This window comes from Lactuca saligna, chromosome 3 (assembly GCF_052625555.1).
Source record: "Lactuca saligna cultivar CGN05327 chromosome 3, ASM5262555v1, whole genome shotgun sequence".
NCBI lineage: Eukaryota > Viridiplantae > Streptophyta > Magnoliopsida > Asterales > Asteraceae > Lactuca > Lactuca saligna.
The window spans coordinates 68937408-69009496 of record NC_136419.1 but is presented as its reverse complement, the minus strand read 5'-3'; the positions used below and the strand labels follow the sequence as shown (position 1 = coordinate 69009496).

Genomic DNA, 72089 nt, shown 5'->3' with positions numbered 1-72089 from the left:
TCCTGCTTATGCTGCTCATAAAGGCTTTAAGGTTTACCAAATGGTCGTTAAAAGTGATTTTCTCAATGGTAAACTGGCTACCAAAGTGTATCTCCAAAAACCCCGCTTTTGTCAATCCTTCATATCCGAACTACTGCTATAAACTCCGAAAAGTTATTTATGGCCTCAAGCAAGCTCATCGTGCCTGGTATAGGAGTCTCACTGATTTTCTCAAGCGTTCCGTTTTCAAAGAGGAATTCTCGATCCTACCTTATTTTGAGATCAAATGGAAACAATCTCATGCTAGTCTAAATCTATGTTTACGATATCACTTTTGGATACATAGATTCAACAATGGTTGTTGATTTTGCAAAACTAATGATTAGTCGATTCCAAATAAGCATGAATTGTGAGTTAAGTTTCTTTCTTGGACTCCAAGTCAAGCGAACCAACAAAGGAATCTTTAATCATCAAGAAAAGTACAGCTTAAAGCTTCTGAAAAAATATTCGATGGACACTTGTGCCTCTGCAAAGGTTCATATGGGTTTCGGACACAAGATCTTCTCGGACCCATGAGGTGTTGTTGTTGTGACAACCCTCCACTTTTTCAGTCAATAAAAGTCAAACCCGATAAATAAAAATAAAAATTTAAGTTTTTTTTTTTATTTCTTTAAGTTCGTCAGGGTTAGAAAATAATCTAAAATATATAAATAAAGTTATATAAATTTTGGAACCAAAAACACTCGAAAAACCAAGATTTTTCCCTCGAAAACAGAAAAAACTTGGTCAGCAACCCGTTTTCGGCCGAAAACCTCGGACTGAAAATAGGTCTCGGCCGAGAACCCATTTCCAGCCGATAACCCAACTGGTATAAAGATTTTTCCCCAAAAAATTCATCATTTCTCACTCATTTCATCCAAAAACACTCTCATTTTGCTCTTAAAGATCACCCAATAACATTCATATCTTCAAGTGGAAAGCTTTGAATCTTCATATTTCCACCAAGAACACCAAGAACAGCCTTCAAATCTTCAAGTGGCCAAAAACTGTAGCAGAACCGAAAAACCTGATTTTGGCGAGAACCTGTGTTCGGCCGAAAACCAGTTCTGACCGAAAACTCCTCTGGACTGAGACCCTGTTTCTCGGATTTAGCCTTGACCGTAAACCCTCCCATTCACTTCAAACAACTCTCGATAACTATTCCTAACACAAAAACAAGTGTTTTATAACACTTTAACTAATGGTTTCGCTAATTTAAATATAATTATGTGTTTAATTATCATTAGGATACAGTTAATTCCGCGTATAACAACTCCAGGGTCATCTTTCCAGTCTGGCTGCCCAGCACGCACACTAAAACAACTGTGAGTTCATACCCCTACATTTTCACTATTTTTAATGTTTTCAGGGGGATACAAGCAAAACACAAGGATTTTTGTGTTTTTATGCAAACGATTTCAAACATATTAAAAACTTTTGCAATTTATACAAACCGAGAAATCACTACATTTTATAAAAATATTCAGATATTTTTATCCTTTTGTAATATGCTGAGCATAAGGGTAGTTTTCAACATACAACCATAATTACAAAGCTTTTAGTACAATACATAACATAAAAACAAACTATAATAGGCATAGTTTGGGATACAATACGTTGTTTTACTATTTCATGAACATTATACAGAAGCGAACACATATAAGCAATGGTAGATAAAGTTTATGGTATACAATAGTATTTTCCAAATACTAGAGTACAATACTAAATAATTATTGAAGTATAATTATTTTTACTCTACAAGTTATACATACAGTTTCAAGTACAAGAGAACACTACAACACTACACGTAAACTAGTTAATACAAGGTTGTGAGGCACTACAACACTTCTGGAGGGGGAGCGTGAGATTTGTGTATAGATCTATACGGGACTGAAAATCTCACATCTGAACTGTTAGCTACAGTTAGGCTGACAGGCTTGGGGTGACAAATATCATACCATTCTGATGTCTGAAGAACGTCGCAGAGATCACTAGGTCACATCAAACATGGTTATACCAAACTCACAACAGTATAAACTAATCATTTGTTTACAGGATTTCAATTCTTCAGATAGTTTTATTTTAATTAATAGAACTATTATACAATACAACTGGAGGAATCCAGTGAATACGAACATGTGGTTTTATTTTAAGTAATAAAACTACTATACATTATTTGTGGTAACCAGGGTTTTCATATAGATCAATAATATACATTACTGGTGGTAACAATGGTTTTCATATAGAACGATACTATACATTATTGGTGGTAACCAGGGTTTACATACAGAACAATACTATACATTACTGGTGGTAACTATGCTTTTCATACAGAACAATACTATACATTACTGGTGGTAACCAGGGTTTTCATATAGAATAATACTATACATTAATGGTGGTAAACAGGGTTTTCATACATAACAATACTATACGCTACTAGAAGTAATCAGGGATTTCGTATAAGGGTTTTCGTACAAAACAACACGATATAATACAACTGGTGGTAACCAGACATACATACTAATACTTTCATATATAACTACAAAATACAGTAACGAGCGTACATTTGGTCTTAAGGTTTAAGACTAATTTACACTACTAAAGAAAATATTGGATTTTCTTGAGAAACATACGTACATTTTCACAGATTCAAAGACAAGATTTCATTACAAAAACATTCTTATGAACTCACCAACTTAAATGTTGATACACTTTCAAAACCACTTGTATTCTTAGGGAACCGGTAGACAGGTACACCAGCAGGTTTTGAGAAGACGAAGCTTTTAGAGTCGCGTCTTTTATACTTTTGACATACATTTTTAATGCCATACAAACTATGTATCGAACAGATGTAAATACCTTATTTATTCAATGTAATGATTGTGTTTACTTTGATTACTATGATGCAATTGTTGTGATATTGTACATTACGTCCTCCGCCCCCAAACGTTTCCACCGTCTCGGTTTGGGGGTGTAACAGTTGTCTATCAAAATAAGTATAGATGAATGATTGGATCGCTACTCTATCTAACAACAAGTCATCCAGACATCATGTTCTCAGCATACCTATGTGCTAGATTTCAGTTCAATCCAAATATGTCTCATTTTTGGCTGTTAAGCAAATATTCTGATACCTCAAAGGTACAAAGAGTCTTGGAATCTAGTATCCAAAAAATGAGAGTTTCCTTCTTCAACCATACTCTAATTCAAACTGTGGTGGTCTTTAATTGGATAGAAAAAGCACATTAGTAGCCTGTCATTTTTTGGGTGGAAGATTGGTTAGCTGGTACTCTAAGAAACATAACTTCAATGCTCTTTCAATAGCCGAAGCAGAATACATTGTTGCTGCAAGTTGCACTTCTCACGTTCTTTGGATGAAATCTTATATTTTGGACTATGGTTATCGATTTCAACAAATTCCAATCTATTGTGAGTGTCATTACAATTTCTCACAATCCAATTCAGCACTCTATGACTAAGCACATCGATATTCGATACCATTTCATTAAAGATCATGTTTTAAAAGGAAACATCAAACTTATTTTTGTTCCATCTGACGATGAAATTGTTGATGACTTTACTAAGGCATTAGACGAAACCAAATTTAACGGGTTACTAAACAAAATGGGTATGATGATGCCTAGTCCTCAATTCTTCCAAGAGATTTATACTCTCTGATGGAAACACCAGAAAATGAAATAATTCCGAAGTCAAAATTTTTTTCATCTCAGAATCATTTTCTCTCAGTAAAAATAGGATTATTTTACATATCTTTTTGTCTAACCTCTTCTTCTAGTTATAAGTTGTACAACTATCCTCATCTCTTGAAGTTTATGAACAATATATTTACATTGGTATTTTTCTTTGATCTTGTTTCAGAATCTACCTCAAATGAAGTACTTTGAGGTTCATATTGGAATTTAAATCCGAAACGGTAATAAAGTGTTTGTCTCTTATTCTTGTTCGAGATTTGATCCTTCATGTATCGGAATCTAAAATCTGTTTAAAATTGTCCTCTAAGATCTTCATTCATTTTATCTCTGATACTCAATTATAGATTGTGCCATCTTGAACTCTATATCATGTACAAGTGTTGTGTTCATGTTCTCCTCAAAGTATCTTATGGCATCTCATCTCGGGATATCCTTATTCGAAGATCCACTGTTGTGCAAATAAGTTTAATGATTTTCATTCAAGTTGTTTTCCAAAATGTTTTTCTCAATTGAATAATGGATATTTTTTTAATTATTATCGTTAACTCCTCAATAAACGCGCTTTTTGCACACGTCATAATAAAGTGCACATCAACTCAACTGAAACAACGATTTTCTTATTTTGCACGAATGGACACCCCATCTTTCATCCTTGTAGTTTATACATATGCCAGTTTTGGCAACACATTCAATGCAATCCAATTTCCAATCGAGTACTATCATTTCATTTTTTTCTAACCCAATGCAAAATTCCAACTTATAAAAGGATCTCAAAATCCAACTGCTCAATTTCTATGCTTAAACCATCATCTTGTCCAATATTCTATTTGCTACTGTTCTTCAAGCTTTAATACCTGCACCAATGGCCTCCTCTCAAAACGTCCTAGAAATCCCCAAACATGTCTCCAAAAGGAAATCCTCGAAAGGATCCATCTCATCCTCATCTCAAGAATCGATACTTCGTGAAACGGCCCAACTTTTCTCACTCGATCCTATAGATTATGTAGAATTCATTTGATTGATGATTAAGTTTGTCTCAGATCACCCCATTTCCACTCCACTCACCAATACCCCATACCCTTAAATCTCTTTACAAATCCTTCACACTGCCTTCGATAGAATCAAGATTCAAGACAGTGTTCTAGAGACGAAAATACTGGAGACAAAATTGTTCCTATTTCAAAGGAAACATTCCTCAAATCCATTGGAATTTCAAAAAAAAATCCCACGGGTTTTCAAGTGCAAGAACCCACGTCTTAAGAGTTCCAAAAGTTCCTCAATGAAATTGGGTATACTGAAGAGTTTAAGGCTAAGAAGTTCAAGAAATCTGATGTTCCTGCACTTTGGACCATTTTAATGCACCTCATTCTTTGAGGTATTTCAGGCAAACGTGGCGGCACAAACTGAAGGGTTTTGAGCATTCTAACACTCCTAATGTGTACATGCAACCCTAGAAACCTTGGATCTATGTTTTACTAAGATACATGCAAATTTGATTTTCCAATGTTCTTAACCTAACTAGCATGACATGGGGAACTTTATAACATCATAGCTAGTAGAAGAGCATACCTTTCTTGTTGCTATGATTCCTTGAGAACCTTGTGAGCCTAGCACTTCAAGTGTGATGCCTCAAATGTCTCACACAACACCACAATCGTTGGAATAACTTTGAGAGAAGTTCACTAACACTCAAAATCGGCTAGCCCTCATGTTCTTTTCTTAGTGGTCCAATTTTGCTAGTCATGGGGTCCTTTTATAGTTGTCTCACAAGTAGGGTTACAACATGTAAACCCTAATTGTCATGGCTTTCCATATTCCATGATCCATGGGTTTATAACCCACGTGGACTATCCATGGAGCATCTTATGGGTTTTAGCCCAATTCATATAAACCATGGATCATTAGCCCACTATAAAAAGAATGGATGATTTACACAATCAACCTCGTATATTTAATTAGTCTCTTTTTGATCACTTAATTAACTCCAAATTAATTCTTGATCAATACTAATTAAATAATATCATTAATATATTAGAACTTATAATATATTAACAAACCTTATGTGTCTTTTCTCTCATTTAGTCTATCCAAATGTTGCAATGTCATGCAACCCAAATGGACCATGCCAACCGGGTCAAGTGCATTCCAGAAATAGTTATGAACTTAAACACCTAATCCAACACAGACGTGATGAACAAAGATTGGTTGAATATCGTCTATAACATCTATTCAGGACGGAACAACGCTGCCGACTTGACCGAGGTCCTTTAGCAAGACTTTCGGAAGTTTGTTATCAAGAGAAAGCCACACGAGATTTCAAGTCCGAGATTCCGGGCTCCTACACTTCAACAAATCTACAGGGAGAGACAAGAGCCAATCCCTATCAACACAGAACTGAAAGAGGTATTTCTCTCATTTAAAGCTATTAAGGCATATAGACTTTCGAATCAGTCCACTTTTGGACCCATTCGTAGGTTGCCTCAACACGTGCTTTCTATCCTTCTATCCAATTCTCTTTTTTTGAAACATCACTTAGAGACATTGACTGTGTTTTTCCCAAAATAGTCTGCCCCGGTCTTTGTTGATCAGCCCTCGGACGTGACTAAACCAACCACAACTGGTGGAAAAAAGAAAAAGGCAGCCATATGAAAAGCCTCTCCTTCCAAAGATACTACCAAAAGGAGATCCAAAGTCAGTGGTTCCTCTCGAAAGGAATCACATATTGACATTCCGATTGACTCTGGTCATCCGATTACCCCTTCTGGATACTCTTCCGAAGTACCCTTTAGAGTTTCAATACCACTTGCACACACTCACAGGGAGTCTCCTCTTGATCTACCCTCATCTTCCTAAAAATATGATGATGGTTTTGAACAAAGTTCCTTGCCCCTGGAACACACCTACGTGCCATTTTAGAAATCCCATTCTCTTCTATACAAGCACGCTTAAAGGACTCTGCCTTGGTTACTAAGCTCTCGGAAGCTGGGGTTGTCCCTCTAACTTCTAGAGCCACAAATGGTCTGATACTTGGTTCAGGTAAAGGACGATCAGGTTCTACTGATGAAGATTGGACTGATTTTGTTAACAGTGCTCACACTAGACATCCTGAGCTAACTCATGCTCAAGTTGAATAAACTCTCATTTCCATGAGAAATTGAGCCGTTCGGAGCAACCTACCTTTCACTTCTCCTACAGATGAAGAAATAGATCAACAACTTGCCTCCTCGGATCCAACTCTGACTACTACCATAGGAGGAGCTCATGCCTTTTAACAGCCCTCATATGAGGAACATTCCATAAAGTTTATGTTCGATGGTGATAGTGCTTCCGTTGGTGCTCTTCCAATTTTCACCTAATTTAGGTCTCTGTAAAAACCTTCTTCTTCAAAGCATGTTTGTGATTTCAGAATGTCATCGTCCTCCTCAAAAAAAATTTGATGAAGAAATTCAAATCGATGATCAAGTCCAAGCAACTCTCGGTGATGAAACTGGAAAAATACTCCTCAAGAAAATCAAATAGGAAATAATCCTTCTCCTTCCGAACCTCAAGTCAACAAAGATGGTGATGATGATAAGTCTGAGAATTCCACCTTGGACACTGGATCATTAGATGAAAATATTGCTCTAAGGTTGAATCACTCCAAGACAACGTAGCTACAACTGTTTCCAATGTTGAATCATTAGATGAAAATATTGTCCCTTCTAGAACTCCAAGACAACCTAGATACAACTATATCTAAGGTTGAATCACTTGAAAAATAAGTGGCACGGTTAGACTCCAAGCTTATTGAAAAGGTTTCTAGCCTAAACTCAAAGCCCGATGTCATCCTCCAATCTCTTTCCAAGATTCAACAATCTGGGCCCTCGGAAGGTGAACGCATATCAACTTGATCAGCTTATCTCCTTATGATTCAAGCATACCTTGGAAGAAGTAGAACCTAAATATAACTCTAGCCTTGATCATCACATCTCCATCCCTTTCAAAATGCTAAAGATTCATGAGGATATGATTTCGGCCACAAACGAATTCATCAAGTAGACTCATGTTCGTCATGAAAAGAAGATCTAAAGGTTAGAGAAAGAAATCAAGAAGAAAGACAAACTCAATCTCATCATGCAACAGGTCCTCATCAAGTTACTCCAAGCTTGCTGGAACATCGTTGACGTTCCCAGCAACAAGTTCGATGAAATGTTTTCCATCTTGGGTACCTTATTTAATCATCTGAAAGCCCAAGCTCCCACTGTTGAAGCCTAACGATGCTCTCTCCAAGAAAATCAACATGAGATTCTATAAAGTATTCGGAAGGTTGTCTGAAGTCTAAGCTACAACAGAAATTGCCTCGGATGCAGGTCCTTCCAAAGCAAGAGGGGGAGAAGGACCTATCCGAAAGGGTTAAACCATTCAACAGAAACCTGCCTCGGAGTTCAGTCTCCGAGATGAATCTAATGATGATGATATACATGTTATATCCATGGAACCTCCAACAAAAGAAGATGAAGATAAAAACTTAATCACAAACTCCGTTGTAGGACTTCAAGCTCCTCAGAAATTTCCAGCTAAAGTTTTATCGGATTAAGAATGAAGGATATGGTCCATTGTCACTTGGCCATCATCCTTGGTAGACATACTTAAACGAAGCCGTGAAATGGATAAAATAAAGACAAAGCTCATTGTTGATGTGTTCCGAGCCACTCAGACTACGATGCCCCCTATTCGTTCTCTAAGAATTATCCCAATCGATGAAGGTTCTCCTGTTCGGAAACCAGGCGATATTCTAGAAGACCCTCTGATTCCTCCTCCTCCAGAGTTTATCATCTCTAAAACCATCCAACAAGTCATTTCTAACTTGAACACACCATATCAAGACAAAGTACAAAACATTGCCTCAGAACCTCACAGCCGTCAAAGGACCTTCAGAAAGTCTGAAGGCTGGTTACAAGCTGAAATTGATCAAGCACTTGAAGAGAGCATTCAAATCCAGTTAAAAGATAATCCCAATCCTCTGCTAGGCATATCCTCACTCTTCCGAGAAGGCATAAATCGTGATCTGGATTTCGTGTCCTTTATGTACTTTGATCTTCCCAATCAAGACTCTGACCAAATTGATCTTCCCATCTCTCCTCATGGCAAGTACTACATCAAGTTTGCTCCACTTCACTCTGACCATCATCCGAAAAAACGAGAGAGGTTGAAGACATTCTAATCCGTCAAAGCACATCCTCAAAAAGAAGTGTGGTCTCGGAAGAGTATAACAAAGATCATTGGGTATGGAGCCAAGGTTTAAAGCAAGTTCGACATGAATTTATTGTTGTACTGATATCACATTTTTCAGAATAAAAAAGCCTCCATCACCATCATGGACACAAACTTACCACCCATCAATCCAAACGACATTCTCTTAATTGCTGCTCATTTATGAAGTCGTCAAACTTATCAACTAGGCATCAGAGTATACAGTGCTACAATGAAATTTCTGAAGGATTATGTAGCTGAATTCTGCAAATCTGACATTGAGTCCGTGCACTTGTTCGGAAATAAACATGTATTAGCAAAAATAACTAACCGCCTGAAGCACAAATCTTAGCAAAAGGACCTATTGAGGAACCAGAGCATGGATATGTTTACTTGAAGAAGAATACCAACCAAAAAGAATTCTTTCGAGTTCTTGATAAACACCTCGTTCCTTCATCCAATCTAAAAAAGTTCATAGCCAATGCTACTAAGAGTGATGCTCTTGAGCATGTGAAGAACAAGTTTATCAATCATCTTGCCTGGTATTTGGAAGTCTGATATTGGCTCTATTGAACTTACCTTTTCATATTAGAAGAAGCCAACTAAGCTGACGAGATTGCTAAGTTCACTTAGGGGGGGGGGGATTGTTAATACATGAAAAGTGAACCTCTAGCAATCCGAACCAAGCAAGATCCAAAGTTAGCTAGTGTCCGAGATGTGAAGGTGTTTCGAAGCTTATGATAAATCCGAGATAATGGTGATCCAAAGTTAGTATCTGTACATGCATTTAATGTATTTTGTCTTTTTTCATGATGTAACAATTCATAGGATTTAAATGTGTGTATCTTTTGTATGCCAGTTTGTCAAAATCTGATCATTATCTAGTCCTTAGAATGATTTAGCGGTTTATTCTAGGTTCATCTTTCACTATTTAAGGAGTAAATGTTTCATGAGTTGTAAGAGACACATAAAAAAGTATTAATCCAAAAATAGAAATTATTCTCTTCATATCATTTTCAACTTTCTTTCAAGTCTAAGTTCTTTCTTTACATTCTTCTTGTCCTTAATTTATCCTTACATTGTTTATACTAAAGTTTACTTCATTTATTACTTGAATACTTTGTTGGTTAGTTATCTATCTTCGTGTCTCGACTTGTTTACTAGACTTGAATGGACCAATACATTAGAAGCAGACATTGATGTTAAAAGTGTTAATTCCATATTTGAGTTTTTCAAACCTTGACCATGCTAGATCTTGTTCTTTCACACTGAAACTTTGAAAAATCATAACTTCTTCATACGAAGTCAAATTTGGGTGCTCTCTATAGGCATGCTCTTGGTTTTACAATTACTGTGACTTTCATTTAGATTGCTTAGGCTAATAAGCAACCTGTTTACAATTCGCTTTTTACGATGCATGTAGTCGTTTCAGTTGAATCATAGAATTTCGAAGAAGCATAACTTCTTCATACTAAGTCGGATTTTAGAGCTATTTATATGTACTGAATCCTTGCCACGTATACTAACCTTCTATCAAAATGTTGTTTTTTTCGTCTATTATATTTTAATTGTCTAGCCCGAAATTGCATGCGTTACAAAATGGAAGATAAAGATATGAGTTATGTGTTTTTTCTTGGACCCTTAAATCTGTTAGTTAACTTCTTTATGTGGGCTACCAAATGCAATTAATAACTGTCATAACCAATACTAACTATTAATTAACCATCATGGTACGATGTCTGGCTTAACTGGGTAGATGTGTTGGGTTTATACCTATTGTGGGACAAGGTGGGGAGTTCAACTCCTATGGTCGCCACGCATAGAGATTTTTCCTTGAAACTCTAATAAAAAGGGTGAGGGTTTGCTCTTAATTGGAGCTCGAACCCGAGCCTCTGCTGTAAAAGGCCGAGGTGCTTCTGTTGATTCCAAAAAAAATTAATCATCATGGTAGTAAAAACAATTTAACATAACTTTTATATAATTAATAAAATTATTTTTGAAATTAATATATATTAAGAATAAATTCAATTTGTCAAGAACTCAAATGCACAAAGGCTCTATATTTAACCATTGAATATATTGACCCGTTACTTTATCTATTTGATAGGTTAAGTAGGTAAAGCCTTATAAGACAAGTCATTGTTTCAGCTCACTCCTATGCGGGACAAGTCCCGTATACCACTTTTTATTATTAACAAAATTCCAACCAACTATTAACTTATTTTGTTTCATTTTAAACAATTATGATTATGGCTTCTTTACCAAAATTATGACCTTAAATACCATTATCATTCTATCATATGTCAATGACATTACTATCACCTATATGACATTACTATCACCTATAGTGACAATAAATGCATTATTAACCTAAACCATTTTTGGAGCCAACATGTTGAGATGTACCCCCATTCTTTTTCTTGGTCTTGAAGTCATAACTCACAACAAATACATATGTTTATGAAAAACACATATATGCCTATGCCTCTAACATTCTTGCAAGAGCACAGGAACAAGATTGATTAGACTCTTCTAGAGCTTAATTTCAAGTTATACCACGATGATTGATCATATCTACCCGACCACACATGTTTCTTGAACTCGTGGGCTTATTTGTATTTTTAATAGTTACTTGTAATAATATCGCTTTGTCAATTCATATAGTTTGTCAATTTATGGCCTCTCGTGACTCCTATGACTACTCACCATGTTGATGTTCTTGCATTACATAAAAGGAAGATGTTTTCATGGACTTTACTTCTATACCTCATTGCCGCTTGTAGATTAGCAGTGATATCTCAAACTGCCATTCTACTTTCAAATATTGTTTCATTCTTGAAGATTATCTTATCTCGTTCATGTCTCCTTCAAAGACTCGACAACAAACAAATTACTGAACCCATCTTCCCATGATATTTATTTACTTTTATTTTCAAACTCAACCATAGTTTCCCATATACCATCTTGAGTTTTATTGGGAGGAAAGAAATACTAATAGGATTAAAATTTGGATTTTTTTCTCCCTTTACAAATCACCTATTAGGGCGCACAATGTCATGCCTCGATTGAGAAGCCACACCACAAATATCGAACATCTGATATGGTGTTCCCACATCCTTCTTCCACCATTTCCCCCTTTTTCCTTCGTCCATCGCAAACCGGGAGAACTACCCCAGTGATATTTCTCTTTCCTCCATCCATCCACCAATGAGTTTATATCCTTATGATTTTCTACCCTCCCGTACTCCATGGTCTTTCAACCACACCGTATGCCTTTATTTAACACCATTAATAGGGATTTAATTGCATTATTTTATAATTCAATCACTTTGATCAATTCATAAAATATATTTTTCTCTTTCACGATTGGATTCCTAATTAAGTTATTAGAGTTTTTTTTATTATTTGTTTTTAAAATAACCATGTTTGACCTCAATTTATAGATCCCACAAAAACCCATTTGGATTTGCTGGCTTTCAGCCATTTATTTTGTTGTTTTTCTTCTTCTAGACGAGGAGAGTGGTTCTTGTCTGCTGATAATAGAAAGCAAATGTTCGTTTTGTTTAATCACACATCACCCCAAAGACACCGATTGTTTAAATTAAAAGAAAAATAAATAAATAAATATAATCAAATAAAAACCTTCTCTTCACTCTCTTCAATTATCTTTATCTTCCCATTTCTCCTCCCCTCTTTCTCTCTCCATCTTCATCTTCTCAAAACATATACATATACTTATATTTATGTACAAAGTTTTGATTTTTGATGGATCTACAGATCTAACCCATCTAAACTCACATGGGTTTGCTCTAAACTCGTTCAGATCTCCATCTTTTTCATTTGTTATGATCCATTAGCTTACCAAAAACCACACTTGCAAAAAAAAAAGCCTAACTTTCAACTGTAAGTCTTCAATCTTCTTCTTTAACTTTTCTCTAAAATGGGTGGCCTATCTTCATTATTTTATCGTTTTTCATCTTCCTATTTCAATTTTCTTACTGGGTTTTTCTGCAATCTTTAATTTTTCCCCTTGCAGCAGTTGTCTTTTTAAAGATTCAGCTTAATTAGGTCATGAATCATGATCCTATTTGTGCATATAGTTTTTGATTCTTTAGTTTACACTATGCAGGAAACTCGAAACTCGATAAAAGAAGATTCTGCGTCGATACACTCTTGTTTCACATCCATTTTCGGATGTTGAAAAATCATCAAATCGGTGGTAACTTGTGGTGAAATGAGGGATGTTATCGACATTGATAAACTTTCTAAAAGCCTGTTGGCGACCCTCCGATCGTTACCCATACACCGGTTCCGACACAGCCGGAAAACAAGACGGACTTCTTTGGTATAAAGACCTCGGCCACCATTTAAATGGCGAGTTCTCCATGGCTGTTGTTCAAGCCAATATGCTACTCGAAGATCAAAGCCAGATTGAATCCGGTTCTTTAAGCTTTCTCGATTCTGGCCCCTATGGAACTTTTATCGGCGTCTACGATGGTCATGGTGGGCCCGAAACATCGCGTTATGTCAACGATCATCTTTTTCAAAATCTCAAAAGTAAGTCAATACAAAAACCCAAATCAATAAAGTCACTAGTAAGCAAGTAGAACATGAAATTGATGTTAATTTGTATGGGGTTTTTTTAGGGTTTACTACAGAACAACAGTCGATGTCGATTGATGTTATACAGAAGGCGTTTCAGGCAACTGAAGATGGGTTTTTGTCGATTGTCGCTAAACAATGGATTGTGAAACCCCAATTAGCTGCTGTTGGATCTTGTTGTTTAGTTGGTGTGATTTGTAATGGCGTTCTTTATATTGCTAATGCTGGTGATTCACGAGCTGTTTTAGGGAGAGTTGTGAAGTCGACTGGTGAAGTTATTGGGATTCAATTGTCGACTGAACATAATGCGAGTATTGAATCTGTAAGACAAGAGCTTCATCGATTGCATCCTGATGATCCTCAGATTGTCGTTTTGAAACATAATGTTTGGCGTGTCAAAGGCCTTATACAGGTATCATCATCATCATCATCATCATCATCATCATCATCATCATCATCATCATCATTGTTCTATGAAGTTTCTTGTGGCTAAATGAATGTTTTCTTTTTATTTGATTGAAGCTCAAGTGTAAGGTCACATAACGTTTATTTGTACATATTAAGTTCTTATATATACAAAAAATATCTCAATTAGGTCATCGGGTAATTAGTTGACAAAGTCAAATATTTTGCTTATGTGTATCTTAGTTAAATTCAAATATGCTTATATAACCAATTTAAATGCACATTTATAAAGTTAACATCCTAATGATTTTGGTACATCTTTTTATAACAAAATTGCCATTGTTTCTCAATGCCAATTTTGTTGATAACATTTTGTATTTTGTTATTTATTTATTTATTTTTCCAAATTATCTTGCAGATATCTAGATCTATAGGTGACGTATACCTCAAAAAAGCAGAATTTAACCGTGAACCCTTATACGCCAAATTCCGGCTCCGCGACCCGATCCGAAGACCCATATTAACCGCCGACCCGTCAATATCGACCCATGAACTCGAACCGGATGACCGATTTCTCATATTTGCATCCGATGGTCTTTGGGAACACCTCACCAATCAAGAAGCAGTTGATATAGTTCAAAATCACCCAAACAATGTAAGGAGTTGTTCTTTTTTTTTTTTTTTTTAAAATTTTTTATTTATTTAATGGGCTTAATGGGTTTTAAGTTTTAACCCTAATAATCATAATATTGTAACAATTTTTTTTGTACATTCAGGGAAGTGCTAGAAGGCTAGTGAAAGCAGCATTACAAGAAGCAGCTAAAAAGAGAGAAATGAGGTATTCAGATTTGAAGAAGATCGAGAGGGGCGTAAGGCGTCATTTTCACGATGACATCACCGTTGTGGTTGTGTTTCTTGATTCGAATTTAGTGAGTAAAGCAAGCTCATGTAAAGGGCCGAATTTGTCTTTGAGAGGAGGTGGTGTAAACATGGCGGCAAAAACTTTGGCACCACTGTCAACCGCCACAGAGATCAGTAGCACCACCGCTGCTACTGCCGCCACAGCCACCGCCATGTGAGTTGGTGTGGGTGTTGGGTAGTTTTTATGAATCTCTAATTTTAATTCTTTGATGTACAAGGTAACATTTTAACTCGAACCCGATGTTTGTTTATTTTGGTTTCTTGAGAGATAAAAGAAGAAATGGTAGAAGAATCTGGGAAAAGATAGAATTTTCAGGTGTCTGTCATTTATCGTGTAAATGCTGTAAAACCATGTTGTTAGAAATTGAGAATCGTTTTTTCGATTCAGTAACAATCTTTTTTGGGATTTGTGTGATTTATTGGTTTTGTGGACGATGTGAGATTTGATTTTTAGGGATTGATTGATCGATCACTTCAAGTTTTACATTGTTCTTTGTATTTTATGCTTGATGTTGATGTTGATGGATGCCTCTTTTGATGTTGTTCTTCGTTGATTTGGGCTATATGTATTTGTTCATTGTTTTAGACATGAAGTCGATTTTTATTTTAGACATGCCACTTGTACTTATAGCATCTGTGATGGTAAATTAAGGAGTAATCTAACCAATATAAATATTATCTATCTATTTTACCGAAATAGCCGTTATTTTTTAGTTTAGTAAAATGACCAAAATGTCCTGAACAATGAATTCCGGAGTGGAGTCCGAAATTATGGACAAGCCCATTCCAGAATTCAGTCCAATATTCTAGACTAGAAACTGCGTTGGGTTTTTGTAGTGTGTTTATTTTTATGATGTGTTTATTTTGGAGTGACATTCCGGTGTGTTCGTTTTAAATTAATGGATGGTCATTTGTTGTGTTTGTATTTTTGTGTTTAATTATGGTTAAGTGGTGTTAACTTCTGTATGATTTATGGAAAAAAAAATTTGTATTAGGAAAACAAATAAATCTAGTGCAAATGTACCTTTACTTTTGTCTTGTAACCCATACAATTTGTGCAATTTTCCTTGTATATGTATTGGTCTAGGGTTTGGGTGCTGCCCTTTATGCTCACAAGCCAAAGGTCAACATCTCTATGAACTAAATAAGAACACTCCATAATTATTTTTATTATCAGATTGTTATGGTATGTTTGTTATGGTATGTTTGTGCCCTTCGCATCGGTGAGTTTTGTTGGGTTTTATTTCAAAAAAATAGTTTCATAAACTAGAAAGTTTGGCAAATAGAAGACTTGAGATTTCAAAATAATAAACAAATTTATACTCATCAAAAATCATCTTGCAAGTTATAGAAAGATTAAACACCAACCAAAGAAGGGACGAAGAAATAACAATCTTTGTAGTTGTTTGGGTCCTCTTGGGAAGCTTGAAAGTTGATAGAGAATGAAGAACTTTAGAGATGCCAACAATGACTCAATTTGATGTAGAATGCTAGTTTTTTTGTATAAAACTCTTAAGACTCTTAAGCTTGAAGTTCATAACCAATATGAACTTCAAGAGAGCATAAGATAAGCAAGTAGTCTTCAAAAGAAGGAACACCTAGAGAGAGAGAGAGAGAGAGAGAGAGAGAGAGAGAGAGAGAGAGAGAGAGAGAGAGAGAGAGAGAGAGAGAGAGAGAGTATCCATTTATCTGCATGTTACGGTTCCAAGACTAACACAAAAGAAGCGAATGAAAGCCTTTTTACATGTCATCTTTAACCATTAGATCTTAACCTTTAAGACCTACTCATCTTAGTATCACTCATGCTTAATCATGTGGTACAAGCTTACTTTTAGGAGGAATGTTCTTTACATTATAATAATTAAAGAACCATTCCTCTGGCTCCCATGTAGATTTCGGCTATAAGGAAAAAAAAAAGCAAGACCAAAGTTTATAAAACTCACAAACCTTTTATATTTTATAAACTTTAACTTTTAGCTAAAAGACAAAAATATTTCTAGTCCAAAAAGATGTACATGACACAATAAATCATATTATATGAGCTTGTTGAATATTTATTAAAATCAATTTCTAATAAATAATCAATTATATTAGGTTGTTGTTAGAGTGACCCATTAGTATCAGATGTTAATTAGCAATATCACTTTAATATGATTATTGAGCATACAAGATCTTTCAATCTCCCACTTGCGCAAAACTCATATCAGACTGATATAAACAGTGGTGAACGTCTACCAACATTTCATTGTTCCCATCAATATAAGACTTTGTGCCATTCTCTCAATGCCCAATTCCCAAAAATCTCAAAGCTACAATTGATGTATAAGTTAAGTTTATGAGTTATCCCTTTGTCACGGACATCATGTTGAACATGAGATACGGATCACGATCAATCTCATCTAGTGTTTAACTTTTGGTAAGGCGCCTTAGATGTCTAACTCTCAACACATAAGAGGAACAAATCTCATCTCGTCTACATAAGCGTCTTGCATAGGTCACACCATACTTGAAAATGGCTTTCATAACTACCTGGTTAAGGATCAAAATTTGACCATATCAAAACACAACACTCCCTACGCTCAAGTCCTACTATGTATCTCAGGTGTTAAGGATATAAATATAGTATCTTTTAATCAAGTATCATTCATGATAGCGATCCATGAGATGATCTTGATGCGGGTCAGTTCAATAGTAGTTCTCTGATAAGTACTTATGAAACTTGGGTACAAGCCATTGCCTACCTTCATCTAGTGAAAGTCAACCAATCTAATTCATATTAGTCTTACTTCATAATTGTTCCCACCGTTATAACCGACTATGAAATTTTAGTATAATAAGATTATTCATGGATTAAACATGTTAATATAGAACACAACAAGTATTGATGTTATGATCATATCCCAATATATCAAAACATTATATAATAGTTGTTGTCACAATGTTCCAATATCCAAATACCAAATCCAAATCAAAATACCATTTATAGAATAATAAAGTCTTATAGCTGAAGTATAACCATTCATACTTAGCTCAAAAAGAAGGACTTTATTAATGGGTTCAACTAAACTTAATTTGTGTGAATTTTGTGAATACTATCATCTTTATATTTGACTTTACGCTAGGTATAGTTAAATATCTTGGAGTATATGATTGGTATTCTTTTATGACATAGAGTCTCTTAGCTTGGTTAAGTATACTCTCGAAGTCATAAAGATTTCTATGTGATCCTTGAATGGAAGAAATCAACATAATTTTTCAATGAACTCATTCATCCAATCATATTAGATTTCAACTTTTAAAGTAGTGTATTCTTATTTTGTAGTAGATCGTGTCATTTTGTTATGCTTAGACCTCATTTCAACTAAACTTACTCTTTATCTCATAGTGAAGTCATAATCCAATTATAATTCATAACTTTATATGTGTGTGTGTATATATATATATATATATATATATATATATATATATATATATATATATATATATATATATATCTATATGTTTAGAAATAAGAATCTTATGCAGCTCTTTACATGAAGATTTTATTCTAAACTAATTATCTCATATACATTATCTTAGTTCTTCTAAAGTACCCTTAGAACGTTCCTATATTCATCCAATGACTTAACCATGTATTTAATTGATATATTGATATGCTCCAAGGTCTTATGCATAATATGACATAAATGATGGATTCATTTGCCAAGGAAATTGAACATAAAACATTTCAGCTAATTCAAACCTATGAGCTAGGTCCTTTTGATGTTGGCTCAAACTTAGTGCCATGTGACAATACCAAGATTCCTTCAAAGGAATTTTGTATCTTGATCCCTTTCAAGATATCGTCAATATATGCATAAATATATGAAACTTTTAACATTCATTTTATGTATCTTTATAGATTTTATATTCCAAGAATGTATTTGTGTCCTTCTTAATTCAATCATTTTAGAAACATATTCCGAGTCAAGGTGAAAAAGCATGCCATGGTCAGAATGTAATTTCTCATGATATAGTATGTCTCACCCATACAATATTAGGGATGTCACTATACTCCCACTAGTTCTTAGTAAACACATATGTTCCATTCATTTTAATGTAAAAAGCATACATGGTGGTTTCATATTGACATAACGATTACAACATTGTAGTGTTTGTTTTATATCCATAAGTGGATCTCAAGATTTACACATTTTGTTAGGATAACATGGATTAAGAAAACCTCCAGGCTAATCTATATAGATATCTTCAAGTAGATGTCTATTAAGAAAAGCGGTCTTTCTTGAAATCTATTTGCTATATACCATATTAAGAATATGATTATAGTAAATAATATCCTTGTTGATCTAATCATAGCTACTTGTGAAAAAAGGTTGATCATAGTTAATGTCATGAGTATGATAAAGAACATAGTCAATGATATGAGTATGAGAAAATCCTTTTAGAAAAAGTCTTGCTTTAAATGTGTATAATTATCCATGTAATGTATTCTTTCTAGAAGAATCACTTACTCCTTCTAGCCATGCTATAGAGAGGAAGTTCAATCCAGACCATACTTGATTATCATACATGGATTACATCTCATGTTCATGACTCTAAGTCATTAATCAGATTCGAGATCTGACATAGCATCTTGGTATTTAATGAGATATTCCATATTTCTCAAGTCATATTTGATTTCTACCAATAATGCGAACAATTTGTGCTTGTGACTATCTATTATTTAAGTTTAACATTCCCTTGTTAAAATTAGTGCCAACTATTACTACATCAGGTTATGTTTCTTGAGGCGCTTCAACTTCTATGTTGTAACATCCCTAAAACCATGACAAAAATTTTCATTTTTAAAACCATATCAAAATCCATAATTCATTCAAAAAATAGTTTCCAAAAATCATAATCATAATCAAAGTATCTTAAAAATTATAGTGATGTGTGTAAAAATGCACTGGTTTTATTCCTACTCTAAAAATATAATTTTAGCACACAAAGGCAATGAACCCGTCTTTTAGTGGTATAGTTAAATAAGTAGGGTATCGAACTCAAGGAACGAAAATTAAACTAATAACTAATTTTAACTAGACAAGTATTACAAGTAAAGGGTTTTTCTCTAGTTTTACAAGACTAGAAACTTAAACACACCTCCTAACACGTAATTAACTAAACAACTAAGACAAGTAAAAGTTCACCAAATTTAATAAAAGGTTTCTGTTTAGGTCCAACTAATTCACTCCTATGGTCAATTTTATGATTGAATAATATATTGATTGTTATTGGTTACCAACTATAGTGATTAGATTTGCATTCGCTATTACCAACCCTTAGGAAATTACTCAATTTAAGTAGTGATCAAGTGTAAAAATTCCAACGGCTTTGGCTACTATAACCTTCCCAACCACGATTTTTTCTTTTTTTTATAGGCGTTTCGCTTCTTGTAACGACCCAAAATTTAAGACAAAAAACTTCTTTTAATAAATCATTACTTAAAGTAAAGTCATCATTCCAAAACATAATATGAGTATAAGTTTTCAAAACACATGTTCATTATCAGAGTAAACATTCCCAGACTGTCTAATCTATGGTGTGTGCCATGCGATCACCCCGAGCTCTTCCCTCCGCTACTGGAAGTACCTGAAACCAAAACTGAAAACCGTAAGCACGAAGCTTAGTGAGTTCCCCACCCTACCACATACCATGCATAACCACATACTACACATACTGGGCCACGTCCACTATATTGGGCCTCGCCCCTACCTCGGGCCTCGCCCGCTACAACGGCCCCGCCTGGCTTCGAGCCCCGCTTGGATACATATCTGTTTTACTTAGGCCCCGCCTGTTACAGGGCCTCGCCCGCCAACAATTAATATCACATAATCATATCACAACACATAACTAAACACATACAACTGGTTCTGTCCTAAGGCCTCGCCCATGTACTACTACTGATGAGTCATGGAACCCCGTCCACGCTACTAGTGGTAGTGAGATACGGGCCCAACCCACCCTCACTCCTTCCCTAACTTGGGCCTCGCCCCTGTTATGCGACTATTGAGGTGTGGAACCCCATCCACACTCTACTATTGGTGAGATACGGGACCTCGACCATACTCACCTCCCTACCAGGCACATACATGTATCACACAGACAACAAGTATAAACTATCATATAAACAATCATTGGGGACCCGCCCGCTATTACTGGACCTCGTCCTGAAAATCATACTAGCATATTGTACCTAGGGCTAACCCCCGGGTCTTCTACTCGTAACTACATGGGCCGACATTGTGGCCTTAGACCCATTCACACAAAGGGAAACTCACCTGCACTGGTTGAACTTGCTAATGATCTCACTAGATGCTGTCCGATTAACTCACGGAACTCTTGCTCCCCTTGCTCCCCGAACTACTAATATCAATGCAACACTGAGTCTAACTGACCCCCGAAAGACAACCAAGTCAACCCTGGTCCAAGGTCAAAGTCCTGGTCAAAGTCAACCTTCCAGGTCAACCCTACTCGCCGAGTCACCCTACTGACTCGCCGAATTCAAAATGATCAGATTCCTTCCATTCGCGACTCGACTCACCGAGTCAGTCCATGACTCGCCGAGTCTACCGATTTCTGAGTCCTGACCTGTCCAACTCACTGAGTCTCCACCCGACTCACTGATTTGAGTCTCAATTCGAAGGGTTTGGGGTTTCACGACCTGACTCGCCGAGTCCAAGAACAGACTCGCCGAGTACAAGGAAATCTTCATACGACTCAACGAGTTGTTCATCCCACTCGTCGAGTTTCTCCACAACTTCAGGCTACTCGCCGAGTCCACTCAAAGGACTCGCCGAGTCCCTTCAGTTCTCCTTACATGCAGAGGACCTTTGAGTCATGCATGGACTCCAAACTGTTGATCTACCCATCCTAAGCCTATTCCTTACGTAAAGTTGCAATCTTTACGTGTAGGGAAGGAGATCTAAGCAAAACATGCCAAAAACTAGGGTTTAAAGCCAAGGGGCTTCAAAATCAACTCAATGGCTGATACTTTATGCTTCTCCAGACCATAACACACTTGGATCTGAAGTAGCAACTCCAGATCCGGCTTCAAACCCATAAGGGTGGCTAATCATGGCTTAAAAGCCCCAAAACTCACAACCAAAATTAGATCTAAGGGAAGGAAATGACTTAATACCTTCAATACTTCAGAAAGGCTCCACAAACTCTAGATCTGAAGTAAATCCTTGAAGCTTCACTGATTCCCCTCCTTCTTCTTCCTTCAAATCACCCAAAAATGGTTTAGAAGCTTGAATGCACAACAATGGAGGCTTAGGCTTCGTTTTCTGAACAAGGGGGGCTCTAAGGAACCCTAATGGAGAGAATAAGGAGCTTAAATAGTGCCCAAAGTCCCGGATTTAGGGTTTTCCTCGCACAGACCAGACTCGCCGAGTCCACTTGGCCGACTCGCCGAGTTGGCCACTTACACCTTGACCCGGATCTCGCTCGGACTCGCCGAATCCCTCCTTGGACTTGCCGAGTCGACCCTTAAAATTAGGGCTTTCCTTCCTTTCTTGGCCTTTAAAACTTTGGGTGTTACAACTCTCCCCCACTTAAACTAAACTCCGTCTTCGAAGTTTACTATACTCTACTGCCTGCGATCTGCCTCCAATACCCCACCATTCATTCTAACACCAGCTGCCTAACTTTGTTGGCCTTCCGTTCAGTCATTCGGACCTACGTTAATCCTTACCGATAATAATCTTGGGTGCATACTGACCCTGATCATCCTGGAAACACAACTTACTCAACCGACAATCTTTTTGGTATTCTCTGAGTACTGCAACATAGGGGTTCACCCCTTCTTTCCTTGCGCAATTTCCTTGCCTTCCCAAGGCAACGCTCCATAACCATTTATCTCCTCTGCCACTGTGAAGACCCTATCTTCACCCAATCTATTACTCCCGCTACTCTGTACGGGTCATGATTTCCAGTATCCACTTGGCATTCTTTCTACTATCATTCGGTGTCGAGCACCCCACGATCGACTAACTGAATTCCACCATACTCTGCATCCCCGCACTGCTACTGACTAGAAGTCCTGCTATTCCTTATCTGGCTTCCGGATGAACTGAGACCATCCTGGTCCCTACCAACCTATCACTATCTGGATTACCGACTCTCACTGATTACTGACCCAGCACAACCACTAGTCGCTCCCAGCGATATTCGAAGATACTTCCGCCACCTATACTGCTCAATCTATTCTACCATGCTGGAAATACAATTTCCTGGGATCCCCGATCCCCTTATCTAGACACTAAGATCCTTACCAGGTCTCGCCTTGTGCTGCTAAAACTCACGGGCCTCGCCCACGGGTCTCACCCAACCATACCACTGAGCAACCCTGCTCTCAGGTCTCACCTATACTGCTATCCTCATACGGGCCTTGCCTAAGGGTCTCACCCGACTATATCCTAGAGCGGCCTCTTCCAAGGTCTCATCCCTCAATGGCTATACAGGCAACTCCTTACCATCTCATCCATTCCCCATTCCCGATCCTTATCTGAATGCTAGGAGATAAGGGCCTCGCCCCGACTCCGCTAACGAAGCTACTACGGAATGCTACGGCTGCCCCGTAGTCTGACAACACTTCCCACCACTGACTGCTAGTGAATGCTACGACCGCCCCATAGTCTTACATCACTTTCCACCACTGACTGCTGCTGAAGAAAGCCGAGGCTCTCCCACCACTCTTCCATGCTCTACATGCTGCTTCTGCCACTAATTGCTAACACGAAAACATCTCCTGCTATTTGACCTCAAGATCTCCATTCCGACTCACACGAGTCCTACAGGCGACCCTTCAACCTGAATCTAAACCACATACTCACCATTACCCTTTACACGCACGGACTGATGGGGAGTTTCTCAAACTCCCAACCCTGAACTACTCAATCCGTCAAACACTGAACTACCTCTTTTCCTTCTCAGAAATCACATACTCGATTTGGATTTGCGTGCTCTTACCCTTATACACTCGGAGGATTCTCCCCCACTTCGATCCTGCTTAGGCCTCGATGCTCAATGAAGAGAAATCCCAATCCTTGCTTCCATAATCAATCCGCTGAGGAATCCCAAGCTTACCATAGTTAGGGATCTAACCTGTCTATTCTAAAACTTATACGGCTCCGAACTAACGAGACATACCGAGTCCCTCCAAGGCATGCCACAGATACTGCACCCTAAGTAACCTTCTTCGATACAACCCATCCCTTAACTACTAACCAATATCCACGGTATGGAGATGGCATATAACTCGATCACAATTAACCCGCTCAAAAATAAAATACTCATACAGATAATGATGCAGAACCATAACAATATAACATCACGCACAACTAGAAGAACTGAAAACGGAAATCACATACCTGCAACGTCCGGTGCTGCTCGCGTCTCCAAAGTAGCCATCTGAAAATCCCTGCCTCCTACCGTAGGCGCCTCCGCACGGCCCTGACGGTCGTCTATGATCCTCAAAGTTGCAGGGGCAGGTGCCATCACCCGTCCTGCTGAAAGCAAACTGGGGCACTGGGCCTTCTTGTGGCCCCGCTGATTGCAGTGAAAACATATCAAGTCTGATCCCTGGGTGATGGTAACAGTACAATCTCTGCTAAAATGACCAGTCCGACCGCACCTGAAGCAGCCAGACTCACCACCACTACCACTCCTGCACGCTCCCCCGTGCGTCCTACCACACTTTCCGCATCGACTACGGTCCTGATGATCCCTCGATCTCGAATCCGATCCCTTGGCCCTTTTGCCCGAACTCGCGGCTACTTGAACCTCATCCGACTTCCTCTTCCGGATTTGCTCCAAATCAATTTCCCTCTCCCTGGTCCGAGAAATCATATCTTCCAGCGTCTTACAACCAGACCTGCTCACGAACTCCCTGATGTCATCCCTCAGCATCTCATGATATCGTGCCTTCTTCATCTCCTCATCCGCGACATACTGCAGAACAAGAAGGGCTCTCTCCCTGAACTTGGCGGTGATCTCCGCCACAGTCTCAGTAGTCTGCGTCAAATCCTGAAACTCCCGGGCCAACTGCTGCACCTCAATAATCGGTGAAAACTCCGCTCTGAACCTAGATGAGAAATCACTCCAAGTCATCACGTCCAACGCGGCATCATCACCCAAAGCATGACCAATCTCCTCCCACCAATCCCTCGCTTTGTCCTTCAGAAGACAGGAAGCGAGTCTGACCTTGTCCTCCTCAGGACACCGGCTCGTACGGAATGCGTTGGCAATATCAGCCAACCATCTGCTACTAGCGATGGAATCCCTAGCCCCATGATAATCTGGTGCCCCGCAAGCCCTGAACTCCCGAAATGTCAAGGTGCACGCTCCCAACAAAGCCATCATCTTAGTACGGAAGGCTCCTAGCCTCTCATCCAAAATCTCCAATATACCCTCCTTGACCGTGCCAAAGATCACATGAGTCTGAGCTAGAATACTGCGCGTAACCTCGACTGATATCAACTCCCTCATCCGCTCCTCGAGCTGCTCGACCCCTAAACCTGAGCCCAATCCCTCACCGGCACCTGATCCGCCCGCTAGTCCCTCTTGCAATGTCACCATACTGAAACATATAACATAACCATTATCAGAATACTGCTCACTACTGCGAGACCAAACATACTCACTACCAGGTTCCCGGTCTTGTCTCGGCCTTTCCAGAATCAAGTACGGATCCTCTGCTTTCAGTAGTACGGGCCCATACTACCTTCCACATCTATCCGTACTTTCCTCAGGAACTGCTTTGACTCCACCAGGTCCCTTTTCTACTTCTACTGCTCCCAGCACTACCTCATCCTAGGCTTACCCTAGGGAAACCTCTGACTCAACTCAAACTAGTCCTCAGCTGCTGAAGGCCTCCTTGCAATGCCAATCAGCCATCACCTGGATACCATCACATGTGACGAGGCTCAGATAATCCTTCAAGTAAAAGACTCGTTCCTACAACGGTTGGACTCAAACAAGAGCTGCACAATAGGACCAAATCCAACACTCTGAGATTATTCAACCCTGATCACATGTGACGTGACGTATCCACCTAATGGCTAACTCCCATCACTTAGAATCCCACAATGCACAAAGCAAGCAGCATTCGCACAAGGGAAAATCTAACCATAACATACTTGAATAATCATATCCAGATAGCAAGAATCTGAACTAGCATGCAACACAACTCATAATCTCAGGCATAACCTAATCAGGCTATCCTACTACTGACTATTCAGCACAATCATGCAAATCAAAAGCACATATAATAGGCACATAAGACATCCTCCCTAGATCCTTAGTCCTAATCTAGCATGCTTTTCTATTAACTGATAATCAAACCATAAACTTGTATGGGTATTTTGGGGTACTTACTTGAGCTCGGTTGATTTCATGCACCACACCTCTTTTTCTTTCTGAATTCTTTTTTGCTTCTCTAAAACCGTTTTCTTTCTCAAAACTCTTTTTTTTAATTTTTTTTTATTATTTTTTTTTACAAAACTGTCTTTCTATTATGAAAACTTCTTTACCAATTCCTTAGTTTGAGTTCAGACACACCCGAGAGCATGTTCGAATCACTCAAACCAAGGCTCTGATACCAACTTGTAATGACCCAAAATTTAAGACCCAAAATTTCTTTTAATAAATCACTACTTAAAGTAAAGTTATCATTCCAAAACATAATATGAGTATAAGTTTTCAAAACACATGTTCATTATCAGAGTAAACATTCCCAGGCTGTCTAATCTATGGTGTGTGCCATGCGATCACCCCGAGCTCTTCCCTCCGCTACCGGAAGTACCTGAAACCAAAACTGAAAACCGTAAGCACGAAGCTTAGTGAGTTCCCCACCCTACCACATACCATGCATAACCACATACTGCACATACTGGGCCACGCCCACTATCTTGGGCCTCGCCCCTACCTCGGGCCTCGCCCGCTACAATGACCCCGCCTGCTCCAGGCCCCGCCTAGCTTTGAGCCCCGCTCGGATACAGATCTGTTTTACTTAGGCCCCGCCTGTTACAGGGCCTCGCCCGCCAACAATTAATATCACATAATCATATCACAACACATAACTAAACATATACAACTGGTTCTGTCCTAAGGCCTCGCCTATCCTGGGCCTCGCCCATGTACTACTGTTGATGAGTCATGGAACCCCGTCCACGCTACTAGTGGTAGTGAGATACGAGCCCAGCCCACCCTCTCTCCTTCCCTAACTTGGGCCTCGCCCCTGTTATGCGACTATTGAGGTGTGGAACCCCATCCACACTCTGCTATTGGTGAGATACGGGACCTCGTCCACACTCACCTCCCTACCAGGTACATACATGTATCACACAGACAACAAGTATAAACTATCATATAAACAATCCTTGGGCACCCGCCAGCTATTATTGGACCTCGTCCTGAAAATCATACTAGCATACTATACCTAGGGCTAACCCCCGGGTCTTCTACTCGTAACTACATGGGCCGAAATTGTGGCCTTAGACCTATTCACACAAAGGGAAACTCACCTGCACTGACTGAACTTGCTGATGATCTCACTAGATGCTGCGCGACAACTCACGGAACTCCTGCTCCCTTTGCTCCCCGAACTACCAATATCAATGCAACACTGAGTCTAACTGACCCCCAAAAGACAACCAAGTCAACCCTAGTCCAAGGTCAAAGTCCTAGTCAAAGTCAACCTTCCAGGTCAACCCTACTCGCCGAGTCACCCTACTGACTCGCCGAGTTCAAAATGATCAAATTCCTTCCATTCGCAACTCGACTCGCCGAGTCTACCGATTTCTGAGTCCTGACCTGTCCAACTCACTGAGTCTCCACCCGACTCACTGATTTGAGTCTCAATTCGAAGGGTTTGGGGTTTCACGACCTGACTCGCCGAGTCCAAGAACAAACTCGCCGAGTACAAGGAAATCTTCATACGACTCGACGAGTTGTTCATCCCACTCGTCGAGTTTCTCCACAACTTCATGCTACTCGCCGAGTCCACTCAAAGGACTCACCGAGTCCCTTCAGTTCTCCTTACATGCAGAGGACCTTTGAGTCATGCATGGACTCCAAACTGTAGATCTACCCATCCCAAGCCTATTCCTTACGTAAAGTTGCAATCTTTACGTGTAGGGAAGGAGATCTAGGCAAAACATGCCAAAAACTAGGGTTTAAAGCCAAGGGGCTTCAAAATCAACTCAATGGCTGATACCTTATGCTTCTCCAGACCATAACACACTTGGATCTGAAGTAGCAACTCCAGATCCGGCTTCAAACCCATAAGGGTGGCTAATCATGGCTTAAAAGCCCCAAAACTCACCACCAAAATTAGATCTAAGGGAAGGAAATGACTTAATACCTTCAATACTTCAGAAAGGTTCCACAAACTCCAGATCTGAAGCAAATCCTTGAAGCTTCACTGATTCCCCTCATTCTTCTTCCTTCAAATCACCCAAAAATGGCTTGGAAGCTTGAATGCACAACAATGGAGGATTAGGCTTCGTTTTCTGAACAAGGGGGGCTCTAAGGAACCCTAATGGAGAGAATAAGGAGCTTAAAATTTAAATAGTGCCCAAAGTCCCGGATTTAGGGTTTTCCTCGCACAGACCAGACTCGCCGAGTCCACTTGGCCGACTCGCCGAGTTGGCCACTTACACCTTGACCCGGATCCCGCTCGGACTCGCCGAATCGACACTTAAAATTAGGGATTTCCTTCCTTTCTTGGCCTTTAAAACTTTGGGTGTTACATTTAAACTAATTAACTCCCTATTATTTGGATTAAATAAGATTTTTAATTGGTTAATCAAATTGGCAACTAACCTCTTGTTTGTTGGTTTACCAAACAAGCTCACACATTAATTTACCCATTCTCTAATTTATCCTAGTTTCATATTCACTAATCCTAGGCATATAATGAAGTGTTCACATAAATCATATGAGGTTGACAATTAAGAGATGTTCATGCAACCTAATTGTCTTCCAATTAACAGAAAATAGTTATAATCAATGCATAAGGTTTTTTAACAAACTTAGTTTAATAAAATCACCAATAATCAATCATACAAAGTATAAATCACACCATAGGAGTAAATTAATCTTTCCTAAACAAAAACTACGAAATTCAGCTCATGATTACAGTCATAGAGAAGCTAAAAACGAATTCAATTGAACTAAATATGATTCACTTCTAGATTAAGTGGAAGATTTAACCTAATTTTCCTTGACTCTTCTTAATGATCAAAGATTAGGGTTCTTTAGGTCTCCAAAGGTATCTCCAGTCGCAGGTTGCTCTCCAAGGAACCCAAAAAAAACTCCACAATTCGGGATCTCAACCGATATTTATAATTATCTCAAAACAGGGTCTACTCGGCGAGTAGGTGCCCAACTCATCAAGTTCCTATGATAAATACGTGTACGACAAGGAGTTTGGATATTACTTCGTGAGCATCCAACTGGACTCGCCGATTAGGCCTTTGGACTTGCCGAGTAGGGTTAGGTTTGTTCTTCTTTCTTCATTCTCCAGCTTCTGATTGCTTCTCCTTCTTTCTTTTTGCTCCCAAGCTTGTCTTCTAGACTGGAAATATAATTTAGACATTATTAAGTACCTTTTATCCATATTATGCAAATAATTAGCTAAAAATTCATAAAATTCTATACTAAACACATGGCTAAATATGCACATATCAAAATACCCCACACTTGTCTTTCGCTTGCCCCCAAGGAAAACTGAATTTTAGCATACTAAAATCACATAAGACAATCCCAATTAAACCCAACCATTATGACAAGACTGCAACGCATGCGTTTGTGTCTAAAATTTTCCTAAGGATCCCCACATACTCTAAATACTCACAATCCTCATAAACATTCGCCCACTTTTTCCGAACAATGCTCATTTTATGCCTCCCTTCGAATCCATCTGCAGAAAACCTCCTAACCTCAAGGTATTTTTGGTTGAGCAACCCAAACATACATAATCTAGAAAATTACAATTTATGGTACCACTATAGAGCTCTTTTGGAATTCTTCACTTCTTTGATATTTGATCTTTAATTTTTGGGTATCTTCAACTTTCGATGTAACGTCCCAAAAATCCATACCAAACAATTTTCTTTAAATCATTACCAAAGCCATTTTCATATACCATAAGTCATAACATGAATTCTGAGTATCATTTCCCAAACATATTTTCATTATCAGAGTAAAACATCCCAGGTTGACTAATCAATGGTGTGTGCCATGCGATCATCCCGAGCTCTTCCCTCCGCTACCAGAAGTACCTGAAACCAAAACTGAAAACCATAAACACGAAGCTTAGTGAGTTCCCCAACCTACCACATACCCTGCAAAAACACATACATCACATAATGGGCCACACCTGCTATTTCGGGCCTCACCCACTACAATGGCCCCGCCGCTCCAGGCCCCGCCTGGCTTCGAGCCCCGCTCGGATACAGATCTGTTTCACTTAGGCCTAGCCTGTAACTGGGCCTCGCACGCTAACATATAATAGCACATAAACATATCATAACTCATAAGCTAACATATACTAATGGATCCTATCCTAAGGCCTCGCCTATCTTGGGCCTCACCCTTGACCTCCTATTGATGAGTCATGGAACCTCATCCACGCTCCTACTGATAGTGAGATACGGGCCCAGATCACACTCACTCTTTCCCTAACTTGGGCCTCACCCCTGTTCTGCTGCTAATGAGATGTGGAACACCGTCCACACTCTGCTATTGGTGAGATACGGGACCTCGCCCATACTCACCTCCCTACCAGGCAGATACAAGTATCACACAAACAACAAGTATACTCTATCATGCAAACCATTCCTTGGGCACCCGCCCGCTATCAATGGACCTTGGTCCTAAATATCATACTGGCATACAGTGCCTAGGGCTAATCCTTGGGTCTTCCTACTCATACCTACATGGGTCGGCATTGTGGCCTTAGACCCATTCACACAAAAGGAAACTCACCTGGTACTGCTGAACTTGCTGGTAATCCCTCTGGCCACTGTCTGACAACTCTATCTGAACTGCTACTCCACTAGCTCCCCGAGCTACCAATATCAATATAGCACTTAGTCAAACTATCCTCTGAAAGTCAACTAATTCCACTGTGGTCAAAGTCAAAGTCCTGGTCAAAGTCAACCTTCCAGGTCAACCCTACTCGCCGAGTCTGCCTACTGACTCGCCGAGTTCATACGCTTAGAATCCTTTCATTCGCGACTCGACTCGCTGAGTCAGCCCCTGACTCGCCGAGTCTACCGATTTCCGAGTCCTCTCCTGTTTAACTCACTGAGTCCCCACTCAACTCACTGATTCGAGTCTTAACTTGAAGGGTTTGGGGTTTCACGAGTTGACTCGCCGAGTCCAAGAACAGACTTGCCGAGTCCATGGCAATCTTCAACAAACTCACTGAGTTGTTCATCCAACTCGTCGAGTTCATCTTCATCTGCATACTACTTGTTGAGTCCACTCGAAGGACTCACCGAGTCTTCAATCCTTCAATTATTCAGAGGCTTTTGAGTCATGCATGGACTCCAAACTGCAAATCCACTCTTCTAAAGCCTATTCCTTACGTAAAGTGGCAATCTTTACGTGTAGCCAAGGAGATCTAGGCTCAAAACACTATAAACTAGGGTTTAAGACAAGGAGGCTTTACAATCAACCCAAAGACTGATGCCTTATGATTCTCTAGGCCAAGACACACTTAGATTTGAAGTAGCAACTTCAGATCTGGACTTTTAACTCGAAATGGTTCTTAAACTTACCCTTAAAGCCCCAAATCTCATGTTAAAGGTTGATCTATATGAAAAAGAGTGAAGGTAGTGACTCATTACCTTCAAATGCTCTAAAAAATCCCACAACATCCTCAATGTTTTTCGTTATATTTTGTACTCTGTAAAATTCTTTAAAATGTCATTACTCATTTGTTTGAAGTCAGATTGATATGGTGTTTTTTTTCAACATGTAGTTTATTGTTTGTACTTCATTTAATGCTATAATTTTATATTTTTTTGGGTTACATATTCATTGAGTTATAGTCGTTCGAAGATCGAGTATCAAAGTTGAATGATATATATATTTTTTTATATAATGTATTTGTTGGTTAACTTAATTTGTAGAATTACTTTTACATATTTTTGTAACAGTATTTACTCTTGTAAGTTTTTTTTTTTTTTTTTTTTTAATTTTTTAATTTTTTTTATAAATAATTAAGATGTTATTTTTTAAATAAACATCATTTTATGGTTGCATGATATATATATATATATATATATATATATATATATATATATATATATATATATATATATATATATATATATATATATATATATATATATTAAAGCTCTCAAGAAAAAGAAAAGTAAACTTGTTAATTTTTTGGTAGAATTGATCTCTATATTATTGTTGGGCTTCAAAATTAGGAATAGTAAATTTGTATGTTTTTTTGACAACGTTGCTTCTTATTCTTTACCCATTTTGATATTTTTGGTCATTACAATCAATATTTTTACACGTTTTAGGAACCTTTTAATATTTAAAGTTTGTTCACAAAACTTTAATGGTTTGACAACTTTGATTCATTTTCTAAAAAGTTGTTAATTCTTACCCCTATAATTATTTTGCCATTTTGATATTTCTAGTCATTGCAGTCAAAACTTTTACATTTTTTGCATAAAAACATGAAAAAAAAAGGTCCTAGCAAAGTCCGGGCTTTCATCATTGCACTTTCTATTTCTGCCATATTTATCGATTCGGAAATAACATTGAAAGTTTCTAATCCCCGCATAACGGGGTAACCTTTCTAGTTGAAATTACAAACATTAAGTTAACTATGTAAAAAAAAAATCGTTAAACAACTCAAACTCAAATTGTTGGGCTTAGAAGATTGCGTCTTTTGGGCTCGTTTGTTTATAATTTTTTGTATTACGGTTTGGGCCTGTCCAACCGTGTGTCTTTTATGCTTTGTATATAAGCTTATGCTTGCATGCATATTAGGTCAAGGTTTTAGAGATCTGAGAATACGATATTTTCCAGACGACTAAAGGTTTCTTTGATCATACTTGTAACCTTCCAATCCTCTACAGTTGATGTTCTTAATCGAGCTCTTCTGAGGATTTTGTTTTAATCATTCGACACGTTTGATTCATTCTTGTTCTATTATTTTTCTGTGTTTATATTGTCATTGTTTTCATAACTTGTTCAAGATCTAATCGATCTTCATAGATTAAACGATATTTTAATCTCATCAATTGGTATCAGAGCAGGAGGCTGTGTAATTGATACACATCTTTTCTGTGAAAAAGGTTCTCATTAGGGTTTTTCCGCAATCATCAATATTTATTGAGTCGTCATCTCGTTATTGACGTATCTTGATATTTATTATTTTGCCCTAATCTGCTTTATTACAAGTCTGATCTTTGAACAGGTTCTTTCGATCATAATGGACGCGACACAATCAAACGTTATTAATATTTCAAACAACATTGGTTCGACGACAAGGATTCCGATCTTATACACCAACGATTATGAAGTATGGGCACATCATTTCGAAGATTATGTTATTGGGTCGGAGGAAAATGGGTATTTGATCTGGGAAGCCATCACAAACGGACCGTTCTCTCATTCTGCAACGTCCAGAATCATTAAAACTCAAAAAGAATACAATGATCTGCTCAAGGACGTGAAAGACATTGCACAAGATGAAAAGGACAAGTTCCAATGCAATATCAAAGCTCTAAGATTGATCCGGTTCGCCCTTCAGTCCGATACATTCAGATTGGTTAGCTCATGCACGACGGCGAAGGATGTTTGGGACAGACTTCGTGAACTGTACTCTACAGACGAAGATCTCGAACATTCTATTCAAACTCTGCTTCTATCTGAGTTTGGTGAATTCAGACAAGGGGCTGAAGAATCTGTGACCCATACGTTCGATCGCTTCAATCATCTTCTCAGCAAGATGATCAAACATGATATCGAAAGGAAGCTCATCGAACAGAAGGTTACATTCCTGAATGGTCTAAGGTCTGAGTGGAGAGCAGTAGTTTCCACGGTTAAAGCCCATGAGCAATTTAAATCATACTCTTTGGCGAAACTGGTGGGAATTCTCAAGTCTCAAGAGAAAAACGTGGTGCAAGAGAAGAATGTCGTTTCCGGTCTCGGTTCGTTGGCTCTCTTGTCAAAAAGTAAAGCCGTTATGGAGGATGAAGACCTCAGCCTGGAAGAATATGATCTCACATCAGAAGATTATGCCTTGATGGTATCCAATCCCAAAAGGTTCATAAAGAAGAAATTTCCCAGCAACAAAAACCGAAACTGGCAGGGAAGTTATAGCTCTGAAAAGGTGGTTAATGAACCGAAAGTTGAGGAGCACAAGAAGGAACCGAAGGTTGACGGCGACTCTGGAGTGAGCTGTTTCTACTGTGGTGGGAAAAATCATTATGCTAAGGACTGTGTCCTCAAGAAAATGGCTGAGAAAGGTGATGGGAACGATGAGGAAGCTGTGTTGCAGAAAAGGCTAGATGAGTTGAGAAAGAAGAAGTCTGCTGCTAACCCGCCTAGTAATGCTCTTATTGTGCAGGGTTCTGTTCCAGGTGATGAGTTCGGTAGCACGGAAGTTTGGTCTACCGACTCAGAAGACGAGGAAGTGAGGCAGCCTACTCATGGAAAGGCGTTCGTATCTAAGGAAGAAGGCAGTGGTGGTAAATGCCTTATGGTTTCAAACGTATCTCATCTGAGGGGATACAATACTGATGGAGGCAATGATGGACAGAATGCAAAGGAGGACATGTGCTTCACAGCCAAACCACTCAGCCAGCAGTTCAATGAGCTTGATGAACTGATAAAGAAGGTACAATCTGTTTTTATTTCATGTAAAGTACCATCATCCTCTTATGAGAAAGAACTAAAAAGTGTCAATACAAGAATATCTCATCTAGATAGTAGCTTAACTCAAACTCGGGTCACAAATTCTAACCTAACTGATCAATTGAGCAGGGCAGCGTCGAAGAGTGAGGAGCGGAGAATGTGGATAGAGTTAAAGGAGTCGGAATTAGTCAAAGTTAAAGATGAAAACATTTATTTGCAAAGAGACAATTTGAAATTGTTGAAACAACGAAATGTTTTTTGTTTAATTGCTAAACGTTTATACTCTAATATTACTCAGCTTCACCTGGATTGTGAAATAGGCCAAAGGATTCACCGCATGATTTTGCCCTTCCTGGAGTTTAAGGAAGATGAAATCGATGCCGAAGCCTATAATTGTGAGAGTGTGATATCGTCTGATGATATCAATCCCACTTACATGTATGGACTGGACAAAATTGAATCCTTCATTAAATCCAAAGACCACAAAGACATGCTTAAAAATCTTTTGGATGAAAATGACAAACTCAAACTGAGAACCGAAACCATACAAAAATTTGACTCTTTAAACGCCAACGTAAGCTCAGAAAACAAAATTGATGTTGAAAATGCATCTGAGCTTAACGAGGACGACAATATGAGTGAAATTTCTGTTGAGGACACGGTTGACTGCTCAGAATTTATTAAAACCGAGCCAGAAAATCACAAGAATCTAATTTCTGAAAATTCTGTAGAGTTCGCTCGGTTGTCCCATCAAAAGTCCCCGAAATTAGTCGAGAAAGCTGTTGTGTATCAAAAGGTCAGGACTACTCCAAATCAAGTGTACAAGGTAACAGGAGTAACCGAACATCAAATGGCTGTGATGAGTACTTCTGGGAAGCTCCTATTGATAATGCAGACGAAACCATTGGTTTATCAGAAAGAAATTCCTGGAAGAGCAAAGGAAGATACATACCCGAGCCATTGAACAAATCGAACAACTTCGATGAGCCGAGCACGAGTGGTACAAAAGATATTCCTCAGAAGCAGGATCACTCTGAAAAAGAAAAAGTTCTTTCTGCTCCAACAGGTCAAAGTAATTCTACTGCAGTTCAAACGGAACCGGTCAAGGAGTCAGTAAAAACAAAAGCAAATGTTCATCATCAACCTTCCCAGATGCGGAACAGGAAGATAGAAAGGAATAATAGATACCGAAAGAACCTTTCTGAAAGGAAACAATTCTGGCGTTCCCAGAATGCATACTTCACTCATCAAGACAAAAATCTAAAGTATGAAAACATTCCTGCAGGAAAGCTTGAAAGTCCCAAAAACCGAAAGTCAAGGTTCGGTTCACAAGAAGACATCAACCGAAAGTCAAGGTTCGGTTCACAAGAAGACATCAACCGAAAGTCAAGGTTCGGTTCACAAGAAGATATCAACCGAAAGCCGAGATTCGGTTCACTAAAAGATAACAACCGAAAGCAGAAGTTCGGTTCTGAAAAGGATATCAACCAGAACCAAAGGTTCGGTTCCAAAGGTAGCTCCAACCGAACGCAAAGATTCGGTTCTGAAGACAAAAGAGCACAAAACTCTAAGGTCGGTCCCTCCAATGATCAAAAACAAAAGGGTCACCTAGATTCTCCTTCTAAGTCTAATTCTTCTCATTCTTCTAATTCTTCTTCACCCTCTGTTTCATATCGATCTCGTTCTAAATCTCATTCATCAACTGAGCAAAAGTGGAAGCAGAAGATCAATAAATCCACACCAGAGACCGAATCTAACTCTACTAATCTTAACAAAATAAAAGTTTACACCATTAAAAGGAAAGATAAAACAACTCTCGTAAAAAGAACTTATCTTGTTGATATCTCTCTCAGTGCTCCTGTTTCAATGCAAAGCTCACGTGGACCCAAGAAACTTTGGGTTCCTAAATCTGTCTAATTTTTGCAGGTTCTAAGTGACGAGCAGTTCGACGAAGAATGGTACATTGATAGTGGCTGCTCACGTCACATGACAGGGAGGAAAGAGGAGCTTAGGGAGTACAGATCGCTTGCAAATGGTGGCAACGTTAAGTTCGGAAACAATTCTTTCGGCACCATAAAGGGATACGGGATGATAACCAATGGGGACTTCTCTATAAGGAAGGTGGCTTATGTGGAAGGACTCCAACACAACCTCATTAGTGTATCTCAGCTTGTTGGAGGTACAGGTCTCAAAGTCTCATTCGATGATGAAGGTTCAGAAATTATAGAGAAAAAGTCAAATAAAATAATTCTCTAGTCAGAGCGAAAGGGTGAAATGTTTCCCTTAAACATGAAACCCATCAAAGGAAACCCAGCTGTATGCTTATTGTCAAAAGCGCAATCCGACGAAAGCTGGTTGTGGCACCGAAGATTATCTCATCTTAACTTCAAAGATATCAATCGTCTTGTTACAGGAGGTCATGTAAGGGGCCTTCCATTACTCAAGTTCGACAGGGATCATCTATGTGCTACATGCGAAATGGGAAAGCAGAGTCGTCAAAGTCATCCATCTATAATCAACACAAAAGTTGTTGAACCACTCGAATTAATTCATATTGATTTGTGTGGTCCTTCATCTATCGAAAGCATCGGTGGTAGCAAGTATATTCTTGTTATCGTTGATGACTTTTCAAGATTTACATGGGTGTTCTTTCTAAAGCTCAAATATGAAGCGACTCAAAAGCTGAAGATGTTTATCAAGCAAATAGAAGTACAGCTCAAGAAGGTCGTTCGCAACATCAGAAGCGACAATGGTCTCGAATTCAAGAACCGGGAGTTTGAAGAGTTTCTTGCAGAAAAAGGAATCAGTCATAATTTCTCAGCTCCCTACACACCACAGCAGAACGGAATAGCCGAAAGACGAAACCGATCCTTGTGTGAAGCTGCCCGAACCATGCTAAGTTTCGCTTCTTTACCTCTTTATTTTTGGGCTGATGCTATATCTGCTGCTTGTTTTACACAGAACAGGTCGTATCTCAACAAAAGGTTCGCACTCACCCCATATGAGATATTGAACAACAGGAAGCCAAATGTGAAATTTTTCCATGTGTTCGGCTCAAGGTGTTTCATCTTCAACTCTAAAGAACACCGCAACAAGTTTGATGTCAAAGCCGACGAAGGAATATTTCTGGGTTACTCTCTCACATCCAAGGCATACAGGGTCCTAAATAAGCGTTCAAGAAAAATTGAAGAGACGTATTATGTGACCTTTGACGACAACTATGTCAAGAAGCTGCAGGCTAAAGAAAATATCACTGGGGAAATCTTTCCTCCAAATGGCATGGTTACAGTCTCGGTTGCTAATCTATTCGAGACATTTCTGGGGCTCTTTGACGAACCAGAGAATGCTTCACTTTCTGAAGCTGGTGCAGCAGATAACAAAGTTGATCACATGGAGCAGATTGTTGAAGATGCTGCAAGGAGAATGTATGAAGAAGAAACAATCTGTAACGACTCTCCTTCCAACGAAGCTCAAATCGAGGGGGAGCCAAGTGCTCAAGTCGAGGGGGAGCCAAGCGCTCAAGTCCAGGGGGAGCCAAATTCCACAACTTCAACCGAAGAGATCTCAACACCAGCAAGCTCAGCCCCACTAGAATCACACGAACCTCATATCTTCCAAAGTACACCAACTGAGGTAGAACATGATGATGTGACACTCGGTTATGATAGCCAATCTGAGCTAGACGAAATAATCAATGCTGAATTAGATCCAACCGTGGATCCAAATTACCCTCCTCTTCTCAAATGGACCAGAGATCATCCTGTCTCTCAAGTAGTTGGGGATGTATCTGAAAAGGTTCTGACCCGATCCCAACTGAAGGCAAAACAAACTTCCTTATTTTCAAAGGTAGAGTTTTGCATGTTCAATTCATTCGTATCAAAAGTTGAACCAAAGACAGTTAACACTGCTCTCGATCACTCTGATTGGGTTCAAGCAATGCAAGACGAGTTGAACGAATTTGAAAGGAACAAAGTCTGGCGCCTAATTCCAACTCCTCCAGATGCTTCGGTTGTTGGTCTCAAATGGGTTTTTAGGAACAAAATGGACAAGGAAGGTAATGTTATTCGGAACAAGGCTCGTCTGGTGGTAAAGGGATATTGTCAGGAGGAAGGGATAGACTACGAAGAGACTTTTGCTCCAGTAGCTCGGCTAGAATCTGTTAGAATATTTCTAGCTTATGCTGCTCACAAGAACTTTGAAGTTTTCCAAATGGACGTCAAGTGTGCATTTCTCAATGGAGAACTTGAAGAGACGGTGTACGTAGAGCAACCTCCTGGGTTTGTGAACGAAAAGCATCCAAATCATTGCTATATTCTGGATAAAGCTGTGTACGGCCTTAAACAAGCTCTGAGAGCCTGGTATGAAACGCTTACGAAATTTTTAAAGATGTCTAAATTCAAACAAGGTTCGGTTGACCCAACCTTCTTTCGCAAAAAGGAAGGTAACCACCTTATGATAGTCCAAATTTATGTCGATGATATCATCTTTGGCTCCACGAATCCAAGCTTAACGGCTGAATTCAGAAAGCTGATGGAGACTAAGTTTGAAATGAGCTCAATGGGTCCAATTAACTTTTTCCTTGGTTTAAACATTAGACAGGGACCCGAAGGCATCTTTATTAATCAGGAAGCTTACACGAAGACTCTCCTAGCAAAGTTCGGTATGATGGGAGACTCAAAAGTCAAAGTCCCAATGGCATTCGGCACTAAGCTTACCCCATCTCTAGACAAACCAGCTGTTGATATCACGCTCTATCGTCAAATGATTGGATCTTTAATGTATCTAACTGCTAGCAGACCTGATATCATGTTTTCTGTGTGTTATTGTGCTAGATTTCAGGCAAACCCTCGTGAACCTCACATGCTTGCAGTAAAGAACATTCTACGATATCTCAAGCGAACCACCTCCTTAGGTCTATGGTATCCATCCAACTCAGGCTTCTTTGTTCAAGCCTATTCTGATGCTGACCTTGGAGGATGTGGACTCGACCGAAAAAGCACGACTGGTGGATGTCAATTTCTTGACGGGAAGTTAGTCAGCTGGCAATCCAAGAAACAGACATGCGTGTCACTATCCACAGCCGAAGCAGAATACATTGCAGCTGCATCTTGTACATCACAAGTGATTTGGATCCAAAGTCAACTTCGAGACTATGGACTCAATATGAAGAAGATCCCACTATATTGTGACTCCGAAAGTGCAATTAGGATCTGTCATAACCCAGTGCAGCACTCCAAAACCAAGCACATTGCACTAAGGTATCACTTCATCAAAGATCATGTGGAAGATGGAAACGTCGAAGTTCACTTCGTTAGAACCACTGATCAACTGGCTGATGTCTTTACAAAAGCTCTTCCTGAAGCATCATTCAATAAAATATTGCAAGGACTTGGTATGATGGAATCTGAATCAGTACCAAACTTAAACATAACAACCGAACGTTAGAGTTCATCTCAACTATCTAACCCACTCATTTCTTCAAAGATAGTTTCTAAATGTTGTGTATTGGATGTACAATTCTGTTTTTACTAGTTTGATTCAAAAAAAAAAAAAAAAAAAAAAAAAAAAAAAAAAAAAAACTCTTAACTGAAACCAACCAAAGGTTCAGGTTCGGTTTTTCAAAATTTTCTAGAACCGAAACCAACCGAAGGTTCGGATTCGGTTTTTCAAAATTTTGTACAACCGAAACCAACCGAAGGTTCGGGTTCGGTTTTTCAAAATTTTCCAGGACCGAAACTAACCGAAGGTTCGGGTTCGGTTTTTCAAAATTTTGTAGAACCGAAACCAACCGAACGTTCGGGTTCGGTTTTTCAAAACTTTTTCTCAACCGAAACCAACCGTAGGTTCGGGTTCGGTTTACCTCAAAATTTCAAAATTTTTTTCTTTCGTATGTTATTAATCATTTTTGTGGATACATTTTATGAACTTCTTACATGTCCCTAGAAGCATGCTGCTGTATGTGTCTCAAGCCTCATAAGATTTTGAATAAAGGCCTTCATGACCTAGTATACACAAACCTTGTCTTCCCAACAAGGCCACCTCATTTATTCTAATCGTGAGCTACCTCATTCTTTTCTCACATGAGTTAAGAACTTCCTGCTTGGTCCTTCTTCTTGCAGTAGAGGTACTTTAGTTATCTTACACCATCTCTTATTACTTCTCCACTACACTCATTCCATCATGGTAACCCTTGAGACTCTCAGCACTTACCACTGAGGTTTATGGTTGCACAACATCTGTGTTTATGATCTTAGTTTTGTGTCACTACGAACTAAGTGAAACCCAAAATTCAACACCTAAGGAATTGACGGTGAACGATTAAATTGTTCAAGCTTTTACTAACGAATTGATGAAAGTACCATATTAAAATCTCCAGTTTTCTGTGATTCCTATGAAAATGTTATTAACCCATAACTTTTCTTCCCTTGGGATCTTGTCCTTATCTTTCTTTCTGAGATTTTAATTTTTTTTAACCAGTCGTTTTTAGCCGAATTAAAAGAAGCCTTTCAACATTTCTCAATAAATGGTTGATCGTAATATTAACGGACATTCCTTTTGAAATCCCAAGTTTTTCTTTGTCCTATGGCATTTAATGCGCGTGGTTAAACAGTAATGGCTTGTCCCTATGAAACGGCGCTTATTGGGCGGCGTGGTCCTAGGAATCTGACACTCTCTCTCCTACGTGATCATCGCCCGTCCCAACTGTCATCCATAAGAGATTTGAAACGATCTTTCTCTCTCTTCCCACCCACTATAAATAGCCCGTTATACTTCCTTTTACCTCTTTACCGCTCTCAAAATTTCCAAACCACAAACTCTCCCATACAGTTTCCTGTTCATCATCTTCCTCACACCTGCATCCATGGCTGACTCTTCTTCAGTTCATGCTACATCCCAAATCCTTCCTATTCGCCCACAGCAATGCTTAGTAATTGATCTTAACCTAAAGGCATACGATCCATACATGTCGCCGGTCATTAAATGCCTAAAATACTCACAACTCGAACCAGCACTATCTAGAATCGCATCGGTGCCAATGACGACACTATCGCAGGTCTACGCGACTGCATATTACGACAAGGCCGTCGACCGAGTCTTCTTCGAGATTGGAGACCACAAAACCTCCGTTTCTCGCCCTCGATTCTGCTCTCTGCTCGGATTTGCTTCTGACTCAACCAGGGTCCATCCAGAGTCAATACAAACTGGTCATATGTATAGCATGTTTTACAACATGGGATACACGGAGGTTCTTACATCCGTTGCCAGATTCAAGAAGTCTTGCTTACCGCCTCAATGGAACGGTTTATTTACAGTCCTGTTCAAGGGACTGTCGGAGAGAAGTTCAGGTTCCGACGGTGCCAGTCGTTTGTTCCTTTCAATTCTTTATGGAGTTTACAATGGGATCAACCTCGATTACGGGTTTGTTCTATGGAAACAACTTCTTCAGAGCCTTTCATGTTCATCCAGACACTCTGAAGTTTCCTTGGCCCGATTCTGGATTCTGATCACTAAATGGGCCATGTACAGATTCGACGTTCCCACTGCCGAAGGTGCATCGATGACTTCCGTTGGTACTTTTCACACCAAGAAGATTATCATCTCAGATGCCTCCAAATTCTCATTTATTGGCTCTATTCCGGAGTCCATGTATGGTAGTGTACCTTCGGATAGCAGGCTGATCAGAAAGCTTAAGGAGCTAACACCTTCTGGTCCAAGGGTTCTAACCCCGGACATGCTCAGATCTATCCACGATGCTGATAAACCACTGAGCAAAGGTAAAAAGGCGGATAAAGGAAAGCAAGCAGAAAAACCTTCAAAGGGGCCTTCTCCTAAGAAGAGGAAACAGGCAAAAGCTGCACCTTCCCCCCCCCCCCCCCCCCACCGAAGAAGAGGAAGACTCAACCAAAGCGAAAGCTCATTATACCCTCCTCTTCGAGTGAATCTGAGGGTGAGAGTTCGGATTCTGACGACTCTCAAGGGGATGCTTCTCCTACACGAGGCAATACACCATCTCGATCCCCTACCCCAGAGATTCAAATTCCCAATTCCCCAATTCCTTCTCCTCCTCAAATCTTCACCACTACCACTGAATCACCCCATGTAGCCGAACCTCCTCAACCCAAAACCCACCCAACCGAAACTACCCATACACAACCCCCAACCGAAACTACCCATACACAACCCCCAACCGAAACTACACCTTCACCCACTCAACCTTCTCCTACTAAACCTTCCACACCCCCAACCTCTCCACCCTCTTCATCTCATGGCAATGCCTCTGAGGGTGAAAACCCTTATCTCGGGGGAGAAGACATGATCTTTGATTCGGTCTACTATAGTCCGTTTCAAGTTCAGAGTGACGAGGAGGAGGATGCACCTGTCACTAAGAAACATCTCAAACAGCTCAACGAGAAGATTGATCTCCTTCTCGCCTCCTCGTCCAACCAACAATCAATCCTGTCTGAAGCTGCACTTCAGAAGATTGTAGATGCCTTCACCCGCGCTCAACATGATTCAGCAGCCTCAGCAACTACTGCAATTCATGCATCTACCCGAGCATGTGAGGTTGCGACCGAAAAAGTCGATAAACTATTTTCTGATGCCTCTGCTCTACTGCAGTCAATGCAACAAAGTGCAGCTGTTACAAAGGCATCCTTGGAACCGATTGTCCAACAATTGGTCTCCTTTGTCACATCGGAGTTGCCATCGTTCGCCGATCTACGTAAAACCTTAAGCGACGAAAACTCGGCTTTTACAGTCTCCATTGAAGCTCGTCTCGTCAAGCTTCAAGAAGATCTGACATCCGAGCGTTCTTTAATGGACGATCTGGCATTAAAAACAACTGCTCTTGAGGTCAAGACCACTCAACTTTCTCAATCTCAACAAGAGCTGGAAGATCTTCGCTCTGAACGGGAGGTGGTAAAGACGTGTGTTTCGGATGTCCACGCTGTCATCTCAAACATCCTGGAAGCACACGATCCAATTTTAAACTTTTCAGTGAGGCGATCCCTTGCTGAAAAGCTCTCTCCAGCCATCGATCTACTTAACAAAGTCGAAGGCCTCCCAAGTTTTGTGTCCATTCCGAAACAAGGGGGAGATGAGAAGACAAGTTCAAAACCACCTCCTTCCTCCAAAGCTACTCATACAACTGAACCATCTTCAACTCATCAAATTTTAAATTCAGGTATGAAGAACAAAGATAAACATATAGCTGAGGACGAAGATGAAGAAGGCGACAAGGACACCATTGCCGACATTTTGAAACGAAAGAACAGTCGCAAGGTTGGTGATGATGCCAGTCGTGAGGCACGTGAGGCTGCCGAAGCCAAACGTAAGCAAAAAGAAGCCCACAATCTCCTTGAGAGCCGAAAGACTCTCTTCCCTGCCTGGACCAGGGAACGCTTGATCAAAGAGGCCATCGAAACACCCAGCATCCTATGGCTCGAGCCGGTCATATCGTTCGACTGCAGCAATTCTGTCGATTCGCAGTTCGATATGCCGCTGACTCGAAAGGCGTTTATCTTTCACGTCTTCTCTAATATTTTTGATGTCCCTCACCCGAATGCTGAGCTTGACAGGGAGCTCATTGACTTTTATCTGACGGCTGCTCGTCCTCAATTCCTTACATGGAGCGCTCAGAAGATTGTCAATGTTTGGGTGCTAAAGCCTTACACTGAGGGACGTTTTATAAACGTTCGGTTCAAACTGATTCGGGGATCTGCAAAATCTGTTCATCTCATCTCTCTAGCAGATCTACCGAATCTAAATCCTCATGATTGGATCGTCTTGTATAACATCCTTTTGACCAATGAAGCTGAATATGGTCCCATTCTAGACCATGTCAAGAGGATGTTAATCTGCTATATCATGGAGGTTGCCCTTATGGATCAGGAGGTCGCCACAGTCTTCAAGAAGAACCCCAAAATTGCTCCTGTGGGATCGGCCAGTGATCTCAATCAAATGCAGCTGGGCAAGATTGATCCGAGACGTAACACAGTTATGTTCACTAGAGCGGAAGGACAGAAATGTCTCTTCGCTTTAGCTGATAAGCATCTTTACACCACAACTTGCTTGGAGCATGCGCTTTTTATTGTTAAACGGTGTAAAGAGAATTTGGCCGATGATGTTAAGTATTTTGAAGATATGATCAACTGGTATATCCGGTTTAGACAGACAATTCTTTCCATCACCAAGTGTCTGTTTAGTACCGTGAAGAAGGTACCAGTTTTGGCTGCTGGCCCAAGTAATAAATAAAGATCTCGCTCCAAATTGACGCAAAGGGGGAGATTGTTGGGCTTAGAAGATTGCGTCTTTTGGGCTCGTTTGTTTATAATTTTTTGTATTACGGTTTGGGCCTGTCCAACCATGTGTCTTTTATGCTTTGTATATAAGCTTATGCTTGCATGCATATTAGGTCAAGGTTTTAGAGATCTGAGAATACGATATTTTCCAGACGACTAAAGGTTTCTTTGATCATACTTGTAACCTTCCAATCCTCTACAGTTGATGTTCTTAATCGAGCTCTTCTGAGGATTTTGTTTTAATCATTCGACACGTTTGATTCATTCTTGTTCTATTATTTTTCTGTGTTTATATTTTCATTGTTTTCATAACTTGTTCAAGATCTAATCGATCTTCATAGATTAAACGATACTTTAATCTCATCACAAATTATTCATCTAAACTTGTAAATGTTCAAGCAACTCAAGTAACTCATCTAAACCATTGAATAACCACTACTTTATCAACTTGTACTATACTCATTGCATGATGTATCTTTCCAAAAATCAAGGGTGACAATTAATGATATGACATGATAAAAATACACATCACAAAATGAAATTTGGACGAATCTAAAATTCAAATTCGTGTTTGTGTCAAATGTAAAAAACACGACGTCATATCGTGTCGTGTTCATGTTCAAAATTCGACACAAAATTGACTTGATTTAGTATTTGTATGTCGTGTTTTTCGTGTTTGTCGTATTTTTCGTGTTATATATGATTAAGTATTAGGTAAATAAAATAATTTTTATTTAATTTATCTTTGTCTTGTCGTGTAGTGTTTGTCGTTTTTTAATTCGTTCGTTTTCGTGTTTGTTAAAAAAAATCACGACATTGTGTCGTGTCGTGTTTGTATTATTTAAAACATTGTCATGTCGTGTCGTTTCAGACAAAAACACGACACGATGACCTGATTTGCCACCCCTACCAAAATTGGGAAACTGGCACCACACCGATATCGATATACACCTAACGGTCCGGTCCATAGATTTCTCTCAAACTAGTTCTAATTCGGTTTACACTAGTCCGACTCAAACGCTCACCCATAGTGATGGTTTAACAATAGAATAACAACTGGGGTGAGATGTATAAGATTTTAATTAAACAAAAACTCGTAACTTCCCCTCCTATGCAACAACATTCCGTTTTATAAGTTGAATTTTGAAGATTATATTGATTAAAATTAGGAACTGTTTCATTTGTTGGTAGGTAAAAATATACAATGTTGATACTGCTAGCTAAAAAGTAACTTATAAGTTAGGTTTTTACAAAGCTACCTAGACTAGCATTTCAAAAGATTTTTCTTTGAACAACTGAAATTATTTAGAAGCTAGCTAGAGGTTAGCAAAAGAAAAAAAAAACAATAATGTCATATGTGGGTTTTGCATCTACACATTCCAATTCTTCCTAACCTCACAACTACTATTACAAAAACAACTATACGAAAATCAAACAATTGATTTTTATGAAGCCTATTTCTACCGAAGAGCAAATCATTATGATACGTCCAGACAAGAGAACCAAAATCAATGTCACTGTAACGATATCTAAAATAGCTCCCCTTTGTTGGTAGACAACGTTTCAAAAGCTTATTGAGCTTTTTATTTACTTATTTATTAAATTCTCACTAACATACTTTTTATTAATTATAAAAAACTCAATCTTCTATGTCATTTATATGTAATTTTACATATATTCTAGTTAGCTTATCAATCGGTTTAACAAAACATTATTTTTTATTGGCCAACAATCAATCTTTTAGCTACCAACTAGTAGTTTGGTTTTCAGTTATTAACTAGCTTTCAAATTAATCTGACAAACATAAACTTAGTTGATATCGTAGTTTGAAAAACGTTTAAGGGGCTTGAACTTTCAAATGCATGTTTCATAAGTTTATGTGATGATCAATCCCATTTACTCGACCACCATATATGAATCGCAAACCTATTGCACACATCCCCACCTCGTTAAGTCATACAATTTAATTGTAACAATACAAAAGGAAAATCACAGTTGATGATTTATATTTTTGTTGTGTTAATGCAATGGCTACCACTAGACAAACTAAAAAGTCAAAAGCTAAGTTTTCAAAGATGGATGTATGGAACCCACCTATCATTAACGCATCATGGGCATAAAAGTCTCGATGATTTGACCAACACATTTATATGAGTTTGTCTTGGTTTTATAAAGTCGTAGTTACTTTTGGCATATCAAAGCCAAAGACAAAGAGTCTACATAATAGATAGGTATTGGAATAATGGTTGAGGATTTTTGAATCCACCATGTGTTGCAATGGGGTCGGATGTACAATGCTACAACCTAAAGTTGTTAAAAATCGGTATTGGTTTGGTCTTAGATGATCTGACATTTTTTCGGTCTTGATTCTGTTTAAACCAGTTGAGTCCGATGGTCTTTGTTGTCGGGTTTTTTTTTTTTTTTTTTTTTTTTTTTTTTTTTTTCGGTCCAGATTCCGTTTTTTATTCTGGTTTTAGTTGTTTTGTTTTTTTTTCTTTTCACCTTTTGTCTCGTAACATTAACATAAAATACTTTAATATTGAATTAATTTAATATATATATTTTTTTCATTTACGGAGTAAATTAATATTGGAAACAGCTTAGTGATTACAATACAACACAACGAATGAAAAGGCAAACGAACAACAATTTTAAATTTATAGAGTAAAAGAGCGAGTAGACAGTGATTCAAAGTATTTTTTGAGCCTGAGATAATCAATCCCTACAGATTAGTAAATTATTTGTGTAAGTTTTAAGTTAAAAACTTTTCTATATAATATGGATGTTGAAAAAATAGAATATTAGCTTCACGTAATTTAATTGATAGTCTTGTTCGTATTGATTATATTAATTTGTTTTATTCTCGAAACATAAATTTTAATTCTATTGACAACTATGTTGTATATATATTTTTAATAGTATTGTCGAAAAATGAAAAATTCAGTCTAACCTACATACTAATATAAAACTCATTAGATAGTAGTATTATCTAAAAATGACAAATTCAATATAATTTATTTACAGTTCGGCTAAGGACCAAAATCAGACTGGTTCTAAACCAGCCTGAGACCGATAAAAGATCGGTTTCACAAGTTTGAGGGATGATCTGAGACCCGCGGTCTAGACGGGAAGTTATTTGGCCCTAGATAAGTGCAGTGCAGTTTAAAAACTCGGACCGATCCACATCCATCTCTTGGCCTCAGGCTCGGTTTAGACCTGGTATCTTTATATATATAAATGTCATATAATTGTAAACCCTAGTATGTAAGACTATAAATCTCTCTAATTTAGATATATTTCACAATACCATTGTCTAAATTCTAATATAAGACAAGAATAATACTTTATTTGAATTTATTATATAATATTATAGAAACCATACGTTTTACAAGTATATTTGTTTGCCAAAAAATTGTTAAATTAAATGATTCAGTTACCAAATTGTCGTAAGAAAATAAATCATAATATGACCCACAAATATCAAGCCACATTTATACTAGTTAAATGCAAAATCCACACCATTCAATGAATGATACGACTACTTCCGGCAGAGCTTAAATCCCAAAATACAAACCACTCACCCTACACAAACTTATACATTGTGCATCAAAAATTGTACATTACTCTGAAACATGTAATTTTCTTATGGAAAAAACTCATTAGATTTTCATTAATGAAAAATTCAAACCTAACCAATCCACGTCAGCAAAATACAGTCGGTGGTTCATAATTTCCACCTCCATTTCTGCTCGGAACCCCACAGCGTTACAATTATTGACTTCAAAAATATCTCAAATTCATTATTTTATAGATTTTCAAGAAAACGATACACGATCGGATAAATTAATTCCATTCTAGGTATCCATAATCACAATTTCATGGAATCGAAGTGATGGGTGTGTGAAAAGATCGAATTTTGTTAAGGTTTAGATTATTGTAATACCATTAAATGATAAAATTTCATATATGAATGTACAGAAAGTTTTAAAAAAAATTAAAAAAGAAAAGAAAAAAGTAAAAGTAAAGATTAAAGATCCCTTCTACATAATGGGCAAGATCCATGTCTCATCAGCCATTTATCAATGCAAGGTAGGTGAAACATGTGATGACATTGTGGCAAACTCCTCACAGTTTCTCCAAGTTGAAAATCCTACATAAAGATCACACAAAAGTTATTAATTTTGACCAAAGTCAAAGCGGGTTGCATCAATCTTAACCATTAGAATTATATTACTGGGAAGTCCGAAAGTTAAAATCCCGTTTTTGCCCTTTAGCTACAAAGATAGACCGATCTTGTAAATAGTTGATTTCAGAAAAAAATGTTGGGTAGAATCGTCTAGTTTTCGATTTAGTGATTGGGTTGTTTGACTCATAAAAAGTCAACAACCAATCAACTTGCCTTTGTTTTATGTGTTTGTTTTGAATCTTTTGTTTAAAAGACGAAAGGGAAAAGTTAGAAGCTTTCATTCAGTCCAAATTAAGGTTGACACTTTAGTAAAGCAAAACATAAATTAAAGAATGTTGTTAGAATATTTAGGAAAAGATATTTATTGGTTGGACAATTATTTACATAGTAAGATTCATATATATTGAAAAATAATAATAATAGGTCAACCAACACCTTTAAAAAAAATTACACCTAATGTATTAGATGTTCCAACTACCATCGTGTCCATGGTCCTATTTTTTGTACCAAAATTACTTTCGATCATTTTACCCTTAATAGAATAACATAATAACATAGTACAAAATGTATACGTGTGAATAACTTTTTTATTTTGCACGAAAATTGGACCACTTAGACATGATTTATGGTAATTATAATTTATAAAAATCAAAAATCAAAAAATATATAGATTTTTACCTGAAGACACACCGAACAAGAAACTAGCTCTCCCGATTCGTCCACATCATTATCACGGGTAATCGCAACTTTAGGTATCTTTTCAACCGAATATTCAGTCAAGCCTTTAGATCCGCCAATGTCAAAAATATTTTGTACCTCATCAAAACTTGTTTCAACCGCTCCCATCTAATCATCATAAATCAAGATTAGGTTTTGCTTGCGAAATGCAGACTGGACCATCTTTCTGGGACTATTTTAAACGGTGCGTAATGTACCGCCTTTTTGCGTCAGAAAAATTGCTTTTTTATAGGTCACAGTCGCAGTCACAGTCCTGTGTAACAAATGGGCATTAAAGAAGTGGATTGATAAAATTTTGTGAATTTTACCTGACTTTGAACCGCGCTCAACATAGCAGGACCGATCCGTTCACGAACAAGCCTTCCACTTAACAAGCTAACAATGACATCAATCTGGTGAAAAAAAATACCATTAGTTTTAAGGGATCTTTGGATATACATTTTGATAGTAATCAATAATAATAGTGATTTGAATAATAAAAAAATCAGATAATTAATTTCTTTACAACTTTTACCCGTTTCTACATATCTTATTTTTTCGATCCCAAAAAAGAAATCATAGTTAGGCTTGTGGTAAAATGTGAACCTTATTAAAAACTTTGTTGGAATTTAGGTAAAGAGAGCTCTCACATACCATTTTTTGAGCAGACTATACCTAATTTGAGAATTTCTAAGTAATCGTATCTATTTTTGTTTAAATTTGAGATGAATTTGTGTTATAAACATCAAATTTTGAAGGATCTCGTGATTTATCTAAATCAAAATTTCTCTTTTGTTATGGGTTATGAATAAGAAGCAATGAAGGATGAAAAATGAAATAGCTCACCAAGTAAAGAAGACATCCGATTCCAGATTCATCTGATTTCCATAAAACAAGGGAAGATTCAAAGACTTCAATTGAGAAAACGGCACCTGAAATTGCTCCGATTGCAGATCCTCTGACAAAACCGCTTTCTGTTTCTTGACCTATCAAAGCTCCCGTTAATGCTCCCAGTAATGTTCCTACTGCACATATGGAAGATAATAATTCATAAAAATGGTGGAAATCAGTTTTTTTTATCTATATAGTCATCATATGTTGATTATTATTCATTGATTTCTCAAGTTACAAGGATTAGATAAACATGATATTAAGCATAATTTGAAAAACACAAGATGTTCGCAAGGAAGATCCTAACCCTAGCCGTAATTCAATATTTTTAGCGAAAAACAGTCAAATTGGGAGCTATGAGCGAAAATCCAGTGAAATTGTTGAAAACCCACATGAAAAAACGAAGAAAGATTCGCAACCAACAAGTGTTTGGAACCAAAACACAGAGAATGAAGAACAGAGCACATACCCAACGCAAAGAAGAAGGTGAAAATTGCAGAGAAGACATTCCCAATAACCATGGAAACTGCAGAGCTAATGAAGTCTTTAACTTTGAAAACCAAATTCCTAAATGAAAATGAAGAAACTAGCGAAGATGATTGCATAAAATGAGATGGATATGCGTAAACCTCCATTACTGATGGATTGGGGAGAGGGTTGTTATGAATGCCTTTTAGATATTTGTGGGAGGTTTGTAATAACAACACAGCGGGTTCGAATTTAATGTATCAGGGATTTAGAATTGTTGGTTATAAATTATAATGCATTTGCGGAGAAGTGGTAATTACGTGAGAAGGTGAAAAGAAACGACAAAGGACCGAAGAGTATTTATTGTCTTCTCAATCTCTTGTGGGTCTTAGGGGCATTTAGTAATATGACATAAAATAAATTCTTATTTAAAAATTACAAGCAAAGAGATGTAAGTGTCTAAACTAGTAAACTATACAAAAACTTTTCTTTGTGTTGGTGTATGAATCATTATGTTTGTAGTTTGAATAAAAATAAGCTAAGGTAATGTTTGCTTTTTTAAAGAATATCTACTTGCTTACTTGTCGTGCGTTGCGTTGCGTTGCGTCGTGCGTCGTGGGTAATTTGTTTTGTAAATTGAATTTTGACGGTTGTATTGACAAAAGTTAAATACTGTTGCACTTGTTGGTAGATAAATATAAAAGGTCAGTAAAATTTAAGTAACTACAATTTATATCGTTAAATGAAAACCTATTATATGTCACCAAACTAACATGTAAGAAACATACATAAAAACAAACATAAAAACACATGCAAAATTTAAGAGAAGTTCAAATAATAAAAAACATATTATATACGACCCGATTTATATGTAGGAAGTGTAAATAAAATAAGCATGAAAACATTAAAAAAACATCGAAACACAAAGAAACTCGAATTTAGATCGACACGTATATAAAAAAAATGAAGTTTGAAACAAGTTTAAAAAAAAATTAACGAACGAAAGTTCTAAATCTACTTTGAAATGTTATATATTATGGGGGTAAACATGACAATTAAGAAAGTTGAGAAGATTAAAGTGACATTTTATAAATGCAACGTCCCAAAAAATCATTATAATTTTTTTTTTATTTTTATAAAAACAACTCAACAAAAATTCATAAAAGAACAAACATTGTTTTCAAATCATGTCCAATAAAATGAGAGTATCAAGTAAATCTCTTATAACATAAAACCATAGAAGGGTGTATACGATCACGCATTCCTCTTGCCCCAAACAGAAGTACCTGAATTCATTGAAATCAACAATTATAAGCCAAAGTTTAGTGAGTTTTCCCAAAATACCACACACACTATATATATACAATGCATGCACACTGGGCCCACGACATCATACTCGATTGCCCTTGAGTCCACAGCATGAGATTGGACTGCCCCTCTTGGCACACATCTCATGACAGGCTTTCTCCTGAGCCCACAACATAATACTGGATTGCCCGCCCCAACCCTCAGCTTATGATTTGTTTGCTCTCGAGTTCGTTGGCTTACAACACAAAGCAGTACCGCATCAACCTAACCACACTATGTTGACATATGCAAACAGATAAACAATAACCAAGAATACATCTAATCTTAAAGATCTACCAATCTAACTGACCGCCATAGTACAACAACATCCTATACTTAAGGATACATAACATATTCTAGTGGACCGATATTGGTGCCTTCGACCCACGAGTATAGTGAGAAACCCACTTGGAAGTTTAGAAGATAACTGAACTGATCACAGATCCAAATATTGGCTATATAAGTCATCTAAACAGGAATAATTGATCGAGTCTCAATTAAAACCCAAAATCCTCAACTTGACCTAAAGTCAAACTTGGTCAAAGTCAACGATGAACGGTCAAAAAGTCAACAGCCGATCGCCACGACGTGGACAAGCATATGCCACGTCGTGGGATATTAAGACTAAATGGTCGTAAATTTCCCAAATGCCACGATATGGCGTGAAACGATCCAAAATACGATCCAAATTTTTTTGTTTTAATATTACTAAAAATCACATCATATATATAATAAAACCACAGAATAAACAACTAAAATGTTATAGTACTGTGTCAAACAAATCTGTATCAATCATAGTAACATCCAAAATAAACTCACAGGATAAACTGAAGCTATGGTTGGTGTGATGCCATCAACTCGAGCTCGTCCCTTTGCTTGCGGAAGTACCTGAAACCAAAATTAAAAATGCAAGCACGAAGCTTAGTAAGCTCCCCCAAACTACCACATACCATACAATAACACATAAACAACTATTGGGCCTAGCCCACTGCATCGAACCGGAGTCCGGAAACTGCATCGGACCAAAGTTCGGAAACTGCATCGGACTGAGGTCCGGAACTGACTAGGGCCTTCCCTCTACATCGGACCAAAGTCCGGACACTGCATCAGACCGAAGTCCGGAACTAACTGGGACCTTGTCCCCTGCATCAGACCAAAGTCCGGAACTAACTACATCGGACTGAAGTCCGGAACCGACTGAGCATAACATAGCATAGCATAGACATATTAACTAGCATAAGCACATATACTGCATACCGCATCAGACCGAAGTCCGGAACACACAACACAAAGACATGCTTGAATCACAAAGACATCAAGCACCCTGAACTACTGCATCGGACCAAAGTATGTAACTACTGCTAACTAGACGGGCCGACATTATGGCCGTAGACCCGTTCCTACTGGAAGGAAAACTCACCTCGTAACGCTGGCTGCTGAGATGCTAACTCTAACGCTGGCTGCTGCTCCAGAACTATCCGACTACAAATCCCACAAACACTAGGTTAGATACTGATAAACGCCCTCAGGGTAAAATAACTATTTACCCCTGGTCAAAGTCAACTCCCTGATCAAAGTCAACTTTCTGGTCAAGGTCAATTTTCAGTTGACCGGACTTGCCGAGTTGGGCCGTCAACTCGCCGAGTCCCTAACATCCAGTCTAGTCCTCTACCCGCTTTCACTCATCGAGTTTGGCAAAGACTCGGCGAGTTCTTCTTCGATGCTAACATCAAGTCTAACTTCATCCGACTTGCCAAGTTCTCCTTCAACATGTGAAGACGTCCAGACTGTGACTCGCCGAGTCAGATGAACAACTTGTCGAGTCTGAAGAACAACTCGCCGAGTTGAAGAACAACTCGTCGAGTCACTTACATGCAAACACCATACAGACGATTTTGATCGATTCCAGCGCATGCAACTCATAGATCTGGGTTCCTAGGGTGGTTTTTTACACGTAAAGTTTCCAACTTTACGCGCATGCATGCATATCCAAGAGTTTAAAGGGCTCTAAATGGACTAAAAGCGTAGATCTAGGCTTGCATACGAATTTGACTCAATAAAGGCAATGGATCTGAGCTTCTAGAGCTCGATCATGACTAGATCTGATGTCCTTTCGCTCCTATAAGCTCTCTATTCACTAACAAGCCAAGGAATGTCCCAAAAATGACTTTATTGGGGTTTTAATGGAGATTCAAGCATGGAAACAGTAAATGTCCAAGTTTTACCTTACAAAGCTCTGAAATGTACTTGAGATCTTGAATCTTCTTCTCCTCCTTTGGATCTACCCTCCTTCTTCTCTCCAAATCTTCAAAGAATCACAAAATACACTCAAAAATCCAAAAGGGATGCTAGGGTTTTCGAGAGGAGCATTCTGGAAGTGACGGGGGCTGACTTGAGGCCCAGAAAGTTGTTTAAATAGGGTGTAAACCCTTGAAATTAGGGTTTTATTCAGACTGGCAGACTCGTCGAGTCCAAGAATATGGACTCGTCGAGTTGCCTAGTTAAATGTGTTTGAAATCCCGTCTCTACTCGACGAGTCGGGCTACTGACTCATCGAGTTCCCCTTGAAAACTGAAAAAAAAACATATTTAAATTACTTACCAGAAATGGGACGTTACAACTCTCCTCCACTTATCTTAGACTTCGTCCTCGAAGTCTGCTGCTTCTGAATCTAAAAATAATTCTGGATAATGCTCCCTCATCTCCCCCTCGGTCTCCCACGTCCACTCTGAACCCTTTTGATGCTGCCACTACACCTTCACTAACTGAACCACCTTGTTCCTCAAGGTCTTCATCTCCCGATCTAAGATCGCAACTGGTCTCTCGATATAATTCAGGCTACTATCAACCTAGATATCCTCCAATGGTACAACTGCTAACTCGTCCACCAAACACTTCCACAACTGAGAAACATGAAAAGTGTTGTGGATCTGGATGAGATCTGCCGGAATATCCAATCGATACGCAACCCGACCCTCCCGAGCCAAAACCCTAAAAGGACCAATGAACCTGGGGCCAACTTTCCCCTTTTCCGAAACCTGATAACACCCTTCCAGGGTGACACCTTTAGACGGACCATATCGCTCACCTGAAACTCCAAGTCTGAACACCTCCTGTCGGTGTAACTCTTTTGTTGACTCTGCGCAGTCTGCAGTCTGCTACGAACCCACTGGGTCAACTCTGTGGTCTTGAGCACCACCTCGGTGCTCTCGATGACTCGCTGACCGACCTCGCCCCAACAAATCAGGGTCCTACACTTCCTCCCATAGAGCATCTCGAAAGGAGGGCGATCAATATTAGCATCGTAACTGTTGTTATACGAAAATTCCGCTAGTGGAAGATACATATCCCAACTACCACCGAAGTCTAGGACACATGCCCGAAGCATGTCCTCGAGAGTCCGAATCGTCCTCTGGCTCTACCCGTCCGTCTGAGGGTGGAAAGCGGTGCTAAAATGAAGATGAGTCCCCATCTCGTCATGAAACCGCTTCCAGAACCTGGAAGTAAACTGGACGTCTCGATCTGATACCAATGATACAGGCATTCCATGCCATGCTACTACATCATGCACGTAAATATCGACTAGCTTCTCTGCCGATATACTCTCCTGGATCAGTATGAAATGCACGCTCTAGGTCAGCCGATCCACTATGACTCAAATCGAATCAACCCCCCGTGCGGTCCTGGGAAGCTTAGTGATGAAATCCATGGTGATATCCTCCCATTTCCACACAGGAATGTCTAATGGCTATATCTTGTTGTGGGGTCTTTGGTGCTCCGCCTTGACCTTTCTACAGGTCAGACACCTCTCTATGTACCAAGCCACATCCCGCTTCATGCAGGGCCACCAATAGTCGGGTCAAAGATCTCTATACATCTTCATCGCCCCTGGATGGATGGAGAACCGAGACTTGTGGGCCTCATCCATCAACACCTTCCGTACTCCTCCCCAATACGACACCCAGAGTCTTCCATGAAGGGTCCAAAATCTTGTTGATATCCTTATCAGCCAATCATGGCCTCTTCAGGCTACCAACTCCTGATCCTAAACCCCTAGTGATCGCTATACTGAAAATAAATCAGAATACATTAGAAAAGCCACAGTTCATACTAACCCATCACTAGTGGGTCACTAAATCCATGGAGTTTGTGATTTCCTTGTTACACGTATGGGTCTTGTGCATCAGTAGAGCCCACACTACCTTCCATACTTACCCGTATTTGTCTCAAGGATCGTCACGAACCTCTCGACCACAAAGCCCAATAAACTAGGATACGCATACATCTTATACTCACTCTATCAAGAGTAGCTAATCTTTCCATCTGCTGACCCTTTACTAACAAAACCTATTCATGAAACTTCCATTAACCCTGCAGCTGCCTCATGTATTATAATCATATATAACAATGGATTCGATAGACAGTCAAATAATTGATTCTACCCTAAGCCGACAAATAAACAAGGAGCGTGAAATAAGGCTAAATAAAGTATTCTCAAAATATAAAATCTTAGTTTTTTTATAACTGTGATGCATACACTAAGAAACCACAATAATAATGCCAATTTCATATAGCATATCAAGAAGTTCTCATAGGCTATCAGGCATCATAAAGCAGGCAATTCTATCATACAATTCCTAAAGATCCATAGCGTATAAACTAGCATGCAATTCTATCATATCATCAATACACAAAACAAGTGTGAGTATGTTGGGGAATACATTCCTTGGGGCCCAACTGATTGTACACATCACATCCTCTCCTTTGCTCATTTGAGATTTAATTATGAAAAATTATTTTGTAGTTCCATATTTTAAGTTTGGAATCACACAAGTGTTCATCAAATTCTCTCAAAATGTGGCTCTAATATCAACTTGTAACATCCCAAAATCCATAATAAAATTTTTCATTTTTATAAAAACATTTCCACAAAAATTCATTAAATAGCAACCATTATTTTCAAATCACGTCCAAGAAAATCATTGTATCAAGTAAATATCTCATAACATAAAACCATAGGAGGATGTGTATGATCACGCCTTCATCTCTACCGGATCATCAGAAGTACCTAAAACATTGAAATCAACAAATGTAAGCCAAAGCTTAGTGAGTTTTCACAAAATCCCCACACACTGTACATATACAATACATATATACTAACCTTACAACATTATATTGGATTTTCCCTAAGCTCACAACTCATGACTAGCTTGCTCCCGAGTCCACATCATAAAACTGGATTGTCCGCAACGAATCTCGACTTATGACTAGTTTGCTCTCGGGTTTGTTGGCTTACAACACAAAGCAGTACCACGTCAATCTAACCACATTATGTTGACATATGAAAACATATAAATAATTTCCATCAATACAGGTAATCTTACAGATGTACCAATCTAACAGACTACAATAGTACAACAACATCCTATACTCAAGGATATATAACATAATCTAGTTGACCGACATTGGTGCCTTCAACCCACAAGTATAGTGAGAAACTCACCTCGAAGTCTAGAAGATAGTTGAACTGATCATAGATCCAAATACCATCTCTATGGGTCACCTAAACAGAAAACAAGGATCGAGTCTCAATTACAGCCTAAAATCCTCAACTTGACCTGAAGTCAAAAAATTCAATAGTCGGTCGCCGCGATGTGGACAAGCATATTCCACGTCATGGGGATAATAAGGCAAAATGGTCGTAAATCTACCAAATGCCATGGTGTGGCGACTAATCCCCCATGTCGTGGGAACCTTCCAGATCAGCAAAATCCATTAAGCTCTTAATCATTTTTCCACTCATTCAAACATTCCAAAATGCTTCCAAACTCCCAAAAGATCATAAAAATCACAGTTATATAAACATACATGTCCAATGCATGTCTTGAGCTCAAACTAGGTCAAAGGGTGTACGAATAAGGCCAATATCTCTTACAAGAGTTCAAAACTCTATCAAACTTCAGATCCATCACTCTAAACCATAAAAAGACTCTAGAGATTCATAAATTTTGCAACTTTATGGAAACCTAACCTTCCAACTGGCCTAAACATGAAGAATAACACAAGAAAACCTAGATCTAAACAGATGGAGTCCTAAAGCTTGGAACTTGAGGAGTTACCAAAGTCCTAAAAACATGCACAAAGAGGATGGTGAGGCTTGCAAGATGAGATGATGTGTTAAGACTCCTTTTCTTCTTATTCTTGGCTAGAAATCACCCAAAAAATCAAAGACTTAAAAAGTGGAGCTAAGGCTTTAGTGAGGGAGGAAAGAAGGTGATGATGGTTGAGGGTGTGCAAACCCTAGCCATTACATCCCTTAAATAAGGGCGCAAACCCCGAAATTAGGGTTATCATGAAACAACTGCCATGTCGTGGCCACAATGCTGCAACGTCGTAGCACCTATTAAAGATGTGCACATCCTCAGACCATGTCCATGCCGTGGAAACTCAATCCCCACATTATGGCCACCAAAAATGCCAAACTTAAACATTAACCCCTTAAATGAACATACCAAAAACTTGACATTACACTAAAGTTCAAAGTTAAGGGATCAAAGTGACATTTTTACGAAGTTGAAGGATGGTAACTGTTGGTGTATGAGGGTAAACAGAAATGTTTAGAAAGTCGATAGGTTGAAAGTGGTATTTTACAAGGTTCAAAGTTGATGGGGGTCAAAGTGACATTTTACAAAGTTGATGGGTGATAATCGTAGGAAAATCGAATTATATATCTATTGGTGATAAACATGAGTTCAAAAATATAGGAGTGAAAGTGACATTTTACAAAATTCAAGTTGAGGGGAGTCAAGGTGACATTTTATAAAATAAAAGGGTGGAAAATATCATTATTTAAAATATAGAGGTGGAAAATGTCGATGTAAACATAAGACATTTTTAATTGATATATAGTATAATATATGTTTACTTTTTCTATATCCAAAAAAAATATAGATCAAACTTATGTTGTTTGTAAATGAGAACTCTTTTTAAAAAAATTATATAGGATACATCATTTTTCTATCAATTTTGTTAACTTCTTCAATATATGTATGTAATAAGCTTTTTTAAATGCTTATTCAATTGTTGTTGATTCTCTCTCATTCAAACAAACAAAATAAAAGAATTTCAGAACACATCAAGAAATGAAATTTTCATCGTCAGATGCAGCAACTTCTACCTTCTAATTCTCTTCTTCTATAAGTAACGCTTTTGAACCTATGTTATGACTTTTCAATGAAGAAACCAATAGTTTGTACTTAGAATCATATGATTCTTCCTTTACCTTATACAGTCATTTGCAAAGTGCTCAATTTTTGTACACTTTTAACACGCATAACTTGAGGTTCTCTTGAGTTTTGATTTTTCAGATCAAAAATTTTGGTAAACAACAAATTTCCTTTGGCCAACTTTGATCTATCTCCCTTTATTGTTATATTTGATGTATTGTTTTATCAATATAGCATATTCAGTTTCCAACTCTAATAATTCAAATACCTTTTTATCTTCTACAACTTCTTCACCATCAGCTTGTGTTTCTTTACCTATAAAGTCCTAAATTATCTTCTTATTTCTTGAAATTAAGGCTGCAGATTGAGTAATGTGTGTTTCTTTAATGTCTCTGATATTTTCATGTATTTGTGCCTTTGATTGTTCATAGTTCCTTAAGTTTCCAAACTAACTTTGAAGATCCATGGTTTTAATATTCTTACTATTCTTGAGAACATTAACATGATGTTCCTCCTTCTCCATTAATGGATCAAGAAACTCCAGGACTAGAACATAGTTAAGTTTGTAAATATCAAGTTTCTTTAAATCACTAACTGTACAACCGAAGAAATTAAAGGTATAATAAATGATTCACCTTTGTAAGCAAAAAAATATTCATACATGCGGCTAAGGATGTTTTCTTGATTAGCCTTAAATTCATCAGACCCATCATATGCAACTTTAAGAATATCCAACATCTCTTTTGCTAGGTTGTGGTATTCTACCATATGGTATAAATGGTATGCAACGGAATTACATATTAATGTTCTAGCTCTTACATGGGATTAACTTTTTTTTTCAACATGTCTACTTTACAGTTTTAACAATTATGATTATAAATATATCGTTAATAATTTGGCTCATTGGAAGATAAGGTTTATCTATGATGACTTCCAGCATGTTATACTCTATAGTTTTAAGAACCATGAGTCTTACTGAGACACATGGTAAAGTGTATCTTGTCGAAAGGAAGACATTTATTTAGGGAGTTTTATTAGAAAGATATCAAAGAGGACATGATGTTTTGGATGTAAATGACACTAGATATTTTTATAAAGTTCTAAAACCTACTTTGAGACACACTTGATTTGTTGGTATATAAATTTTCAATCACACAATAGAAGACATATAATACTACTTTGAAACCGAATTCTTATTGATTAGAATTAGTTTCTAGATACGAGAACAATTAAGACACACCTTAATGTTGTCACAGACTCTTGGATTTCTTCTTAAAGCTCATACAAAAAAATCTTAAGCTAATAAAATCACCAAAGTACATATAATGAATGAGTAACATCACATAATTGCTAATACAAATGATGTGTAACAACCCTACACGAATGGGGAGTCTTTATGGTAATCCTTGAATTGCAAGTCCTGTACATATACCGAATTCAAACTTTCAAACAAACTCAATCTTCAACATCTTTAGATCTTCATGGACTTATTGTATGTAGATAAGTCTTAAAGTCTAATGTGACCAGACTTGGATTGCCCGACTCTCAAGTCTGGCATGCTATTTAGGTAAGCCTACGATGAATGACTCCACATTGTGATGCTTAGTGAGTTCGATAATTAAAATTGGAATTGACGATCATTGAATCACTAGGTTGGATCTAAAAAAGATTATATATTTGAGACCTATTGACCAAGATATAAGCCATACATAAATTAAGAGTTGTCTTTCTAACCATGAAATTTACACCCACAACCCATCTTTTCAAAAACATCACATAAGTAGTCCATATACTAGGAGTTATACGCATTGGATTGAAGTCCACCTTGAACTTCATTATTTTTTTTATGATGCTTCTTGTACCAATATAGCATGAAAATACTATTTAAAACTTCATGACCTTTAATAAACAAAGACCGGTCAATGCGAAGCATCAGGAGCGGACACATGATTTCATAGTAGGGGTGTCACGAGAAATTTTAGTAGAGTAACGATAGTAGAAAAAAAAATCGAAATTGAAAGTTTTGCACTGTGTCCGGAAAAGTCAGGTGTTTCAGTGCCACTGCGGGCACCATAGTAAAATCGCCCCAGCTAGTAAAAGAAGATAAAAAAAAGAATACTATAAGAGAGAAAGAGAAAATATAATGAGAAAGACAAAGAGATACATAAAAGTATTTGTTAATAATATAATAGAAAAAATCAATAAAATAATAGAAAAAATAGAAAAAGAATAATATAATAGAAAAATAAATAAAATAAAACTAGTTGTGAACAAAAAAGTAAAAGACGAAAACCCATAGTCTAGTCTTTTGGTTTCTATTGTTATTTGTTAGGGAACTGATTTGTACACAACATTTTTTCTCCGCACACAACAATTTGTGCTTTAAAGTGTTGTATTGTACAACTCTATAATGCATAAATTGTTGTGTACGGCAAAAAATTGTTGTGTACGAATCACTTCCCTATTTGTTAATGGCTTTAGCTATGTAAAAATTTATTATTCTTTTTTGTAAATTTTCTATTTTTAATCCCGAACATTTTAGTCACATTTTCCATAAATTCCCCACATTACCTAAAGCTTACATTATAACCTAGAAGTCATTTTGATTTTGTAATTACATGCTACCAAGTAGTAATATTGAAAGTTATAGCAAACTGATAGTCAGCCGACCTCTAGTAACCAAGTTTTGAGCATATACACTAACCAATTGTAAACATAAGAGTGTGAGTGTATGTTCTACCAACAAGTTTGTCCAAGTGTATTACCACTTTTGACTAGTTATAACTTTTTCGAATTTTCCCTAGTTAAGTGTTTGTTACTTTCGTTCTAATTGTTCATACGTTTATCTTCTTTTTTTTAGTATGTTTTGAATATTTTGCGTTTTCATGTTAGTCGATATTTGACATATTAGACTACTGGTATGCATATTAACACCTTAAAGGCAATTGATTTATTGACCTATTTTATATTCTCGAGTTGTAACATCCCTTGTTAGGTAAATAACATTTTAATCATTTGATTTTAAGTTTTAATCAACATAATTTCAAAGTTTTTAGTTACGGATATCATATACAGTCAATTCGAAATATGTTTAAAAGTTTAAAATTAATGAGGATGATATAATACAATATTAGATCATAGTGACATAGTTCAAGAAAACTACACAAGTTATGACATTCTAACTTGCTATCTTATATCCTTATCTCTAAACTCTTCATTTTCGGCACACATTAACATAATTTAGGCAATAAAATTGCATAATGAGAATACCCAACATTGATTAATTTTTACAATATTAGATCATAGTTACATACACATAGTTCAAGAAAACTACACAAGTTATGACATTCTAACTTGCTATCTTATATCCTTATCTCTAAACTCTTCATTTTCGGCACACATTAACATAATATAGGCAATAAAATTGCATAATGAGAGTACCCAAGATTGATTAATTTAGGGTAGGAAGATATAATCTATCTCACTTAGAATTAAACCTCCAAAATCAAGAAAAACATCATAAATAAATGTAGGGCTCTAAGGACCCAAACTGCCAAACCAAACCAAAAACATCAAAAGCTTTTCTATGTTAGACGTGTCACTCATAACTATATTGAATTTTTTTCTCTTTGAAGTTCTCTTGGGCAAATCTAAGATAATGGGTTTTAGGCGGCGGCTATAATAGTTGGCATTTTTAGGTGAGTTTGATTTTGTTTAAAATCATTGGTTTCATGTTGCTCAGTTAGGTTTGAAGCATCGGTTTTAGGCCATCTTGTTCACGTGGTTACATGTATGGGGTTATGGTGAAGCAAAATGTAATCATTTACGATAACATGACCAAAACGTTTTTAGTTGTGATAGCCTCAACAACCAAGACTTTTTCAACACGTGTTACCAATATTTAATGAAGAATAAATTTCATCTTGTTTTGATATATGAACCAATTGTCCCATTTAGGGGCTAATAGATAAAACAAACAGTTTATTAGTTTATTATTGTGAAATGCTTTCGACCTTTGAACAATTAAAAGAAGGTAGGTTTTCTTCACGGTTATGAAGCTTTTAATTCATTCAGATGTCGCGTAGAGACTTTATCAAATATGATGAACGTTTGAATGTTGACTGATGGATCAATGATATCTGAATGGCTCTACTTAGATATTATCAAACAACCAATTAGCCATGTTTTACTCAATCATGACATCATTGGATTATATCTATGGATTTTTCGTAATGAATGGATTGAATGTTGAAATCTTTGTCACAATCATTATGTGACAATTTCATTTACCATGAGAGGTTATTTCGTCATTTGTTTAAGTTCAATCGGATATGTTTTTTATTATTATTTTTATTTTTATCAAGGTTGCTTTAAAAATCTTGGTTATACGTAATTAAAATCGTCCAACCACTACATAGTACACAAGAAGGGAGCATATTGGTGAGGCATCACAAAAATATGGGGGACGTTATAAATATGTTTGTAAGCCTAATATATCTGTATATAAAATTATGATGTGTGAAGACCCACGGACAATGAAATAAAATGTCAAAATCTTAACGATCATATATATATATATATATATATATATATATATATATATATATATATATATATATATATTTTCATTCTATAGTTTATTATTTATATACTAATATAAAAGATTTTTGTTATTTATTTTTATATGAGAAGTTTTTATTGTTTGGGGTTTTTTCTTTGTTGTGAACCCAAATTTTGTTTGAACCAACATGGTAGGATGCATAGTGTCGAACAAGTTACAGCTGAAAACTAAACAAACTATTAAACTGGATTCTTTGGTTACTAGGGATTTTTTATTTTCGAAAACTATTTAATGAAAAGAATAGATTCCAACAAAAAATTTTTATAGATATTATTCATTATAAAAGAGAAGAATCCGAATGAATAATAAACATACGTACACAGACGCTCCATACCGATTTTTGAAATATTTTTTAAAGAAAGATATTTTGTTTGTGCTTTTGAGGATAGAGATGGGGACCGAACCATTACACCACCTGTAAGGGAAGTCGGAAAAGGTCCACACGATGACCATCTATTTTTATGCTATATATGGTCGTCAACTTATTATTATGATAAACAATTTTAATTTTCTTTTCTCTTTTTTTGTTTTCATAATTATTATAAGGATAATGGAAAATGAATATTCTAATAAATGGATTCTTAAGATACTAAAACTTTATCAAATGGAAATGGAATTGATCTTCAAGTTTTAAATAAATATTTCAGATTTACATTTTATTTTACTTTTAGTAGCATACATTGTACTCACTTTAATTTTAGAAGTTCTTTAGTTGTAGAAACTAGGATAAAAATATTCAAGTTTCATTAGACTCTTACATGATGGTGAACCATCATGTTAATGATTCGAACATACATAGGCTAGTCTAGAATACATGGGCTAGTCTAGAATAGAAAACGATATAATTATCTAAAGAGACTTGGAACGGTTCAAGAAAAAAAAAATCAGATTTAACCATAAAAGTAACGGCTTTAACATGTATAAAAACTACTTGTGATAGGATCAAGCTCATACCAATCCTTTCTTAAATTTATATCTAAAATCAATTTAAACTTTGAGTAGATTCGGTCTGAACTAGACATCAACAAACTTTATAGTGTAGATCGAGCTAATACCAGTCCTTCCTTAAATCTCAATTAACCATCTATTTCATATGAGATCGGTGTGAATGTCTTAAGAGATTGCAGATTGCTTTCACTAGCTACTTTCTTTGAACTGAGTAAGAGAAGGAAGGAACTTTTAACTGGTAATAACAAATGGATTAAACCAGAAATAATCAACAAGGCATATAAAGTTTTTACTTGCAACTTTGGGTAGTTGTCTCTAAAGGTTTTGATATCAACAGATTAGAAGAAATTGTAAGGTCGGAGCTTATAATCTGATGGGTCAAACCTACTTTATGTTGGTCATCAATCAATGTCTGATACATTGTCATAATCTTAACCAGTGCCATCGTGAAGATTACTTGTTATTAGATTCGCAATCTTAGTGATTATGATCTTATCATTGTATAGTTTTGTTTTATTCCCTAATTTGTAGGGATTTCCATATATTAGATAGTTTTCCTTAGTATATCAGTTGTGCTAGGGTTCTTTGTAAAACCACCACTTTGTGTATTCTCTCTTTGTGAGAGTTTTATTAACCGAAATAAGTTTTCGATTAAGCCTTTGTTTTCTTTATTGTTTTTATTATTACTTGTTGTTTGTCCTATAGATCCTACATGTAAGCTACAAATAGATTAATGAGTAACCTTTTCAATAGTTCATATAACAATCACAACATTGTTTATATGTACAATCAAATATAAACACAATCAATATCTTTTGATGCCTTTTATACAACTCAATTTATAATTATATAATGTACCATCACATAAATACACCAATCACTACATGTGCAACTACTCAAAATACACCTACCAACTCACAATTCTTAATTATATTGTTATAGCTTTACAACAATTAAACATGGTACAAGGCTACTCAATCCACCATTAAACTCAACACTAGTAATGGATTTACAATTGGGTTAAATACATAGCAAATAATCCTATGTGTGCATGCAACCCTAATTTGAGGATCTATGTTTTCACTATTAGACATAGAAGCTTTGAACACAAAAACTAGAAACCCTAGGAGGCACATGTACTTTTTGAAATTAACATATAATTAGGGTTAGGATACATACATTTATTGTTATATTGCAATAATCAAATCCATGAAGATCTTGAACTTTGGTAGCAAGCGCCACAAGCTTCGCGCCTCTAATGGCTCATAAACAAACCTAGCAACTAGTGATTACTATGGAGAGAGAGAAGGGGAGTGAAAATTCGGCTCTAAGCCTTTATTGGAGTGCATGGGACTAAATCCAACCCAATAGGGGTTTATATAAGTGATAAGGAAGGTTTAGGATAAGGTAGGTGTATCTTAGATAACCCTAATCCCTTAACTTCCTCCCTAAGGTTTCCAATGCACCCATAGAGCCCAAGGAAAGCCTAGGACACTCTAGATCTCATTCCCCACCTCTAAGGGAGGTTATAGAATGCTAAATGCTCAACTTTTGAACATTGTCACCTTTAGTCCATGCAGTTTCAGTTAATTCCTTTAATCCTAAAATTAATTCTAAATTAATTTCTGATTAAATATTAATTAAAAAATATGATTTCTAATTAACATATTATATCCATAATACATTAATAAACCCTTTATCTTGATTTCAAATAAATTTATTAACCAAGTAATAAATTAATAAACCATTCTTCTATCTCCAACAATTATCCTATTCAATTGTCAGGTTTCAAGGCAAACCAAAAGGACATTGCTACTATCAATTCAAGTACATACCAATTATAGTTATTGGCTTAGACACCTAATCCATCAGTCTCCCACTTGGATAAGTCTAATAACTATAGTTGCAAGTATAAGTTCAAAAATTGACTAGCAAATTTTAGCTACCAAAAGCTGTTGTCGAACTTTGACCTAGTCAGTAACGTGCCCTTAGATAAGGGATCAAATATTCCTCCATTCTACAAGATATCTTATGGACATGAGACACGGATTATAACCAATCTCTGTCTAATAGTTGTTTCCCGATTTCCGATTTAAGACAAATGATAATAGACTTCAGTTGAACACATCAATTTAGTCCAAGCTTAGCCAAGCGCTTAGGGTGTCATCACTAAATCATCGAGGGGCCCACAAATATCGCTTTTATCCCACATTGGGTAAAAGGAATGGATAAACTTTGACTCATATGCATGCTCTATTTACTCATCAAATCACACACAACGATACGTTTTATAACACCAAGTTACTGGTGTGTTTACATATCATCAATGTGTAACCGACTTGTAAACTGCAACTATATGTCTCTGTTTCAAGAATATAAGATATTATTATCTCACAATCTCTCGTGATAAAATCCATGAAGTGATTCACGTGAGTGTGAGTTTAATCCTATACTCAAATCTTATTTTAGAAGCACTCATGAATATTGCAACAAACTTTTGCTATGTCTAAACGCTTTAGACAATCTACAGTCGGATTCATGATAGTCTTACCTCATTACCTACTTAAAAAGTATGATTAACTGTGGATGTTTGAATAACCTATTTATTCTGGAAGTCAAAACATGCGAAGCGAAACACAAGAATAATCGAATCCAATATGGCCTCAAAACATGTGAATATTAATAAAACACCTTTTATTTAATCATCATATTGATTACACATTATTCATTGTATAATGTTTTTTATAATCAACTTAATTCTTTAATTGAAACAATAATCATCCCATGCTCTAAGCATGCACACTATGTTCACCTATGGTCCTTACTCTGTGAAATATATCAATTGTACACACATTTCCAATGATGCTCATTTTACAATTCCAATTCCTTATCACATGTGTAAGAATACCAAATTCTTACCACTACTAGAATATGTTAGATTCTAACATTTTAAGCAATGATCCTTTTGTAATGACATAGCACCAAAGTCACAAAGACTTTGCTAATGAAATTACAAAGTGCTCTATTGGAGATTGTTACAAGACAACTCCACATATATGAAGTATCAAATTCAAAGTACATTCCTCTGAACATCCTTCTTGCATAAAAGTTTCTAATCTACACAAAATCTTAATATTCAACTCCCATTATGGAAACATTTCCATATTTTCCAAATGACAACTTATTTTAAATAAAATCCTATCTATTCATAATAATGTCGATATGGTCCCTTCATTACTATACTTCGAACTGCCCACAAGCGACCAATCCTTGGCGAACCTTATATTTTCTTGATAGTTGTTTAAATTACTTTATTCATATCCGGTTCTAGTCATTTTTCCCTATTAATGCCCTAGGCATTTGGAAAATTAGAATGGTTGAATATTACAACAATGAAATCGATCCTATACCCTAAGCGTATGGGATACGATACATAAAGACATGATACTTTACCAGTCTCCTGCTACAATATTGTTATATATAGAATTCTCTTATGTTGAATCTTTTCAACATAACATTCATATATGTCCTTTGACTAAATTTGATTAAAAATTCTCGATCTAAGCTTTTAGATTTGAAATCAAGTATAAGTTCCTCTCCCTTAATTATAGCAAAATGAGTTTTCAACTTATGCAACTTTGTGAATTGAAACTTTTTTTCTATAATTAATATTGCTAACTTGCAACATAATAATCATGCTCCCACTAACATGATAATTATATCTTTACTTCCATAACACTTATGCTCCCACTAGCGTTGACATGTATTCAGAAAACATTCGGACTCCTAGGAATCAATACTTATTGACTTTCTTACCAAAGTTTAAATTTCTGATACGTGATGCTTCGATAAGACTTTATCTAAGCTCATACACCTTTTATTAGAAAGATCATATGTGTGTCTAAAATATTTCATAACTTATATCAATAAGTTCCAAATGTTCAAAATAATTGCCAAATCTCATACTTCGAACCATGAAGAGGGATGCAGTAATCACGATTGGATTTGAGAATGAAATTTTCACAATTGCTATCTCCTTAAGATCTTCCTAGTGAATGCTTTTACTCACAATCATTTTCATGAAGTAGAGAAACCTCATGACACTTAGATTTTATGGTGTATGTGTTCCTATCCATGTGAATTTGTCATAAGCATAATCATAAGACAAGGTTTGTGACAAATCCAAACTCATATGGACTGAACTTGTTCAATCTTTATTTCTTGCCACCTGGTAGCACAAGGGTGTACCATGTCTTCCAAGTATTCAAGCAGCTCACCCATACAGTTCAATGAACTTTCGCCAATCAAGGTGCTTTTCTTGATGCAATCAATTAAGAATTTTTTAGACCTCACATGCATAGTCAACTTTACTAAAATGGCACATAAACAAGAATATGTCAACACGATAGGATATAAACCTCAAGTCGTGTGCTAGTGATGAAAAATTAGGTTTATTCTTAATTTGTTCTTGAAACTTTTCAACATCATTAAGACTTCAATTGACCTCTTGACATATTAGATTCTCTTGTCAAGAAACATTCCTTAACAAAAAAAATATTCAAGAGTTATTGCGGGTTCCTATCAGGACAAAACCACAACACACGATTAGTCTTAGTTGGTCTTTGTCTTATCAAAGACATCACAACTTACCAATTTCAAATGTGCAGGACTAAGAAACATTTCTACTCCACATTTGATGATGTGTTATAAACCTACTTACGACATGTCACTCAATACACAATCTTGGAGTACGACTATAAGACTTGATTTTGGAAGGAAGTATGATTCTCTTTAATCGATTTAACCATTTCAACAATTTTTGATTCCTTTTCTTTGCCATACAAATTCACTAAGGCGTCCTTAGAGGATCAATTGTGACACGGTTTCATAATCATTAGGTTAATTATAAAATACGATATAAGTACTCTCACTTCTTTTCGGATTGGAGAAACTTTTATCTTTTTGCCTAATTGATTCTTCCTATTCGTTCTGCTTTACATTGAAACTTTTTCAATGATTCAGAATCACACTTAATCTTGTAAGTATAACCTTGTTTACTAAACTTTTAGTAAATCACGACGAATAGTCTTATTGTTCTTTGTGGTAAACCTGACCAATGCACAACATTGTGTACTGGACCCTTTAGTCCTTCACTTGACTCACATACTTGTGTGAACAAAGAATTAGTCTTAATTTACCAAAAGATGAAGGTTCTCATTCATCATATAATACAAGTCGTATGATTCCAAGTTTATGTCCAACTGAAACTTGGGTGATGAGAATCATTCCCTATTTGGTAAATTTTTTACACCACCACAAATAACATAACTAAGAATCACATCTACTTTGCTAATAGAGACATACAAACATCAATTTTCACAAAAATCATTGCAAGCATATATAAATAAGACAAAAATCAAAATTTATTTTATTTATAGATTGTGGAAAAAACTTGTCCTTACAACGTAATTCCAAATGAAAACTATATAGCAACTCAAAAATTGTCCTAGGCAATCTATCAGAACTCCTATACAACAACTCAAAAATTCGATTATCGAACCATGCGATCAAAATCCATCTCTTCGCAATCAGAGTCAGCATACATTTCCTTTAAGCTTCCTCTCTTCTCTTCGATCCTACAAAAGACCAAAATGCAATCTTATCACATCATGTATTAAGAATCTACAAATAGGCACTTAATAGAGTTAGATAGTGGACTTACCTGAAGCAGATTCATGCATCTTGACTCTCCCATCCATTCGATCCTTCAGGTAGATATGACAGCTTCGTAACCAATGTCACTTCTCTTGTAAGTAGAAACAAGTGGACGCTTTGGCATTTGCACATGGAATTATTTCAGAACTGGCTTTTCTCTTTTGATCAAAACTTTTAATCATGCCCAATTCCTTTCCTTTAGGAAAGGAAATCATTTTTGGGATATCCATGTCATTGCCTATGTCCATGGCAGGTAGGGAAGTTAATCTACCAGTCAAAATTTGCTTTACCAGTGCACCAAATCATTGTTGATTCAGCAACAATTAGCAAATATGTCATATCAATGAGGGTTATGTCATGGTCTATCATATAGTAATCATTAATTAACTCACCATATGAGTCAGGAAGTGATTGAAGGACCAAGTCAACAACCAACTTCCTTGCGACAACGACACCCAACATTCCTAACTTATCAAAAAGCAACTTCATCTCCAAGACGTGAGCACATATAGACTTTCCATCTTCGTGTTTTCTTGTAAATAGGGCTTGAGTGACCTTGAACATTTCAAGTCTTCGAACACTTGGGTTAGGGAGAATTATTGGAGGAGGTGCAGAATATTTGAAGTTAAGTAAATGATGATTTACCAATTTCCACCATAAAAAAATAAAAATTAAAAATTAGGTTTTAAATGAATTGAAACTCCTAGATATTTTGAGATTTCTTGAGCTTTTCGATGGCATGTTTAATGTCGATTATGCCCCTCAAGTTTGTGACTGGGATGCCGAGGATCACAAACAAGGTGTGAATAACCATGCAAATTAGCATGGTATTTGTGACAA

General features: G+C 37.2%; 2 protein-coding genes across 2 annotated transcripts; one reads left to right on the top strand and one right to left on the bottom strand.

Annotated features, from left to right (window-relative positions):
* The first annotated feature begins 12620 nt into the window (after positions 1-12620).
* On the top strand, positions 12621-15378 carry LOC145036817 (putative protein phosphatase 2C 46). Its single transcript, XM_078985306.1, has 5 exons — positions 12621-12869; positions 13096-13523; positions 13613-13980; positions 14392-14628; positions 14750-15378. Exons 2-5 carry the CDS (start codon positions 13208-13210, stop codon positions 15050-15052), a joined length of 1224 nt encoding a protein of 407 aa, XP_078841432.1. The 5' UTR covers positions 12621-12869; positions 13096-13207; the 3' UTR covers positions 15053-15378.
* A 33666-nt stretch (positions 15379-49044) lies between these two features.
* On the bottom strand, positions 49045-51724 carry LOC145036816 (NEP1-interacting protein 2-like). Its single transcript, XM_078985305.1, has 5 exons — positions 51394-51724; positions 50880-51058; positions 50363-50446; positions 49995-50162; positions 49045-49280 (listed from the first exon to the last, which is right to left on the bottom strand). Exons 1-5 carry the CDS (start codon positions 51557-51559, stop codon positions 49158-49160), a joined length of 720 nt encoding a protein of 239 aa, XP_078841431.1. The 5' UTR covers positions 51560-51724; the 3' UTR covers positions 49045-49157.
* Positions 51725-72089: the final 20365 nt, after the last annotated feature.

Coding starts and splice junctions, on each gene's coding strand:
- LOC145036817 (XM_078985306.1), top strand. CDS start 13,208: ATGTTATCGACATTGATAAACTTTCTAAAAGCCTGTTGGCGACCCTCC. Junction 13,524..13,612: donor TCTTTTTCAAAATCTCAAAA/GTAAGTCAATAC, acceptor GGGTTTTTTTAG/GGTTTACTACAGAACAACAG. Junction 14,629..14,749: donor TTCAAAATCACCCAAACAAT/GTAAGGAGTTGT, acceptor TTGTACATTCAG/GGAAGTGCTAGAAGGCTAGT.
- LOC145036816 (XM_078985305.1), bottom strand. CDS start 51,559: ATGGAGGTTTACGCATATCCATCTCATTTTATGCAATCATCTTCGCTA. Junction 51,059..51,393: donor CACCTTCTTCTTTGCGTTGG/GTATGTGCTCTG, acceptor CCATATGTGCAG/TAGGAACATTACTGGGAGCA. Junction 49,281..49,994: donor CTTGTTCGGTGTGTCTTCAG/GTAAAAATCTAT, acceptor ATCTTTATGTAG/GATTTTCAACTTGGAGAAAC.